The 51,310-nt window shown below is 32.0% G+C and overlaps 1 protein-coding gene and 2 non-coding genes across 5 annotated transcripts; 2 read left to right on the plus strand and 1 right to left on the minus strand.

The window, feature by feature from the left end:
• Positions 1–1,628: 1,628 nt before the first annotated feature.
• Positions 1,629–14,152, plus strand: LOC149487598 (uncharacterized). 3 transcript variants are annotated; one of them, XM_089695867.1, is made up of 7 exons: positions 1,629–1,898; positions 8,124–8,356; positions 8,593–8,649; positions 8,758–9,005; positions 9,460–9,665; positions 12,943–13,146; positions 13,934–14,152. In XM_089695867.1, the coding sequence occupies exons 1-7, from the start codon at positions 1,629–1,631 to the stop codon at positions 14,021–14,023; spliced, it is 1,308 nt and encodes a 435-aa protein (XP_089551993.1). In that variant the 3' UTR covers positions 14,024–14,152. The 3 variants fall into 3 exon arrangements, with proteins under 3 accessions (XP_089551993.1, XP_089551994.1, XP_089551992.1); XM_089695868.1 differs by having other exon boundaries at positions 8,593–8,637; positions 8,770–9,005; XM_089695866.1 differs by having other exon boundaries at positions 8,593–9,005.
• LOC149487599 (U4atac minor spliceosomal RNA) lies at positions 7,604–7,729 on the plus strand. The gene has a single exon (XR_016315814.1). It is a non-coding gene; the product is annotated as a U4atac minor spliceosomal RNA (small nuclear RNA).
• Positions 14,153–19,471: 5,319 nt separating the features above from the next.
• TRNAA-CGC (transfer RNA alanine (anticodon CGC)) lies at positions 19,472–19,543 on the minus strand. Its single transcript has one exon. It is a non-coding gene; the product is annotated as a tRNA-Ala (tRNA).
• Positions 19,544–51,310: the final 31,767 nt, after the last annotated feature.

Raw genomic sequence — 51,310 nt, forward strand, 5'->3', positions numbered from 1 at the left:
TATTCTTTGTATTCAATTAATTTCCTTTTTATTTATGCATTTTTTCGATGAATTGCTGAATGTATTGCCAGCCCCAATATTTAGAGCACTCCTTTTTTTGTTGTAGGGCTGTAATATGTAGGTATATTATAGACAATAATGATTTTATATTTTTCAAAGAACTCATCTGCAAACCTCATAAATGTTAAACGTGAAGTCATTGTTTTTAAGTTTTTACAGGTCAGCCATATAACAAAGTTTTTGGGTCAGGTCTTCTTGCAAAGGGAAAGTATCCCGCTCGCTTAGGAAATAATGATATTTTTAATGACCTAAAATGTTCGCCCTTTCTATAGAACGACCCCTTTTGTCGCATGTTCATAAATTCTTCTCAACTGGAAATTAATAACGGATAACTGTGCAAATATTTCCAGGGACTTTTGTTGGTACAATGGTTAATGCGAAAACCTGCTCTCAAGTCATAGGAAATAAAAAGAAATAATAAAATATCGTAAAAGGTTTTTCATAAGGAGTTTGGTTCACATAACCGAAAATAACGCATAATATATCACAACACTTACTTCATTTTGGAGTATAAAGCACTGTTATGAAACATTTTAATAAAGAAATATCAGCGCGGTTGCCTATCAATGCGGTCGACTTTAATCATTTCGATGTGATGGAACCGATTCTCTCGAGCATAGAATAAGAAGCAATTTTATTTTCCTTTATTCCCGAACTACATTCGAGCACTCTGAGTGAATGAAATCAATTCTGTTTCGCATGTACACGAAATCAACGAGATTGCCATGAACAAACTGTCGATAAAACTAAATTTTATGCGAGGGATTGCCTTGAGTCGTCGACAATTCATCCGTGGTACGAACGACATGTGACAGAGCACTAAAACATTTTATTACACATTTTATTAAGTTCAAAAGGTTCGATAAGAGGAAAGTGGAACGGATGTTGGCATAACAATTGTACCGCTTTTGTTCTTCGTTTAACATAACAGTTTCTCTAAAACCTTTTATAATTTCTCACAAGCGCCCTTTATGCGCGTGAATATGTTTTTACCCCTCTACGAATTACCAAGATCGCGACTATATTGTTCTTACTTCGACTTGGAAAATGAATGTAGCTAAAATGAACCGGGTACATTAAAATACACACATGATAATATAAAGAAGATTGTTTGTTATTCTAATTTATCATAAATTATTTTTAAAATAAAGAACTTATTTATCCCCTCAGTCATTTCATCAGCCTGGTGGTTGATGAAATTAAAAATCATAAAGCGAACGAAGTTAAAGCCGTAATGTATTCAGCCTGAAGCAATGAAGCGATGGATTGGCTTCATCGATTTGATAGTTATTTTCCATTTAAAGCTGACTGGGGTTAACAGCTCGGTTGATGGTTGTTGGACGAATTTTTATGTTAATTGCTAATTTATACTCTGGTTACGTTATTTGTCAGCGACAGTTTTATTGGAAGCCAATTATACCTTAATTCGCGTATTGAGTTCAGCGCTTAATGTTGTAAAACTATTTTCACAAAAGGAAATCTTATAAAAAGGCTATCTATGCATGTCCTGGTTGTTTTGGCAGAGGGTTGAATTCGTTATTTATTCTGCAGCAGGTGCCGGCGGCGGCATGCTGGGCGCGCGGCTCAAGTCATGGATGGAAGCGCAATTGGGGCGGGCAAAGAAACGTAAACAGAAACAAACGAAGCAGCCCTCCCCTCCCACTACCGGCCTGCCAGCCCCGCCGCATCTGTCGTCGCCTGAAAGCGCGTATAGCACGGGATATTCTACAGATGGAACGTCTCCTGGGACTCTTCCCGCTCCACTCGCCGCTCCGCTTGTGGCTCCCCCGCCACCGCCTACGCCTCCGACCACACACCTGTACCACGAACCAGCTAAGGTAAGATCAAAGGTGGGAATTTCGTACAAAGCATGTTCTAACATCCGCAACATTCCACAACTCTCATTCATAAATGTGCGCAACGCTTTAGAATTCTCGCTCCTGCATAATAGGAACAGTAATTTTCAAGAGGCAGGGGAATTCACATACTATTCAATTTATTGGAGAAATTGTTTAAAATTAATGTAAAATAAAATATCCCATGTGCATGAAGAAGTTGATAAGTAGTCATTTTGTTTCTCACGTTGAATGATTACCAATGATTATTGAAAAAATCCTATCTTATATGTATGATATACATCGTAGATATTTTATATTTCTCTAACATTTCTAAAAGCAATACCGTCATCTCTTACATCCTATACCACAAACATATCCACTACGAAGCGGCCAAGACTAGCGTAAACAAAAGCAAGTGAGGTGACATTTGCATGTAGCTGTTCCCTTTTATTTTCATACGAGGACAGGTAGATGACAGGGGTGTGCCGTAAATAGAAATAAGTGATGCGGTCCCGACTCCCGGCTCCCACGTAGGTGCGCCAGCGTAAGGGCTTAAGGGCGTTAGACAGTAATAGTCCCTATTGAAGATTTTTATCTTTTAACACCTTCGTTGAGTGCTATTTTGATGCCACTTTCAAATGCATTCGCGGTTCTCGTGAACTTTTTGAGGCTGCGGTTTTATTGCGAGTGGAAAGTTGGATTGAGTAATATGTGAAGTGGGAATGGAAACCACATTTGGAATCAAGCGCGGATCCAGGGGGGGGGTCACGGGGTCATGACCCCCCCCTGGGCTAGGTCCACGACCTAAGTGGACCACTAATTTAATATTAACATTTTTAAATTAAAAAATTAATACTGTTCAATATGACGTTTTTATTGAATTTTGAGACATAAAAGTAATATAGAACAATGTAATCAATTACAAACGGTAACGGAAGAGAATATAACAAAAATTATAGAAAAAGTTTATTAGGGTCGACCTGTGGTCGTAATTTAAGGAAAAATAACAGGTTTTTCGATTTAAAAAAAAAGCTATAACTGCGGAATAAAGTGTAATGGTAAAGTTGTAGATATGTAATTAATTTTTTTTCTACAACTTTTGCTGTTACACTTTTCACACAAAACCTCAAATATCGAAATATCCCAGTTCGTGGATAAGACACAAAATAGCAAAAATTTTTTTAAATGAACACTATAAAATACAGTCAAATTACATCAAAAAATCGGCCAAGTGCGCGTCGGACTACGCACCGAGGACTCCGAGCAAACATATTTTTTCATTATGTTGTATCTTACAATTTTGTTTAAAGGATTTTTTTCTTTATCTGTGCTTGTAAGTGCTTAAGTCGTTGCTTTTAACCAAATTGCACGCCTCATAAGCGAAGCGTTGAGGTGGGTACTACTGTCACTTCGCGCAAAACATCTGATTTTTCAAACTTAAAATGTCTTTATGTATCATACATTGCACTTGTAAGATAATACATACACACACATATTAAGAAAAAACACTATTTTTAACGTTCATGATATTTTTGATGTCATTTTTGTTATTTAAACTAGTTAAAAACAGTTTAAAAAAGTTCTGTCTTGGACGTCCGTGTGTCTGTATGTGCGGATCCTTTTTCTTGTTAACACGATAGCGACCGAAATACTTTACTAATCGAGTCTTTTTTTTTCTCTTACGCTTGAGTATGCTCAGGAATAGAACCCTTTCATTTTTCAGGGTCTGATTCGATGTGGTTTAATTGTTATTAAATAAACAAAAATAATAATTAATAAATATTTATTAAAAAAAAATTATGAGGCGTGCACTTTTGGATTTTCCAAATTATTTCAAGACTGTGTTCACGGGAAGTACCTTGTAGGTTTTGATTGATGATTCCCTTGCAAGTAGTTACAGAATATATTACAGAGTCAGAATATGCGGCTCTAATTGCTTTTTCTTCAGATTGCGTTGACATAGAATTTGAATTAAATAACAGATTTAAGTTATTATAGACCTGAGTTCTGATGTGAATATCAATTAAATGCATGTAGACGTTCATGAGTAAAGGGATTGTAAGTTTAAAATTATTAAAAAAATATATTTTTATTTAATTTAATTAAATAATTAGGGTTTTCGCAGTTATTACTACATCTGTGCTATAACACGATACTTTTTACTCAATTTCAAGACTGTGTTTACGGGACAGGGTGCTCTCTGCAGGTATTGATTCCCTTGCTAATGTCGAAATCCTACGGTCTACGGTCCCTTGATGCTGTGAAAAATTCAAACGTTTTAGCCAAAGCAATCAAATGATGCAGCTGTAATTGCTGAAATTTTTCGACACTCCCTAAGAAATCAAAAGATTAAATCATACATAGGCACAGAGACAACGACTTTGTTTAGGTACTAATTGCGAAAAGCATGAATTTTTCCTTAGATTATAATATAAAAAAATATTTTTAAAAAATGTTAACTTACAACCCTGTTACTCATGAACGCTGACATGTATTAACTTGATATTCATACCAAAAACTCAAGTCTATAATACCTTTACGCTATAATAAAATCAAACTTCTATGTCAACGAATCAGGAGATACAGCCGTAAATGCCGAAAAATTTTGCAAATTTCGACATTCGCAAGGGAATCAAAACTCAAAACCTACAGGGTACTTTCCGTAAACTCAGAATCTTGAAATTCGGTACAAAGCAACATCTTATAGTACAGATACAGGAATAATTGCAAAAAATATATATTTTTCAAGTTTGTCTGCCTGTCAAGACCCTTTTTCTCAGGAACGCGTGGAGGTATCAATCTGAAATTCATACCGAATACTCAAATCTACGGTTCCTTATAGCTGTGAAAAAATAAAACTTATAAGCCAACGCAATCAAAAGATACAGCCGTTTATGCCGTAAATTATCGCAAATTTCGACATTATCGCAAGGGAATCAAAATCTATAGGTATTGTACTACTTCCTGTGAACACAGAGTTCTGAAATTTGGTTAAAAGCAATGTCAGCACAGATGGAGGAAAAATTGCTAAAACATACATTTCATGCTTATCAACATTCGCAAGTGTTGCCAGGAATCAAAACCTACAGGGTACTTCCCGTGAACACAGAATCTTGATATTTAATCTTTATTTAATAGAAACTTACGTCTTATAGCACAGATAAAGGAAAAATCGCAAAAAGCATAAATTTAATATTAAAACATATAAAAATGTTTGTACGGAACTCTTGGTTCGCCAATCCGACTCGCACTTGACCATTTTTTTTAAATCTACGTATCAATTAAATTACCAAAATATAGCTTTTGAAAATTGACCACGTCTATGTGACCCCCCCCTGGCACTAAAGCTGGATCCGCCCTTGTTTGGAATAGTATTTACGAATAAATAAAAACTGCCTTATTCTAATTCAAAAGCACGTAATAGATTTTCAATAAATGTTTTTCTTTGCTGTATGTATACATTGTTCATGGAATCAATAAAGGTTATTAAAATGTAGAAAATACTTATCACAAACGGATTTTAACGAGCTTTTAATTAACAGATGTAACTTAATATTTATTATTGGATATAAAGAATATATATACCTATTATTAATAAGTACAGTCACAGATTAGATACTACTTACTAGGTACAGTGAAATTAAACATTAAAAAGTACCGAGTTCCTAAGAATAAGAAAATACAACATACTCGTAGATGTGCTACGAACTACGGAACTTGACTGTTATAGTTATAAGTGGTTATCGTTCATTATTAATATAGAAAAAATAATTGCCATTAATTTTTTGCTTTTGTGAATAAATGCCTTAATAATTGCAGAAAGTTACAAAGAACGAATTTACCGCATAATTACACATGAGCCAACGATTTATGAACAACTTTGTAAATTACGTCGTTACGAATTAGGAAAATTGAATTTAGGTAGGAGTTAAAGTTTAATAGCGAGGGTTAACTAATCCTGGATTAATGAGGGCAATTTGTGTCAATTTCAGCTTTTACTACATGCAAATAAGAAGTATTTTCGTATGTTCGTGGAAATGTATCCGAAAATACGTTCATCGCTCACGTCGGAGTAAATTCCATTAGTTGGTTCCTGCATACGCAAAGCGTTCGATAAAGGTGCGGTAACGTGGTTATAGCTGAAAATGTAACCCTTTATGCGAGAGCTAATAATATACCTGCAGGAAGGGATTAGGGAATAATAAAAAATTCATTATATTTATTGCGTTGTAATTGCAGCGGACATTGATAAATGGATGTAATTTTCGCTGAATACAAGGATTCTAAATCGGAAGTATTTAGAATTTCTGAATTCGATAATTCCGTAATCCGTCCATATGGTAATTGTTTCTCATATTTTAAGTGCTGGTTTAGAGCGAAGTGGAGACCTACATCCTCGAAAGCTACCTTTACTGTTACATTACATGTACTTATTTACTGTAAGGTCCATTACGTTTCAAGATAACAGTTTATATAATTATTATCGATTAGGTACCGAGAAAAATGATATTTCATGGAATTGTTAGTATCTAATCAATATTTGAATTTTGAAACATATACGTTCCCATTAAGCTCCCATCGCATCGGTGAGCTCCCATTTTTATTTTAACTACATAGTTTGAGGCTAGATTATTATCTGTTGACTGTTAATTCATCATCATCATCACTACTCACTACAATCTACATAGTATAGTACAGTATAGTAGGTATACTGTATAAAACAAAGTCGCTTTCTCTGTCCCTATGTCCCTTTGTATGCTTAAATCTTTAAAACTACGCAACGGATTTTGATGCGGTTTTTTTTAATAAATAGAGTGATTCAAGATGAAGGTTTTAGTATTTAATTTATTAGGTTTTAGACAAAGCGGGCGAAGCCGCGGGCGGTTAGCTAGTATTCCTATATTACTAAAACGTAAGTATATTTTAACAACTAGCTCACGTAGTCGGATGATTGATAATAATTCATTGTTATGTTAGTTAAATTCGGATTATACTATCCATTGTGTTATCAGTGACGTGAATATATTTCTATTGTTAGAAAACGTATTGAAGCGTTCATGAGTTTACGTTATTAATTAACTGGACCGGATCAAATTGTCAAGGGACGCTCAAGCAAAACCAATATAAAGTTAATAGTCTATTAACTTCGAGACACAAAGTAACTCGATTTGTTTTTGTATCAGTCTGTCCTGAACCGTGCTCGGGAATAAATAAATTAGCTTTTTTCGTGATGGAGAGAATCTTGACGTTTCGGATTAAGAGCCGGCTTCCGTTATACATATTGTAATGTAGCTATCATTCTTTGTTATACCTACATTTTTGGTTGTTTCAAGGACCCAGCCCATCCGTCTTGTAAGGGATAAGGGATTTTCCTTGACAATCTTCCTTGATTTTATCCATCTTGTATTATGAAAAACGCTGATATTGTGAAAAGATTGTACTTACATAATAGGTATGTATATTTTTAAGCCTATATCTCGAAATACAGTTTAATGAACGTTTATAGTATTTAGTGTTTTAAATATTGAATGATGTGTAATATCATGTTAAATTATAAATTAAAAAGAAAAAGAATGCATTTAAAATATAGTTAAAGTTATCAGTAATTATTACCGTATTCCGCTAGATGACGCTAGTAGTACTCTGAATCGCGCTTATGAAATGTTTCCAAGAGTTGACAAGTATACCCCAATTTCTTGAGGAAGTCCTTCCTTGTCTTGGGGAGCATAGTGCGCAGTGATCGTAAAGTGAGAGCACTGATGCTGACACCCATTGGTTAAACCACCCGCGCCCGGCTGCCGGCTGGGAGTCCGAGCGCAATTTTTGTAAGGCCCTCTTACTTTATAGAGGGCCGCTTGACTATTTATTATGTAGTTATTTAATTTAACAAACTTATACATGTTTTAGTCAAATACAATATAATATTAGTAAAATAAGGAGAGGCGTTTACTTAGCAAAAAAATATATTTAAAATTACTATTAATCAATTACCTTTTTAGTTATTCATAACAATGTTTATTCCATGCAGTTATTTGAATTCGTAATTTGATAAAGTTTCAGAGGAAATGCTGATTTGACAATTTTAGCTTTATTAAACAATCATACTCATTGTGCTTATCAATTTTTTTTGCCGATAATAGGCTTAATAAAATAACTAATAAATTGTAATATGTATAATGTAATATAATATGAGTTTATCAACACAATAATTTCATAAAATTCCAGCGGCGCTCCAGTGTACAAAGCCGCAAGTACATCCCAGAACCTCCAGTATGCGCGACTCCGTCCCCTCGCCCTCGAAGCAGGATACGCACCAACCCCTGGCTAGGGACCAACTCACCAGCCTTGAGGAAGAAGCCGCTACACTTGCTGTATCAGCACTCGCTGCAGATACCACAGCAGCCGGTGCTGCATCATGCTCCTTATTCACTGGATTCGCATACTAAGTATGGACCAAGGTAAATAATGCCGTACCAGTAACTATTTAGTAATCTGTGGTTATATGCCATCTTTATTAATTTTATTATAATTAATTTTATACATAAATTATAAAATATGTAACAAATATATTATGTAATAATGTTTTATGTGTTAAACATAATATTATTATGTGCTTTTACATTGTTTTGGTAAAGGGTACAATATATTACTTTTAAAAAAGATGAATTGTATAATTTCAATTGTTTAATTTCAGATCACCTCACCTATCCCCTCACTTTTCTCCACACTTATCCCCGCATCTATCCCCACACCAATCCCCACGCATGTCACCGCACATATCCCCACGCATGTCCCCACGCATGTCCCCACACATATCCCCACATGTATCCCCGCACGTATCCCCACACTATTCCCCCTGTCTATCCCCTCGCTTATCCCCTGAGTTGTACCGCTCGCCGTACTATAGAGGGGCCTCTAGTGATGAAGAGTATCGGGGTATAAGGCCTCGAGGGCAGGAAACGGCTATTTTATCGGATGCGGAGGTTGATTCGGATGGAGATACAGGGTTGGATGGTGGGGATGAGGATGAAGCTGATAGCAGTGCGTCGCCGGGCAGGAGGCGCGCGAGGCGGCGTAGGCCACCGAGACGGCCTCCACGATCTGCTGGTGAGTGCTTGTTCAATAATTTTATGATTATTGATTAATAATTATCATTTATTTAACATTTGGAAATTAGCAGTGAAACAGTAGGTAGGATAGTTTGATGCTTAGGTTTGATGCATACATTATAATTTATAATTTACGTATTTTATTATGTTTGTACATTTTTATATAGGAATGTTTGCTTTTTCTTTTGTAGCAGGAGTTCTTAATTATATCCAAAAATACATAAGAAAATATATAATCAATAATTAAAAAACTACGTCTTAATATCTTAAATTTTATTAAATTTCTGATAAATTATTTTACTGTAATTACAGTACATGGAAAATACTGCAAGTATTATAATATTATAAGTACTTAAATAAAATAATACAAATATTTACAACATTCATTGTATTCACAAAAGTATGATGCAACTAAAACTAGTACATATTAAAGTTTAGTTTCAACATTCCAGGAGCCACTCCACCACGCATGCGGCGTCGCCAAGCGCCCTCCGCGCCTCCAGTCCGCGAGCGAGACCCTCTACTTGAAGCCGATAGAGAAGCAGAACGGAAATACCGGGAATTAATACGTGAAGCAGAAAAACTACTCGTCACTGTATCAAGAGCCCCGATAGAGCCTCCACACAACCCTAGAGTCGTGGAGCTTAGAGCCACTGAGGTTAGTGTAGACCTGGAATTGGCGTGTGAGACGTATATTTGAGGATAGAGTAGTGCAAACTTCTAGTTAGCTCTATGATTGTGGTTTGTGTAGAGAAACATTTTAACAAAGAGAGAGCTGTTGAAATTTATACAGAGCTGGAAATGACGTGTGCATCTTTTGAATCTCACTCGATCTGATAGACAGAAATAAATTTGAGGCTTTAGCTTCAGTTTATAAAGAACCATAAAACATACCAAAAGTTCTACTTCTGCAGGTTTGAAATCTAATATTAGAATTTTAATATCAATTCTGGAATCTTGAGACATGTTCTAATAATTTAACAAGAATTTAACGATTAAAACAAAATTAATTGAAATTTGAAACGCTGTCACATATTTGGAGCTAAATGGAAGTTTGGTAAACAATTTATTGCAAAGTTGTGTGAACTGCTAGTAGCTACATAGAGCAATATAAAACCAGAGCTTATATCTACTGAGGTTTTGTAGTTTGTGAAATATATTTTAATTGATTTTCTTCGATAATGTTGAATTTTTAAAGAAGAGGAAAGCAATTTTATGAAATTAAACTCAGGTCAACTTTCTATGTTTATAGAATTACTGTAGACTAATAAGTTTTAATTCAATTTTAATCTTAAATGTAGGTATATCAGTACCTACTATTACTTGTTATTACATTCATAATAGTACTACGTGAATAATTTTACATAAGTAACTAATTAACGTAGAAACGATGGCAACATGTGTTCAGTTTAATCAATTTATGGATTATCAATAACTTATTTAACTATTTATCACTCCATTCATCATCATCGAATGTGGTCTGAGGGGATGAGAGGCAAAACGCTACACTTGTAATGTTATTTGTAAAAGATAGTGTTTATGCTCTCAACCTTTCGTTCTACACAGCTTCGAGTGTTGTGTTGTGGTAACTGGTAAGTCTCATGCATGCTTTGTTTACATATCTTGTTTTTGTGTAAATCTTGTTTATGGCCCATAAGTTAGCTTAGGTTATATTCATAAAGAAATTAAGTACCTATTTATGGACTCGAATTTTTATTCTTCAACTCCAGGAGCGGTTGAACTACTGTTAGTAAAATCAGCCACCTAAAAAAATAAAAATAAAAAACTTATTTCTTGTTTCTTATAACTTTTTAAAAATAAAATAATTTTAAATACAATAGTGAGGTAAACGTGAAGATCGGTCCACATCGAGACATTATAGACTTCAAATTCAATACAAGCCCAGTACTGACTCCATTCTGAATTGTTTTCGTGTATTCCACTCATTTCCTACGGAATGGATCCTCACGTTAAAGTGTTATGTAACTACTTGTGTCAAATATTTATTAAATTCTACAAAATATTATGTTAAGCATGATACTCCAACGAACGGCGTAAAAAAGCTGAGTGAGGGTTTCTAATTTATTTAATTTCTGTTGAATTTAACAATTTCAATGTTTTGTAGCCTTTAGGATGTCGATGACATTTTTCTTGCATTTTTCCGATTTTCCCTATCCGTCATACCGGGAGCCGGTATGGTCGACAGACAGCGAAATTTTGAGATAGACTTTTACATTAACTCGATTTTCTCCGTATCTAGTACGAATCAAGTTAATTCAAGTTATAAATCTTATTGTAAATTGAATAATCTTTATTCACTTTCAACCATTTCTATATAAATACTCAATTAAAGCTAACACAGAACTTTCAACAGAGGGTAGTGTGATATTTAGATAAGTTTCGGTTATAATTTGAATTAAAACAACATTTGGAAGTAATTAAAACATTTTATTTACAACTTATCACATTAGGTTTAAAATACAACACAAAATTCAAGTGCCACCATACAAATTTTTTACACAACACACGATCTTAATATCGTCACAAAAAACCGCCACTTGAACGAGTCATCAAAAGTGGGTATCGTATTTCAACCTAATTTTAAATGACGCATGCCGATTTGGACACGATGTTTTGTTTATTAGAAACTTAAGCTTATAAACTATGTATTACGAAAGTATCGCAGCACTATATTATAAATATCTTGAGTAGGAGCTAAACAAAAATAACTCAAAAATTTGGGTCAAAAATTATGTACATTTAAAAACATAGTTTTTGGAAAAAATATTGCAACTAACGGAACTTTTAGACATTTTCTAAGATTTAGATAGATTAAAGCATCAAAACAAATCAACAGAACAGTACAGTTCTAAGAAATATTTCAAGATATAAGTTGTTAAAAGTAGCAAAAAATTGTTCATTTTGGTACCTGGAGGCTATAAAAGTATGGATACGACTTTTCGTAAAACATAATATTTTCAAGGCATGGCTCTTAATAGATGTGTTTGTTTTTTACTATCATACATTCAAAACATCTATTCTGGTCATATTTCGGTAATGTAGCAGTCAGCAATCAATTAAAATTTTAATGCATACAAAAATATTCCTGAGGCATATCCATACTTAGGTAGCATCCTAAAAATACGCAATCTGTCGACGTACCGGCTCCCGGTATGATACTACGTAGTATCATATTTCACTACGTATTTTCATGTTTTTGAAACAAATATAATGCTACCCTATGAAATATATCAAAACTAAGTAGTTTTACGTTTTAGATCTAATATCAACTTACCTTTTTATCCATTTCTGGCTGAAATATAACGACAATAAAATCGTCATCACGCGTTCGACCTTGCACATGCTGATAGTTACAGACCGAATTTTAGTGAAAATTAACAGAACTATTATATAATTAGTATATATAATCAATATTTAATAACCCATCCATCGTTGCTTTTAATATTCAGCGAATCACTTTAAGATTAGAACAAGTTTTCACCAAAACAAAAATACGTAGTCACCACGTGCGATGACGGAGTTTTGAATGACGCGTGTTTAAATTTTTTTCACTAGCGCTGCTCGTGTTTTGGCGTCACTAGCCGGCCTGTTTCTTCTATAAGCATTTGTAATGTGTCAGAAAGGATAGGGTGATATACAATGAGGTTGTTTATACTAAAAAACAAAACACTCGAACCCACACCGGCCCCCGGTATATCGACATACACGGCGAAAATTTGTTTACACCGGGAGCCGGTATTTCGACATGCGAGAGGGTAGTTTCTAGATTGATAAGTTACGGATAGCACTGTCATTTTCGTGATACTCAATCATTTAAAGAATGTAGGTACACAATGGTTTTTCGCCGTTCCCAGCATTATGATCACAAAGATCAGTCTCATCCCTGTGGTCATAACGCGCCCTTACCATTCAAGGTGGACTGTCCGCGCCGCAGCCCGGAGCGCACGCACATCACGAACTTCATGCGCGCCAACTCCCCCGAGGCTCCCCGCCGGCACTCCCCTGCCCCGCGGCGCTCCCCCCTAGCGGCCCCCCCGCCCCGCGCGCACTACCCACCCTCCCCTACCGATCGACCGCACTCGGAGCCGCCGAAACGCAAAATGTACGCCCGGGAAGAGGTAAGAGCATCCAAATCTGCAAAAATCATCTGAAAAATATATTTTACAAGAAATGCTTTGCATTTCAATTACGGTTTTTTTCTGACTCTTCAAGATTCACATCAAGTTTAAATACATTTTATGACTTGATTATAAATAAATTTGAAAATAACGACTGTGACGTCACAATATGGCGCTCTATCGATCCTATTGCTAGTTGGATCGCGTAGTAGGTATGTCAATTGAATAATATGAATTTTACCTGTGTTATGTGTTAAATTAAAATTTTAATTTATTTTAAAAGAATGCTTCCCTTCCTATCTGAAAATACCTGAATATTAGCAGTTTATTTTATTATATTTATATTTATATATTTTTCTTTGAATACAGGAACCATATTTTCAGTCGAATAAATCAAAATCTTGTAATTAATAAAACACTTAAATTTTTAATTATGAATTAATACATTTGTAAATTTAAATATTTAAAGAAGTTACCTAGTTAATTAAGGAAAACAGTCATAGTTTTTTATTAGCGCCAAATACGTTAATGCAAAACATTAATTCAAGGTAACAATTTATATATTTTTTTATTTTTATATGTTTGTTATGCCTTGTACCTCCATAACAGGCTCGTGTCCCAGCAGTGGGAACGTTATAATATTATATGGGTTGCTGATTTCAGAAATACTTGAGGAAAGCAGTCTTAATCATCTCATATTTTTTTTAACACGTATAGAGTCAATATTAATTCAAGGTAACAATAATTATATTTATATGTTTGTTATGTGTACCCCTAAACATTGCAGGTGTTACAAACCCTGGAAGGGCTGCGCAAGAGTCTGCAGCAGCAGTCCGCTTTATTGGCGGTGCAGCGGACTCGCCTCGATTCCCTCTAGTCGATGTTTTCCATTCCTTGCCAAATATTAGCGAATTAGATGTTTTTGTTTACATATCCATGTAGATACTTACTTGCATCTGGTTTATTGTGCTCAAATCATCTTTGTGTGTGTGTCCTCATGTTAACTATTCAGTATATGCTCGAAGGACCTTTTTCTTTAGGTACGTACGTCGTACGTGTATCCTGCATCTTCGGTAAAATATTTTATAAAATACATATTATATACTTAATATTATTTAAAAATATTACTTACCTAATTCATATGTTTATTTTTTCAATAGTTAATTTTATAATCTCATTTTTAAATAAACCTGTTCTTGTCATAGTTCTTTGTTCTAATTATGCTAAAAATATATCTTAATTAACCAAGTTTCGTGTTGCACTGAATACATTAATTAGCCTTATTATCATGATAACGGGACACATGACATGTTTGAATAAGTCAGTAAACACATACTTATTGATTGCATAACTCTCTTTATTTCTGATACTTTTAATATTATGTCAATGTTATGGTATTCACAAAGTCAAATATTTTTTATTATTCGAAATATGCACGGAATTGTAGCATAAGCAAGCATTATAAAACATAATATTTATGCAATTTTTGAAAAATATTACTATAAATATTTGTGTATTAGAAAATAACGTCTAGATGCAAGTAAGTTTGGTAGTTCTTCCATACTTTCCTTGACAAATCCCTCCAAGTTTCTAGTCTAGTCGACATTTAACCACGATCATGTTTTATTGACAGAGATCATTGTGCTGGGTTGTAACAAAATAAATTAAGTCATAGTTTACTTTGAAACAATTAATATCTTTGGGTTGTTATAATTACATTTTTGTAATTTTCATTTTTATACAAAAGGATTATATCAAATAGAAACGTATATCACAGCATCCTTGTGACGAGCGACCTTTGCTCTAAAAGTGGCATCTTTTGGTAAAAAAAATTGTATGCAAAATTAAAATTTCTTAAGGTTAAAAGTTGAATGACACCAAGCATGAAAAACTATGTTATGAAATTAATTATCAGTTCTAATGGATTTAAGACACGATTCATACATTATGTTTTTTCTGCTTAGATTACAAAATAAAAGACAGATGGAGCGTTGCCGAACTAAACCGAATGATTTATCGTCATTTCCCTAAAGCTATGTGTGCTGTCATTTTGCCGTTGCACTGTACGAACACGGTGCTTCTGTGTGCGTGTTATGTTGCCAGATATTGAAAAATTTCCCAAATTTTTGCCCGACTACGGAAGAAAGAGGGTTATGTTTTTCGAGTTTATGAATGTATAATATTTCTTTGACACGCCCTGCAGTATAAACTGTTGGATCGATTTTGAGTTGTGAGGTGTCATTGCAATCATCTGAATTATGAAGGTAGTGGTGGTAGTGACGTAGGCTACATAAATTTAGCAGTCATGTTTTAATTTTTATTTTAATATAAATTCATTTTAGGTTTATGATATTATTTTATAATATTGTAAAAATTATTTTGTTACATAAAGCACCTATCTACTAAAGTTATATATGGACATATGGACAAAATAATTTTATTCAATTTTTAAATAAAATAAATTACATTACTTAAAAAAAGTTTTTATTTTTCAAAACATATGAATGCGAATAGCGGTAGTTTTTAGTCGAGAATGCGGGACATTTTATTGTCATCATATCCATCATGGAGTTCACATGAATTAAATCGCGAGCGAAAACGACTATGACGTTTTTTATAAAAGTAACAAAACAATGTATAATGCTTATTAAAATAATCTAATAATGATCATGAACCTTTATTGAACTATACAAATAATCACATTCACGATCGAAAAATCCAACAGCACTACCCCGAACGATCTTATAACCATTTTACCATTTTACCCCTAAAAATGGCAAATTCATTTTCAAAATACTGGCAGCATACGTTGAAGTTTTGAATTCCTTCGTATATGTAAAATTATTATTTGTATACAAAATTAAATAAGCCAAATAATCTACAGAAAACCTGTAAAACGATGTTTTATCTTTTTGTTTGTTTTCGGGAACAAATTTTACAGCGTTTTAATATCACAAGACAGCATTTTTTTACTAAAATATCAAACCACTTTTGACGTATTGCATGACACTAGAATCGCTATAGCACTGGCGGAGGTTCGTATTCGTTTTTGATTTCGTATTTTCTTTGACAAGGGCGATGGACGATTGACATGCTCCATCTGCCTTTTATTTTGTAATCTAAGTTTTTCTGTTTAAAAAGTTTAAGATACTGAAACTGATAGAGGTTGCTCAAAACATATTTTCTTCCTTAAATGCTATCTACTATATTCTTAGACTATAATATTATGATTGTAATTGTTTGTGTAGTACACAAAATACTGAATTATATCGTAAAACACTTGTACTAAAACTCTATATTTTTTTTTAATATTTTCTGACCAATTTACTATAGATCAAAAAAATAAATAAATAAGTAGTACATACACCTATGATCTCTGTCAATAGCACTATGCATTAGTCTAGTGTTGTTATCGTTTCGTATATAGGCGAGGCCATCTTTATTATACTATTAGCGTCATTTTATTGGTAGCATGTAGAAATACTGTTGGTGAGTAGAGACCAAGAAACAGTCCCTAAATTTTTATTCTTAATTGTACCAATTCTGTGAGTGGTCAACTTTTGTAAAAAAAAATAATAACAATATACCTAAAATTAAAACAATAAGTGCTAGTTACCTCCACATGTTGTCTAAAATATAGTCTCATAATCTTGCCGTGAAAACCTACAGGTCTCTTTTCCTATGCCAATAGAGAACCCTAAATACATATTATTATAAAATACTTATAACGTACAATAAACTCATTAGTAATTACCCGTGAAAATGATTATCAGTTGTAAAATTAATCGGCGATATAACTCTACAGGGGACTTTGTTGTTTTTATTCTATCTGCATAATAGATTTTATCTTGTGTTTGTAATTGAACATTATCAAATAAATTGTATTTTTATAGATATCGGTTACGCACGTCAATTGTATTGACGTGGTTTGCAAATAAAAGTACTTTTTTATTTATTTCTCATTGTGCTGCTTACCTAAGATATATAGAAAGAAAGAAAGAAAGAAACCATTTATTCCAACATATGTTTATTTAGATTGATATTACATATCTGAATCTCACTTTTAAGTATATTACATTGTACAAGATTTACTTCAATGTCATAGAATCTCGTTTTGTGTTTTAAAGATTAAGGAAACTAATCAATTAAGTAATTAGTTTTTTATTACAAAGTTTACTTTGTTTATGTTAAGTAACATAAATTAACAGCAAATTCATTAATATAGCTATATTACTATTTACTTTGGTATTTGTAGATCGCAATTACTTATCTGTCTTTCATTTTTAATATGGATAATGGAGTCGGGATTTCATAATTTTTAAGGGGTTACCTGTTACCATGTTGTCTAATTATTCCCAGTGCAGGAAAGTGATGGTTGTAGACGACCTATATAATAATATAGTACACGTAGACGCTGTCATATATCCATACAGGAACAAATACTGCTTTAAGACATCATGGTACGGGGGATGATCGGACAGGTTTGATATCAAATAGAATTATTTGCAATATCTCCATAAAAAGGTTGTTTATTGGTCTCTTTACATTTAACAGTATACTTATAGAAGTTGGTAGCTCACTGTATTGTAGACGTAGTTTCACTAGCGGTGTAACCCGCGTTCACGGTGTAAGACTGCGTTGTAATTGATAATAATATACACTATAATCGTAATACTACGACTATATGAACGATGTTTGGATTTCATACACAAATATTTTCAAATACGATGTAAATCTGGTTTAAGGTCACACAGTTCAGGACATGCGCGCTACTTCTTCTGATTATGTATGATATTATTATTTTTTATTGGGATCTAGAGGTGTGTGACCCTAATTTACAATTAATGTGCGATAGTCCAGCGGAAACAACGCACGCTTTGACGTCATTACACATGACTTTCCAATCCTTCAATTGTGGAAAGTTATGTATAATTTTATCAACAAACAGCAATTTGAATAACTCGTTTGCATCATTGAATCTAATTAAGTATTTGGAATGTTTGCCGAAAATAAGGAAAATTACAGCGACATACAACAAATGGGAAATTTTTTAAACGTTGTTAGATATTTTGTACGCACTAGTTAATTCGAAGTGTTTTCTTGACTTTATTTTTAAAGATAACTCCTATTTTTAATAAGTGAAAAGTTTAATTTTCTAATTCTAAACATCGTTCGTATCACAAGGATGCCCTTATTCAGGTATCCCATATTTTGTTAGTGCAATTTTGGGGACACGCAATGTACTGAGTGTCACCTTATTTAAATGTAAATATTTACCCACTTACTGTTTATTGTAAGTATAAATAAGATTTATACGTTTAGTTGAATTTTCATTAAAATATTACATTATTATTTGTGTTTTTATTTTACCCTTATCTATCTAGGACCTAGGTACTATCCCATTCTCCATACCCATTGCAATCAACATTTCGGGGACCGAAAAAGGTAAAGATGATTATTAATCAATTATTGTAATAACACAGATAATATAACTACTTAATACCACATAATACTATTCTGTAAAAAATACCGTTTATATCATGAAAAACATATGCACATATAAAATTCTTTAGCAATAGTACCTAGTAAATCCGCAAAGCCTAGTAAATAACGGCAAAAACAGTAATTATATAGCTTATGTGTTATTCTGGTACAGACGCTACATTACTGCCAAGTACCTTCTATCCTCACAATTTATATTATTTATATTATTACTAGGATAGGATGGATTCTTAGATAGTGCTTATTACCGTAGCTTAGTACGGTCATGTACACAAGTCAAGCAGGTTTTTTAGTACTAATTACAAGAATCTGGATACTATTAATTTGTAGCAGAATTCGTTACGGATGGTGTTAGCATTGTCAATGTGCTTATGAAACTCTGCCATTGTGATTTTTTTATAAGTTACCTTTTTAATACTTTTTTTTACTCAAATAGATACTAGATGTCGCTATGTTTGCACTGCAGTACTTTTAGTATGCGTCAACAGATGGCGCTGTAAGCTTCATTAATCGCTTCAACGGAAATTCTGCAACTACTAGGTACCTATATGTTCAACTCGAACATTCTGGAAATTCTTAACTAATTAAAATTCTACGTCAGTGTTTGACTGCACCGTACTATATATTATTATTATTTATACATAATTAGTAATGCTTGCAAGGAATTCATATTGTAGAATTGTTTTGTTTGTAATTATGATTCTTTTTATTATTACTAATATTAGAAAAAAATATAAATTACAAGAGAGTTGTTTCAGTAACTTTTCTTTTTAATGTAACAAATATCATAAAAATTAATTAAAAAAAAAAAAAAGTTATTGGCTGGAGGTGCTGGGATTTGAACCCAGGACTTTCAGCATGCGAAGCAGACACTCTACCACTGAGTTACACCCCCAGATGAGGCTACTCGCGAAATTAAGCTTTGGTTTATACATCTTTTAGTTATATGATTTGAATTTATAAAATTCACCAATTATCGCAAAATTTTCATTATTGTAGGTATATATAGACCGGGAGATACTGACACAAAATTTCGAGTCATTTGTAACAGGATGGCGGTTCTACAGGGGTCTTAGTACGCAATGACAAAAAGAAAAACGATGGCGTGAACGCTGGTACCGGAGGCTTAGTCGCGTGGGCGTTAGTCGAACTCGTCGGAAAATAGCGAAAGTCAAACGATTTGTAACAGTATGGCACTTATTTTTCCTGTAAGTTTGAGGATCAACAAATATAAATACAAAATTTCAAAGATCTATGTGTTGGAAATCTTCACTTATATAAATTAATAATAAATTAAGTTTTCAAGTATGACAGCACTTTTTCCCCCTACTACAAGTATGGCAAATATAATAATGGTCACATTTTATCAAATACTCTCCAAAAATCCAAATGCAATACTGGTACAAAAAGTTTGGCGAAATAAAAATTTTTTGCAGATTTTCGGCGGTATGGCGACCATTTGGAATCGTCCGAAAAGTATGGCATGGCGATTTTCGTAAATGGCTGCACGACGATAGTTACCTGTGCAAAAGTTAGCCTGGTACAAATGGTTGAATGATTGTTTTATTTAAATCAACACATTCGCGTCGGTATGGCGGGCTGTAAGTCACACCGGAAAAGTATGGCATGACACTACCGCCTACTACTTTTTTATGGGCTATCGGCAAATTCTAAAATTTTTGTGTTACAAATCGTTTGACTTTCGCTATTTTTCCGACGAGTTCGACAAACGCCCACGCGACTAAGCCACCGGTACCAGCGTTCACACCATCATTTTTCTTTTTGTCATTGCGTACTAAGACCCCTGTAGAACCGCCATCCTTGTTACAAATGACTCGAAATTTTGTGTCAGTATCTCCCGGTCTAATAGGAAAACGTGTAGATAGTTTTGTATATAATACACATTTTGCGAATATGATATGATTTTCATGAAATGGTTTAAGACGAGCTTTTGAAGCTTAATTATTTTCTCTCCATAGCATTTTTAGAAGTTTTTTTTTTTGTTGAATCGTCTATAACTCTATAGTTAGTACTATTTTCTATCAATGGTTTGGCACTTGATAAAGCATAGATAAAACTTTTGCCTTAATCAAAAATTATTATGGATTATGGCATCGATAAACCTGTAAATTATACGTATGCGTATCATGTACGGGTTTAACCAAGTTGGAAAACGCAAATATTATTATTTATTATGTATAATAAAAAAAATACCTATACCCGAACTTGTATATAATATTCACATAATATACCTAATTCACAGTATTACAATAATATTGTAGTTGTGCCTTATTCATGATTATTTTTAGCCCGGTGATCAGATATTGTTTTGATCCTAAATTTGTTATTCTTTTATTTTAGTGGAAAGATTAATAGTGTAATAATTGACTGTGTTCAAATTTAATAATTTACATTTCTTTATTAAGTACAAATTATGCTAGGATTGTATTTAAATATTTTTCTTACAGAAAAATCGTAATTTCTCATTTAAACTCGTAATTTATCATTTATGTAGGTAATCTTTTAAGTTGGCAATGGTTTACATCGTTATTGCTTTTGCTTTGGAGTTAATTTTTAAAATATAATAGCTTCCTAATAGTGATAAAATTGACTTTTTATATTCATTCAGCTTTAAAGTTTCTGTTTCAAAAAAACATAATTAATGTTCAATTTTTAAAAACGAATCGGTGCTAATGTTACTTATTATATTGAATTCTTTAGAAATGAGTCATTATACTTTGCATATCAATATGTAATACCACAGGTAATACATTATCAATCTAGTTATAATATATGTACTAGGTTCTGTAAAAGTACCTATATTACTGAAGTAGTTCGTTTTTGTCTATTATAAGCTAATCGGCACCTTTTAACCTTATTTAAAAGTATAATATTTTGTTTTCCACTTTCAAATTGTTAGGTACCTACCTATTTTACCTAAGATTTTACCGATGCATAAGGTTTTGTGGTAAAAGTTAGTAAAAATGTTAAATAAATTTAAGCTGACGCTAAGTCGTCGTTGAGACGGGACTGAGTTTCAAAGAAAATATTGCAATAAGATATTAGAGGTATAGTATACCTATTCATCAATACATATTTCTCACCGGTAACTTTAAATGTTTACTACAATATGTATTAACTTTTTCAACATTACTTTTTAAAGTAGGTAATGATTTGAAGACAAGAACCAATCTATACTAATATTATAAAGCTGAAAAGTTTGTTTGTTTGTTTGAGTGAACGCGCTAATCTTAGGAAATACTGGCCCGATTTTAAAAATTATTTCGGTGTTAGCTAGCCCATTTATCGAGGAAAGCTTAGAGATAGAGGCATAGGTATATCGTCACGCTAAGACCAACAGGAGTGGAGCACTGCGGGTAAAACCGCAGCTAGTAAATTATAAATAGTATAGGCACACAGTAGGTAATTTATACAATAATATTGTTTTGACGGAAAATAATTAAATATAAACAAATTAAAATACCAAATTTATCAAACGAGAATCCACAGGATTTAAATTATGTGGAGTGGAGTAAGTTATTCTATTGACGTCAATCGTAATTTCTCAATAAAATTAATACCGTTTTTAGATCTTTTATGTTTGGTTCAATATAATTTATTATCATTACATTAATTAGAAGAATTTGACACATTTATGACATATTTAGACAGCAATAAATAATACTTTTTTTAATATTTTGATTTGAAAGTGTATCTCTCCTCGTATTTCGCTATACTTATTATGAATTTTCGCTTCAGTAAGTAAGTAAGTAAATATGTTCACGAAACACGAATGGGTGTATTGAAAATACTTACCTATCACTTTTTCCCTTGAAAGCTTTCTAAACGTAAAAAAGGCTGAATAATTGATAATAGGGCTTTAATTGATCTATGAAACACGTTGAAAAAAAAAACGTTATTAAAAAAGTTATTTTTCTTTTGAGAATCATGTCGAGTGGGTTTTTTCAATAGGTATATTTTTGATGCAATGTGTCCTTCCCCAAAAGATGACAAATGAGGGAAATTCATGTATGGTCACGTACGCATACAATAATGTACGTAAATAATGAAAACATACTGTAATATGTAATCAATACTTTGTTATATTATTTTCCCTGCGAAGTAAAACGTTTTCTTTTTCCTCTGGCTTATTTTTTTGGATAACAAATTACCAATATGAATTTACGACAATGAGATTAATTAAGCTTAATACTAAAGATACTGTATAAGTTTTTTGATGTTTCTTTGATGTATGTCTATAATTTTAGAAAAATCTTAGGTAAAACAACTTTATTGCTATTTTCGTTGTAGATATTGTAAAATAAATCTCAATTGCAACAAAAGAAATTTTCTAGCTACGAGTATTTGTGGTTGTGGTATTATCTGTGCTACGAGTTCGTTTCTGTAGAGAGGCAGAACTTCACAACATTTTAAAACTTTTAATACTTGAAAATTGTTTATGTCGCATCTAAATAGCTTTAATGGCTTTAACAGATGTTTAATTAAGGTTTTAGACCTAGGTCCTTATAAAAATTAAGCCGAGGTGATATGGTTTTTGCAAAGTAATCATGATAGGTATTTATTATATTTCGTAGGTTCTAAGTACATAAAGGAAGAAGATAAGCTCAAAAATATTTTTTTTATTCTGTATTTTCAAGATGTCTGCTGATTATCGTGATCATTACCCTCGTGATGAATAAATTAATTTATATTTTTATAACCAAAAACAACATTACCATAATTGATTTGTAAATTAAATTAAATGAATTATTCAATTACGAAATACGTCAATCACTTAATATTAGCTACCTACTGCACAGTTCAAATATTTTAGAATTATTTTGAAACGATCAAGTGAATGTAAACAATTTTTTTCATGAACATTAAATCTTATGCTTAAGTACTTAGTTCGTGAAATATATGTCTAAGGTAGATAATAATAGATATTTAATATGAAATTGATGTGATTCAAAATATGTTGGGGTTTTTACGTTACCATTCATAGATAAATATTAAATATGTAGATATTTTTTTCAATATGTAGATAATTTTTTAGGTGCATAAATTTGAATTTTTCATATTTTCTTTAATTTTACCTATGAACCAACGAAAACTATGCGAATGATCCAATACTACGAAATTAGTCATATTGCCTATTTTTTCTCTGTGTATAATAATTGTAAGTAATTGTAGAAGGAAGTTATAGGTCATAACTCATACAAACATGTCCCAATATCCTTAAATAGAATCTCAAGAATGAATCAAACGTATAGTAAATGCTCAATGGAGTTACCAATTAATATTGTATTGGGTTCATCAATGAATTGAACACTGGGATGTTTAGTTTAACCGCAAAATAAACAATGATATGCGTTTTATAAGTCACGCGTGATGGAGTACGTAAGTCTGATCTGTGACGTACGTTGGGAATGAAAATGAATAGAACTTGAGGAAAACTCGAAATTACTGAAATGTAGGAAATATTCATGAATCTTAAAGTTGGTTACTTGGTTTTTTAATAGACATCTAAAAATAAATAGGTTCTATAATAGTCTTGGTATATATGCATTTTTTATGTTCATCGCTAGCACTGGGGCCGTATTATGACCTCTTATTCCCAGTCAGTTTACGTCGCGAATTGAACTGACTGGAAAATTCAGATATTACCATAATTAACCATGTATCTGTCTGGAAATAAGAGGTCATAATACGGCCCGATATTCCAATTATGTAATTAGTAAGGAAAAGATCAGTAGAGTAAGTAATTTTAACATTATTAAAACTAATTATTAATTGTTCAAAATGAGACCCCTCATTATGGATACATTAATTTATTTTCTTCTGAAATTACAGATAATAATTAAAAGTAAAACAAATGAAAAAGACGAAATAATAATCGAATTTCAATACTGCGCTCATGCACCGCAAACATGTTAAAAAAGTCCTACTAACTTTAAAACTTCAATAACAAAGAAACGTCTAAGAAAGAAAATATGTCCATATAACTATTACATATTTATTTAGTACCAATGAAACTATTTTCTTACCTAAAATTCAGGTCTTTAATAAAACATCTTCGTGTGTTACTTTCAGTCATAAGAAAATTATAACTGGTTGTTAACTTGACAGACGGACAATTTTTCGAAGACGTTGATCAAGATTCAAGACCCATGTGTACTCCATAATAAAGATTCAATATTTTACGGATAATATGGTATCGAAAATACAAGTTTAAGGCCTATTTGTATCGAATCGAAGAATAAAGTAACAAATTTTAAATTTTTAAATTTTTTGTTGGTTCGATTCCCGGTCGATGCAGGTGAATTTTCGAAAATCTTTGAATGCAGTTCTTTTTCTATTAATAAAGGAATGTTTCCATTCAGCAAAATTTGCTATCTTCATTATTTCAAGTACTTTCCCTCCAGGGCCCATCGAAAATTTCCACACTGTATACCTATATGTAGTATAATCTAATAAACGACTTTTCACTTTTCGTTTGAACAATTTTGTGATGGATGGCCCCATAGTTCGTAGGCAGTTTCTTTGTTGGCCTTTTAAAAGAATCTTTGGAATTTGCATGATAAACCAATTATGGCAATATACATAAATAAATAATTTGGAAAATCCAAAAGTGCACGCCTCATAATTTTTTTTTAATAAATATTTATTAATTATTATTTTTGTTTATTTAATAACAATTAAACCACATCGAATCAGACTCTGAAAAATGAAAGGGTTCTATTCCTGAGCATACTCAAGCGTAAGAGAAAAAAAAAGACTCGATTAGTAAAGTATTTCGGTCGCTATCGTGTTAACAAGAAAAAGGATCCGCACATACAGACACACGGACGTCCAAGACAGAACTTTTTTAAACTGTTTTTTAACTAGTTTAAATAACAAAAATGACATCAAAAATATCATGAACGTTAAAAATAGTGTTTTTTCTTAATATGTGTGTGTATGTATTATCTTACAAGTGCAATGTATGATACATAAAGACATTTTAAGTTTGAAAAATCAGATGTTTTGCGCGAAGTGACAGTAGTACCCACCTCAACGCTTCGCTTATGAGGCGTGCAATAATTAAAATAGGTATTTATCTAGCTACTTTTTCTATATATTATGATTTAAATATATTATGTATTATATAAAATGTTATTTATTATGCTAATTTATCCGGCTGTAATAGGTAAAACAGGATTATAATATACATTTAGCTACAGGCAACAACTTACACTTGTCTTTTTTGCATCATTAACAATCCATTTGAGGGTTAATTGTTAATTAAACATATAATAAAGAACAGTAATGGGTGCTAATTTCATTCTCATGTCTTATATTATAATAACACTGTGATAACACCATAGAAAAAAGCAAAGGAATTTTCTTTAACACTTTGTTTGCTGATGAATGCAAGATTTATTAGTGTTTATTTATTTATTTATTTAATTCTACATATAAAATTTGTGCCCTTTTTTAATATTACATAACTTTCGTTTCAGTAATCTTTTATAGATATAGATTTCAATTTACAGTTTATTATTGAATACCTTTGTAAAATTGTTATCTTTCTGGACGATAATTTTGGGATATTTACATATTCAAGTACTCATAAAGATAAAAAAAATAAAGCTTAGTGACACTGACCCATGATAAAACACAAATCAAACGCTTTCGAGAAGTTTCGACGCGACACAAATCCCAGAAACGAATCACAATGGATTCCAGCATCCGTATTAACGGCTGTCTCAAGTGCAATAGGCCTAGTTTACACATGCTTAGTACTAAACATTAGTTATCCTATAAGACCATTGATACATTATTTTTACACTAAAAAGGTTCAATTACCAAATATAATTCATTATTTAAGGAGATGTTTAATTGTGGATAGCAGATAACATTAATAATTGCAAAATGCTCTTTTGTTGTTAATTTTGCTTTACTTTGAAACACCCAAAACTGGATATTTTATTTAGAAATTAAAGACTTTTTAACGGATTTTGAACGCGATTTATTCATTATATTATTTTCCCGACGTTTCATTTTTGGATATTTTATTATGACCCAACTCAATAGAATGATCTTCATAATCGCAGTTTCAAAAGAGGAGGCTCATTGTACTAGTTGAAATTAACGGCATTTTTTCTTTACACAAATTAGGTATATCTAATTAAAGCTTAGCTGTGGCACAGTTATAAATTATGGCTAAATGTAAAGGATATTACAAAAGCATTGTTCCAAACTGTTTAACGGAGCCAAAATGTATACATTAAGTGTAGTCATGGAGATGAAATATCCTTTATTTATATTAAAAGTTCATTCACATAATTTCCTAACTGGTTATTGACTTTTTACGTTTAATGGACTTTTGAGAGCAAACGAGCTTTGTGTTTGGTTTTATACATCCATCGCTTCAGGTATGCTCTTAATGAGTTTGGCATTTGACCATTCGCTTAAATATACATGTAAAAAGTAACGTTAACTGTACAACTAAATAAATGTACTTCATTCATCAAATCTAATGTGCACCGTAATAAATCAAATATCGACTAAAGATTAGTAACTAAGCCAACACGAACTAAGCTATATCCGTGGAAGCTTCTAGACTGCGGGATCATATCACTTGACGATCGTATGATGTCTGCTGTTACATCACGAATACCGTTCGCTCGATATAAGCTCGAATCGAGGCAACACAATGGTCTATTATTTTCGGTTAACAGAAACAATTAAATAATTGTTGTGAGATTTTAGAAATGATGCTGGTTGAACGGAATTTAGAATCGTTTGGATAAAAGGATGATGAGAATTTTCAGCTTTAACAAATTAAAAATATCAAATATGTATTACTTATATTGAAGGTATAGTTATAAGCTAAAGAGTTAACTTTAATTCCTCGGTTGGATGCAAAACTTCATTGATATTAAACGTGACCTAATTTATAGAAGCTTAACAAAAACAAAATTGAATACTAACCTATTTAGCCGGTTATGAAAAGAATTTTATGAATACATTAATTTAAAAACTTATTTTAGCTCGAGAAAAAAGCTTTTATTTTCACATAAGAAAGCAAAATATTAAATCATAGATGATACACATTTTGCTAATTGTCTTATTTTTGCATTTACTTTGTACGTCAACGTAATCTTGTATGAAATATTTATAATGTAGCCAATTAACCTTTTTTAAAGTGTGTATTTAAATTTAAAATGAATGTTTACAAAAAATCTAACACCATCATTAATTAAGACATTTTTTATCTCAAAAAAAGAAAAAAACATTTTTTTTCTGTTATTCCATCGATTTTAATAATTTACTACTGTGCATTTTACATAGCCTCAATTATATTGACCTTCCTTCTTATCAGATGAGAGTTGAGAGATTTGGTGATTATAAATTATCACTAAGTCAATAGAAACTGTCTCTTTAGTCTCAGTGATAAGTCCTTACTCGTTATTATTGATATTTATAGTCACGAAGGTTCTCTTTCTCTCTTTATAGGCACCTACCTTCTAAGATTCAAATCAGCTCTGCAAAACTGTTATATTGTATTTATTTTAAGATCCCACTACTTGTGATTTTTAAGATATCTGTTATAAATATTTCTAACGTCCTACTTCCTAGTAGTGTAACTTAGTATCCTGCGTGCTGTTGTGTAAATCTGCGGATTAGGTATATCATATTTTTTTTAAGTTAATTCTTAACAATATGAAGTATAATATGCATAAGATAAAATACAGAATGTGATTTTATCAGGAGGAGACGATATTTGCCTAATATTTTGGTAACATTAAGTAATAAATTTTAGACCAGCCAGGCTTTGATTTTTTCATATTATGAAAATTTTATAAGAATGAAAAATATTTTGTAACTAGGTAAGTAGGTATATCATTAGTATTTTGGCTTTTTATAAGGCATAACAATCAAAACTAATCAAAGGGCATAACACATGCTTTATCGCCTTTAGACAGCTGATACTCGTAAAAAGAAAAATAATTTTCTTTTGTGTACTGCATAAAATGCATTTTGTTATAGCAATCCAGGCACCCACAAGGTTCTGACTTCAATACAAAATTTAATTTTCTTTACGATTTTATAAACAGAACTAAACAATGTGTATGTATGTTAACTTAGTTTAAACAACTCAACACCTAAAATTAGCTAGGTACAGTTAAGTTTTATGGAACACATAATGGCAATAACAATATGTATCATAAATCGGATAATAAGTAGAAGCGGAATTTATTGCGCAGATTTTAAAATGATTTGGGAAAACCACTTGAATATAAATAGAAACATTAAAATTTAAGACACCTGACAAACATTGTTTTTTGCTCAGTTCCAGTTAGGGTAATTTAGCAAATACGTAATTTTATTATTATTGTCGTATGTGAGTAACCTGTAAATGTAACTTTATTTTGTATTTATTAAATAATATTGAAGTTATCTTCATTAACGTTAAAAACTTGGCAATACACCAAGTATTGCCAAGTTGGCATGGGCAGATCATGCAGATGCACTTTTCGTCAGGTTTATAAACATTTTTCGACGGTTTTTAACAAAAAAAGAGTACCCTAGAATACTGAATTGAGGTACATATATATTCATTATTCATATGAAAGGTAGGAGATTAATATTCATTATTCATAAGAAGTAAGAACCAATGATCTCTCGGTTATAGAACTTATTCGGTTATAGACTACTGCGCATCGCAATTCTTTAATAAATCAACGGAAATAAATAAAGGTCAAGGATGAGCATTCTTTTGGTAATAACTTTTGTTCCAATTTGTCAATAAGAGATATGGATGACTAACCTAAACAAGTTTGACGGAGGTCACTTACCTATTTTTAATACGACATTGAAAGATTACGTAAATCCTTTGTAGCGGCATTTCCGTACACTGTTATGGTTAACAGTTATTATAATTAAGTGCTTTTTCTAGACATTTGTTATTATATTTCACAGACCAATAAAGTTTATTAGCTATATTCATATGGTGTTTAATTAATTTTATTGATGACAAGGTTGACTAGCTCCTAATACCTAATTTAGACAGTGGTGAGATAATAATATATTTGTTTACTACATTTTTTATTTTTATCCGCAGCTTACGACATGCCATTTTCATTTTCTGTTTTATCCAAAAATACAAATTTGTATTTGCTATAGTCCCTACACTTGCTTAATAATATTAACTAGCTATGTTATCTACTTACTTTAATTTTCTTCAAAGAACAACCTCATTAAAAGTACATTGTATTGTGTGCCTGCTATTTTAAAATCAATAGTCATGTCATAATTATTAAAGGGAAAGTAAGGGGGGAAATAGGTTATACGTAATTTAATTGAGTTGTGATCCTACACAACTGTCTAATTGAAGTTGAGAAGTTGATGACAAATCGCAGTTGCTATAACAAAGTGTGGGTAGTTCGGTTGGATATCGATTATCGATCAAATATCCAAGCAATGACGTCATAGAGTAAAACTAAATGACGCTCAATCTTGATTCCCTGATGCTCTGTTTCTGAAAAATTGTGACAAGAGATACAATAAACTCTTATTTTATAAGAACGTACCTATTTATTTAAGTAGCCAATGTATTATTTACCTCTTTATTTACGTAGTAAATGTTCCCAACAGTTAATTTATTCAAAGCTTAAAGAGATCAGATGTTAATCATATTTTACAGCAATTATTTTTAAACAAAGAATAAAATGTACTTTTTCTCTTTATTAGCTCGACGTACACCATACTACCATAATAGTTATAGACTTTAGTACAAAGAAATAAAAACAAAGAAGTCTTGTAATGCAAGTATAATTGCAATGAATCATTCGTTTAGTGTTGTGATGTAAGGCTTCTTAGACAATCAAGTGATGATATTGCGTGTTATACAAGATACATAAATGAGTGTTTTATATTCTCTTGCTTGCGCATTTTTTTATATTATAATATAAAACACGTGACAAAGTAATAACTTTGATATTGTAATAAATGAATACGTTTAAATTTGTTATGCATATTTTAATATTCAAAATGATGTGATGATCTGTGCTGTTGATGAGTATTATAATTACTTTATTTTTTCTTACAGTAAAATGCTAAGTACCAAATGTGTAATTTACCCTTTCATTATAAAAATGTATAAAAATGAATGAAATTGGTGAACAAAACAATCCAATCGGCAATCAAACATTCGAGATGCCGTAATTGGTTAAAATAGGTAGGTGTGTGTAATTACGCCACGATTACTCTATTACTGGTATTTATGCAAGTAGTGACGTAGTGGACTAGATGTTACCAGCTTTTCGTGTCGACCGAATCGACGTGCGTTTTCCCCGAGTTTCCTACCCAATAGACGGATGGTAGGGCTGACCCGCTAATACCTAAAATTGTTTTCTTCGCATCGGATCGTACGATGTTCCGTGCCGCCATTGAGTTTGAATCGTACTATACTGATTACTGATACTGACCTTACAGTCCGGTGCAGCAGTTAACGCGTGACTCTTGAGCGTACAACCAAGAGGTCCTTCGATTCTATGTGGACACGATGAAAATAAATGTCTCTGTCTGACACAGAAGGCTTACTTAACTTGTAACTAAAGAAAATCTATCAGTGAAACAGATGAAGGTATGCACAATGCATCTGCCCATGAGGGGGCATGGGACTTCACAGCCGCGTAATAAACACGTAATACGAAAAATTTCGTACATTAACATGATATAACCTATTTTGTCGCCCCTGCTTCCCGATCATTAGGGTCGGATGTCATTGCTCCAATCAATGAAAAAGTGTTTCAAGGCACAAAGCAGCGTTTGGTTGACTCTATGGTATTTAATTATCAGGAAATTATATAGGTACTTTGTTTGGCTTTGAGTTTTATATGTTGTTTTAAGTAATCTATAATAAACTCGAATACTTGTTTAAACTTCTTTATTTCAGCTTCGAGGAAAAATAAACCTTTAATTTGTTGTTCTATATTTAGTTCTTAACAAGTTTCACAACGTTTCTCGTTTTTAAAGCCCTTGCCATATGTAACACCTTTTTGAAATACGGCTAGTTCGGTAAAACGAAGCTTAAGAGCAATAATTGCTCTAAACATATAAAATTTAACAAGTAACAACACCAAAAGTCGTGGCAATTTCAATTGATTATAAACGTCACGTAAATATGTTTAAAATAAGAAATATATGCGTATTACAAAAGTTAAAGAGCCGTACAAGTGGGCTATTTTATATCCTTACTCCTTTTTTTCAGTAATTATAATTAGGTGGCAACCCTAGCAGCGGCCTTGAGGTAAGGACGAGTCGTAGCACGTTCTAGCGAATATTGCGCCACGCGGCCCTCGCCGCTGCGTTCCACGCATTTGTACTGCGATTTCATTTGAAATGGCGATTTTTTATTACTTCTTCTTCTGTCTTAATACGCATTTACTAATATAATAGATCTAATTAAATAAGTAGGTATATGAAAACCTAAGAAGAGGGAACTGTTCGATACTTCGAATATAAATTGCAGGCTTATATTATAACGGTTTAGTTTGCGTTTACAAAAAAGGGTTCAACAATAATTGCCAAATTGATCTAAGTTTAAATCGTACATTAAAAATATAAATTCTGCGCAACGTGTAAATATCTAACAGGTACCTACTAACTTAATTAAAGGATAATTAATTGCAGGAGTCAATATACTAAAAAATTCTAGAAAATAAATACTCAGTAAAATAATCCATAAAAACTCGAACATACATTTTATACTTTATAAATTATTGTAATAATATGTAGTTTTGTCTGACCATTTATTTCCTTACTTGCTGACGCTTGTAAAAACCACTTTTCTTGTTTGTTGTTTGCATAAACATAACTAAGGTTAAATCATAAATGCTTAGCACCTACGCACTACTTCTTAAAGGAAGGAAACATCCTAAACCAGGACAATATGTATATAGACTACATTTACGTGTGAAGAAGCAGGATGAAGCTACCTATATACGTAAATTATTTCCCATCGGAAGTGTATGCAAATGTGTCATAATGTGACACGTAGGATAATTTGGAATTGGTTCATAAGGAGTAAGGTCTAGTTAGATGCACTAAGTTAGTCCAAAAGAGATAAGATTAAGTGCAGGTTTCACTTGCTGGTGGTGTCTCTGATAGCATTTTTGTGAGGTTCATACATAATATTTGTCATTTTAACTGGCAGATAGCAGAACGATTGATTTTTTTCAAAGACAATTTATTCAGAAATAATGTTTTTCTGTAGACTGTACCTACATACACTTCATTCTTCAGCCTGAATTGAATGCTGCTGGAATAAAGCAGCAAAATAAGTTTGAAAAACCTTGCATTCATACACATTCAGGCACTAATTAGTTAATCTTTTTGAGTTCATAAATACTTTTTTAATTTAATATCTACGCAGTTCGTTGACTTGAAAGCTGTAGGTATTGAATCCAATGACGTCACACATAGATTTTAAATTATAGATGTTATTTGAAACTTGTAAGATTCGGAATATTCCTAACGTTATTTTAATTTTCTAATTGGTTAGATGAAAAAATATGCTCAAGTAATAAATAATACTTAATATGTTTCTGCGTCTTGCGGTTTTACCATCCACAATTCATTATTTTTAATGACCGATTAAATGTTTGAATGTAAACACTTTCAATATAAATATAACGATGATGGTTAAGTTGTTTTTTTATTAAAACCCACTTAGATAATGATCACTTGATACGGACATTTATCAGTTCAATTTAAAAGAAGAAAATAAGATATAATTTGCTTGATCGCTTGTCCCCTTAGATCATTAACTTGTCCCAGTTTCACACGGGTTGATAAATAAAATTAGAGTAGCTTTTGAGTTCAATCGTAACATATAAACAAAAAAAAGCAGAGTATGCTTCTTTATAATGTGTATTAGTATCTATTACATATTTATTTTACCTTTGTACGACCTGTTGGTACCTGTTGGTCTAAGCGTGATAATATATAGCTTATAGCCTTCCTCAATAAATGGGGTATCTAACACCGAAAGAATTTTTCAAATCGGACCAGTAGTTCCTGAGATTAGCGAGTTCAAACAAACTCTTCATCTTTATAATATTAGTATAGATTTATTCACAAACAAATAAATGGTTGTTTATTATAATTATTAGCAAATAACATAATTTAATTTATTTTTGCATGCAATCTGTAATTTTACTAGTACCTACTACTGTTATAGATTACTTCGAAATTCACCACTACGATACATTTCGAACTGTTGTTAGTGCAATATTCTTATTTGTTTATTTGTGTAAAGGTGAAGCTTGTGGCATTTTTATTTTTACATTTTAATACTAAAATAGTGGTGACTGCCTCAAGGCTGCGTTTTACTCGTGTTTGCATTTATTTTTTGGAGTTTACTGCATTTTATAAACGGTTTATTTATTTTTGTCATTATGTGGGAAAGAAATGAGGAAGAAAATAAATAAACATGAATTTTTATTTTTTACCGTAAGTACAACAAATTCTGATGAAATTTGACTTTTAAAATTTTTTATTTATCAATAAGTACCAACAATTACTAGACAGTGATATAGATTATTAGATTAGAAGCTAATTTTTACCTCAGTGAAAGATCACACTGCTATAGGCTTTTCCTTAGAAAACTCGGGCGAAGCCGCGCGCGGAAAGCTAGTATATTAATATTTTAACTATGTATGTGTGTCATAGATTTTTTTCTTATTGTTATATGAAACATCCTTGAGGGCAGTGCGCTTGAACTTCAAATAAACGATTAAAATATATAGAACTACGTTTCGATCAAAGTTCAACGATATAGCCTTGGTGATTTTCTTTGTGTATTATTTTTTAAGATGTATGCATTTTGTCTTTTTATTAACATTAAATATGCATTATAGGTACATGAATATTGAAGAAATATCAATAATATTTTAGATTTTTCGTAGATTTTTCTTAGAATATAGAAATTGCGTTGAGTTTGAGTTTAGTAAGAATTTCCAGATTAGTAACCAACCGAAACCATAATTCATAAGGGAGAAACAGAATAACACATCAGCTATAGAAATACTAGCTTTTGCGGGTCCATCCGCAGGTGAAACAGCGTGGCATAACTAGTTTACATGCAGCAGGGATGGAATCTACGATACCCATCGTGACCGCTAAACTAAACTAGGCAGTTGGTATGACAACATTGTCGCACATATGCAAATTACATACAGATGTGAGACTGTTATTTATGCAGATAACCTCTCAAGGACGTGTTTATACACAGTCGTTACCGAATACCGTTTTTATGTTTGAACTTTAAAAAAGTCAGGTTACTTAATTTATGTACTACGTCGGAGATCATTTTCGTCATGTTATAATGTTATTCAAGTGTAAAAACACAGCAGAGACACCGGCCTCGTAGGCTCCTCATAGGCTTATTGGCGTTTGGCAACGGGTAACAGCTTGACGGGGTTCACTTTTGCATCGCATCGCAAAAGAACATAACAGGATTTTAGTCGTAAGAATCTCCTAGTAAATTAGGTATGTCATGCCTTAAAAAACCTGCTAACATTTAAATCCATCGGGTAAGGCGGTTACGATGACGCCGGTGTTATATTTTAATCGTTCCTAGTATAAATTTATCAAAACACGAATGTTTGTTATTTTTAAGGTTGCGTCTAATAATAAACATGACCGACCATGACATAAACAAGTTTTTTTAACCCTTTGTATAATTAACTATGCTATTATGTCTATTTTATGTATTCAGCACATATATTATATACTTTATATGTTATGATAAGATAAAATATTAGGATAAAATATAGCCGATGATTTCATTATTTGTCTCATAATAGTAGAATACGTAAACTGAATTTGTTTATTTTGACAAGCTTATGTTTTTTGCTTCACCTGTGTTTGTATGTAACACTTTTGCACTCGATTATGAATATAATTCAAACTTTGTACAATAATTAATAATTATATATAAGTAAGTAAAGATACGCGCAAATCTCAATAAAACTAATATTTACTACTTCTGACTCATGCTTTCGTAATCAAGAAGATAACGTACTTGTGATAAAACGTATTGTAAAGTGATAATTGAAACTAAATATTCACGTATGCTTGACGTGAAATCTACACATCGACGATGAAGTATCAATACCTCCTAACTAACATTTTAGCGATTTTCGTTTTATTGCATTTTCGTACTTAAAATAGAGTAATACATAGGCCTATAAAGGTCATTTCTCTGTAAACAGTCAATTTGAGCAAATATTAAAGTGTAGCAATACCTTATAACAAAAGTTGCGTCATTTTTGCTGGCAATATATTCTAAGTACACCCTGACGCGTCCGCTCTATGCTTTTAAGCACGCTTTCCTTGGGCTCATTTACAGTTTATTCCTGGGTTAAAAGTGGTGAGTTTGGCATGCTTTCAAACCAAGAAGAAAGTATTTTGCTTGCACACGTGCTTCTCCATCAAACTCAACAAACCATCGAAAAATTGCCATTCTTGATGAGTTTTTTGATGCTTTTCCAAAACTACCATCGCATTATGCGCGTAAAGATACCAACAAATTGTTCGTAGAGTCAATTAAATTACTAAGCATTGTACATGGTACTGGTTTGACGAAACAGCTGCTGACCTGACGTCTAGCACTTTTGTTTCGTTTGTAATTAATTACCTGGTAAAGCATTGTGTTAGCCAACAGCTGCCTATTATTATATTTTCTGACGGATGCACTTACCAAAATCGCAACGCAGTTATGTCGAACGCACTATTATATTTTAGTTAAAAGTATAATATTACCATAACTCAAAAGATTTTAGAACCCGGTCACACACAAATGGAATGCGATTCAGCTCATAGCACCATTGAACGCCAACTTATAATAATATACGGGCATTTCTCCGCAACTCGAGGTCAAGCGCCTATTTTGCGTGAGAGAGGGAGGTGGGGGAAACCAGCTAAAACTGAAACCACCCGAGCACATGAAGCCAAGCAGCTTGGAAGGGCTGCCGAAGGCTTCAGGGAGGGACCCGGGAGACCCCAGGTGTCTTGCCCTGTACTCCGCAACCCCCGTACATTCCATGATGACGTGGGCTGCCTTTTCCTCGGACGCCATGCATGCTCTGCACAGCGGACTGTCTGTGATCCCTAAATTAAAGAGATGTTTGTCGAAGGGGCCGTGCCCTGTGAGGGTCCCTGTTATTACACGTAGTTGCACTCTGCGTAGGTTGAGAATCTGACGTGCAAGTCTAGAGTCAATGTTTGTTAGGGCTTCTCTGGCATGCTTGCAATCAGATCTGCTTGAACATTCTGCTTTTTGTGCAGTACTAGTGAGCTGGGTAATCATCCGCCGGATCCAGCTTGCAGGTAGCGGTATAATGGGAAAAGGTCCCATGACCGGTGTTTCAGATGCCCTTCTGGCTAATATGTCAGCAGCATCGTTTCCTCGTGAGTTACTGTGTCCTTTTATTCATTGTAGTACTAGGGAATTTCCCAGATCACATACCCTAGTTAGGGCTAGGTGACACTCTAGAATTAACCCTGCAGTGATTTCATGGGTTTTGATTGCCATGAGTGCTGCTTTGCTATCCGATAGGATCCGAATCGAAAAATTGTTACATTCCTTTTGATTATGGCTGAAGCTGCAAGTAGAAGTCCTAGGCATTCAGCCTGAAAGACTGTATTATGGGGTCAGACACCGTATTACTCAGAGAAGACCCCAGCACCCGTGCCATTTTCAGTCTTGGACCCGTCCGTGAAGATGAGTAAATTTTCGACGCTGTTGTGCTCTGACGTGTGTTCATCTAGCTGTATCTTATATTTCTTGACTTGAACGCCAACTTAAGAACAAAGAAATTTACGTTCCAAGTGATTATGCTACTATAACCAAAGCAGCAAGAACATCTCGTCCATAATATGAAGTTGAACAAATTGAAATAATGTTTTATATTCAAATCACTATCTTCGAGCATAATCACGTGTAGTGACAGGATTTTAAATCAACATTTTACTATAGTATTGATACAAAAACCTAATATTAAAATAAAAAAATGTTGTAATCTTTAGAACAATTTCTTCTAAGTATATTGGCAATAAATTGTATCTAAAAAATACGGCTTCCTGTTTAAATACAATTACAAGCAATATCTAATATCTCCATGTTTTTTTTTAAAGCTTTGAAGTTACATTTAATAAATGATTCCATGATATCTAATATCCTTTTATAATGAACGTTAGCTAAAATAAGAATTAAAAACAGTAACGAAAAAGAAATAAAACGTTTTTTTCGTCTACTGAAAAATGTAGTTTTTGTAGTTAGCATATATTGACACTTCATCGTCGACATGTACCTACACGATGCAGTTAGTCTATGAAGGAATTAATGACTACTAAAGATTTACAGATTGATTATAAATTAATAAATAAAAATAGAGGTTTCGCATTTGGGCCTATTTTGCAAGTAGTGCGGAAAACCCGAGGTATCGAATGGGAAATTGTTTAGGAAATTGATGCGATAAAAAATAAGGACATAGACCAGACTTTAGAACAAATTAAAGATAACTCTAAAGTATATATTTTATTAAACAAATAATTTGTTTGTGCAGTAAAAAAAAGTTGAACTGTACATTTGAGCGAAAAAAAGTACAACACACGGTAAAATGAATGAAAAATTGTTTCAAGAAAATTTCGTAATTGAAAAAATGCAAACACACTCGTCAAAACGGATGCCAGTTCAATTTTTTACTATATCGATCGATATCTCGATAACGATGCACGATACAGTAAAAATGGTCAGGACTTAATTGTAGAGCATAAAAAGGGAGAGGGAAAAGTTTATTACTATTTCTGTAACTAATCTGTGGAGATTTATGGGAAAAACATGCTAACACATAGTGCGTGAGGAAAATCCTGTGAAAATATGAAAAAAATAGATAGTTTAAGTCAACCTATTGCATTATTACGTATAGCGTTATTCATTAATTTTCATATCAAGGAAATTTAATATTTTAGATATTACCTACAGAATAAAAAGGAAATATTGTGAATATTGAAAATATTGAAAATATTGTGTTTATATAATATTTTAAAACTGATTGTAAATTAATTTTATTAATATACTTTATTGTTTTACCGTCGTTAACCTTAAAGTGTTATAATGAAAAACAATTAAAATGTATGGAGAGACAATATTCATTGTAGTAAATAACACGTTTACCTCATTTTGTTGTTTTAGTGCGTGTAGGTTCCGTATACGGTATACATCCTAGGTGAAGAAGATTGAGCGTCTCAAATATTGCCCACTATTCCAATATTTATTAATTATTATGAAGAAAGAAAGTTACTTCATTCTAATAAGTAATGATAAGAAACTCCATCCCGCTTTGCTGTAGTTAATACCAATACATATAATAGTAATTCATCTCAATGTTAGTTCTAATCTTTGTAATTTGGAAAAACTAGATATTACTGAACATTATTTGTTTTTTTATCAGAAAAAGTAGAGAAAATGGTAGATATACGATAGGTATGTACAAATAAAATAAACTTCCACATAAATACTTCACTATTGAAGTTGCTATACAACTTCAAAGATCAAAGATTTATGACTATTGTAGTTTATAATTATTGACATTAGAACTAACAATGAACCGGCCATGTCTAGGTTGCGTCTCAATGCTGAATACGGCCTTTATTTATCTCATTATTCGTAATAACTTCACTTCCTAGTAAAATGGCTGCCATCATTAGTCAGCTGTTACTATTGGTTTAGCGTGTTTGCATTCAAGCTTCAAAGGTCGATGTACAGGTCACGAGGTTTGTGGTTTCCAATAATGGTCATTGGTCATCTATTATATGAATTAGTTTATAAATAAATCGTACTTAGTACTAAAAATATTTATACGATACGGAAGCAATAAGTTTTTATTTTTAATCATCTCATCATTGCTTAGGAAAGTTGAAGAATTGTCATAATACCTACTCCTCAGTCCTTACTTAGTCCCGTCACAGTGTTAATTCTGTCTTCGTCCTTCTATTTCGTAAATTTATGTACTTACTTAAAAACATATATTATGTATACTGAGGTAGGTACCTAATAGGAAAATTTTTTCGTTGTTTGTTCTGAAAAAAAAAAAACAAGAAATGATTGGACTGAAAGTTACTATGTTGTTGTTACAGATGTTATTTGCCAAATATAATAGACATCCATTTATTTGTTTGTGAATATTAATGTATGTCTATGTCTTTGAATATGGTCTAAGTATTAGGGAAAATATAGGGTGTTTTTGTTAAACACAGAATTATACTTTTAGTTTTCGATAATATACCTATGAAGTAAAGTTGGTTATGGTCGAAGCAAGTATATGATATACGAGAACATGATACCTAAATGTGTTAATACATAATATATGTAATATGAACTTTGGACCTATATTATCTTCAGTAAAATATGATGAATGTACCTACATAAAGATTACTTGTGGTAAATGACCTCATAGAAAATTTCCACGTTTTAAGCCTATGTGTTAATAAATTACAAATTGGTTAAAAAAAAGTATGACTATATTATATTTTAACAGTGGAGGAACAGCTCGCAGTCACGTATATATGTATGTTTGTTCAAGTTATTACGCAAAACTACAGAATGGCATAAGTAATACAAGATTTTTGTGATTTTTTAAATTAATTTTCGAGTTTCATAGACAAGCATTACATAGTACAAAGTAATGTAGACTTGTAAGTAAAATATAACAGTTATTTTTTATGTCTACGTGCTCAACCGCATATGTTTTAATATATTTTTTATTTTATTACCAATTTACTCGTAATTTTACACACATAAACCACGAGATTTTTATTTTATTTAATCCGAAACACTTAATTTCTTGTTTTATACAAGGAAGAACGATAAGGTTTCTGCGACATATTTAAAATATTTATATTTTTATATATTTTTTATAGGAAGCACTTTAAAGACATTTGTGAATATTTTTGCAAATTTAATCGAAATATAATAAAATTGTCGTAATTAGTTTAGCAAAAATATAGTAAAGTACCTAATTCTTCTAATCATGTTCTAGATTTAAATATGTTTTATGAAAAATACTCCCTTTTTATTATTTTTTTACGAGCACAAAGTCAATGGTATTTGGTAATTGGTAATTTGATCATGAACCATAAACTTGATCACAATAAATAAAAAAGGGCAACTATCGAGTTTCTTGCCGGTTCTTCTCAAAAGATACTGCTTTCCGAATCGGTGGTAAATGTCAAAACTGTTATGACGAGTAGAAGAAGTCTAATTGAATAAATAAATTTTTGAGTTTGAGTTTTAGTTTAAATACAACAGATAAAATACTAGAAAACATTATGCATGCGTATTAATTAAAAATAGATAAACATATTTCTTATTGCACGCCTCATAAGCGAAGCGTTGAGGTGGGTACTACTGTCACTTCGCGCAAAACATCTGATTTTTCAAACTTAAAATGTCTATAAGTATCATACATTGCACTTGTAAGATAATACATACACACACATATTAAGAAAAAACACTATTTTTAACGTTCATGATATTTTTGATGTCATTTTTGTTATTTAAACTAGTTAAAAAATAGTTTAAAAAAGTTCTGTCTTGGACGTCCGTGTGTCTGTATGTGCGGATCCTTTTTCTTGTTAACACGATAGCGACCGAAATACTTTACTAATCGAGTCTTTTTTTTTCTCTTACGCTTGAGTATGCTCAGGAATAGAACCCTTTCATTTTTCAGGGTCTGATTCGATGTGGTTTAATTGTTATTAAATAAACAAAAATAATAATTAATAAATATTTATAAAAAAAAAATTATGAGGCGTGCACTTTTGGATTTTCCAAATTATAATAGTATTTAAAATGAGTTTAAAAAACAAATAAGATAATCCTATGGAACATTTCGATTAATCTAGAACGGTGTTGCGTGAAACAACAATTATATGAGCAATTAATTAATTACGCTAATTATAAAAAATAAAGACGTCTATCTTGACAGATGGCACCATTGTTTGTTGGTTTTTAGATAATTATTGCGCAAATTCACAACACGGTTTATGGAATAAACCAATAATTAGTCATTGATTAAAATATTATAGGTATCTAGAAATAAAACACTTTTCACTAGATATGACACATTTGACACAATTTACAGTAATTAATAAAATATTGACTCCTCTTACATAGACAACAAACAAAATACTAGAATGTTTTTCGTGAAAAAGCACTCTTTTAAGACACACGAAAGATAAACTAATTTTGAACAATTATTGGTGTTGCTGGAAAATTGAAAGAAGTAATATCAAGTTCCTTCTACGACGTAAAGCCTCCCAAATAGTATTAGAATTTAGAACCTAACAAACCATAATGATGATTCTGAAACGTATGAAATTATATATATATGTACTTATGTATGGTTTTGTAGCTAATCTCAAACCCTAAAAAGCCGTTAAACCTGTTTTCTCCGAAGTGTTATGTCATCAGTCATGTAGATATTTTATTCATGTGAATCTATTTATACCATAGTTAATAGCGATTAAAAAAATAACTATTACCTAGCTAAGTAATCGTGAGTTGCCAGCAAGCCCTTTTTTCCGAGAGGTGATCTGGCTCTTAGGCTCTATAGAAAATCCTGTTTGGACTCTAGAGTGAGACATTTTCATAAACCTATAGCATTGCCCCCGATTCGTAGTTTTCTTTCTCTTTAATGATAAATTAATTAGGCTTATCTATACTTATATTATAAAGCGTTATAGTTTGTTTGTTTGTTTGAACGCGCTAATCTCGGGAACTACTGGTCCGATTTGAAAAATTCTTTCGGTGTTAGTTAGATAGCCCATTTATCGAGGAAGGCTATATATATCATCACGCTACGACCAACAGGAGTGGAGCCACGGGGGTGAAATCGCGCGGAGCAGCTAGTCTTTAAATATACATAGAGTACAGGCTATAAAGAGAAGTTAATAATCATCGAGATATTTAATAATATATTTTTATGCTATTGCATTTATTATTTTTTGAACAATGATATGCAGACAAACAATGCAGGGTAGTAGATCCCGATAAACATGTAGTGTTAAGGTCATTGCGAAGGAGTTATTAGATTCAACTTTATTATATTGAACGTAAAACACAGTTATTTAATTAATAAATGCTTAGGCTCGTGCAAATACTTGTGAATTGGCAGCGAGGCCGATTGCTCAAGATTGATTTCACAACGTGAGCTATCACGGCCTATGGCTATTATGTATCACTGTTTATATAATCATGTTTAAATTTACTTAAACTGGTCATATTTCCTACTCTAATTCTATGATTATTATTGTGAATACAACTGTATGTACCTAAATGATTTCAAAATAACAGTGTATGATGTACATTGAGATACTAAATAGCTCAATGATGTGGTAGAGTGTGCTTTGCAAACAAACATTAGAATAGCAAAGAGTGTTTAAGTGAAATTACAAATCAATCTAGACAACAGCTTAATATATCTTTAAGTTAACTTTGACATATTATGAAAGAGCAGATAATTAGGTTTTTATTTTTATACAGTAAATATAACTGGTCAGCAAAATCTGGTGTTCACTGGATTTATAAATAAGGTGGACCTCAATTCTTCATATCACCGAAACGGGCCCAAATAACCGAAAATAACCGGTTAATTATTAATTGTTATAATGTTATAGTAATGACCTGGTCAATGGATCTATCATTAATTTGGTGTGTGATAAGTACGTGACTTGAGAGAGATGACATTTGGCCTTTACCTTGTATAAGTGGGTTATGAAATAATTATATTGTACTGTTACATCAATATTTTCCCTTGATGTAGGTACTGTTTGTCATATTTCTTAGTATCAAGAAGTTATTAAAAGAAAATTAATAATTAAGAGGAAAGTATATTTATTTATTCGACAAACATATCCAACATTGTACTTTGTAAAGAAAGTAAACGAGGGTTTTTTTATTAACATACCTATTTATATTAAAATTTTAAATAATAAGACTTCCGTTTAAACACAGAATATATTGACATCAATGTTATTAAACAAAAGGACCGATGTAGGACGTTATTGTGCATTTACAAACAACAAATTATAAACAGATTTATTTATGACGTATTAGAGTAAACAAAGCATAATATTTGCATAATTATTTTGGTACACAGATAATAGCTGATTAACAAGATCTATTACAAAACTCGTACATATAATTCCGATATCGATGACGCAAATCTATATGTTTATTGATTTTAATGTGAATAATTAACGTTTATTTAGCACTCTTGATATGATAATTATATATAAATAGCACAGATGAAGATAAGATTTCGCTATGCCAACAAGCATTGTTTGGTTTGCTTAAAAATATTCCTCTACTTGTAATCAGTGATCGGTCATTTTTAAGCAGTTCGCATTAATTCCTTGGACTTTGTCCATTGCAAAATTGCTTATTGATTATTTATTTATACGTCTATCATACATAGCAACATCAATATTTTATTTGACCGATAAACACATAAATTAGCACGTTTAATCTAAAGCCTTTTATATATTAGGTACTTACGTCAATAATATAACGAATAATCGGATAGGTATATCACTTCTGTACAATCATTGTTGTTACTTTCTTTCTCGAAAGGCACGCTCTAATATAGTAAGTGGAAGTGCAGAAAACAGTGTCACGCGACATTGCAACAGAACTCGAATATTGCTTCAAGTGAAATTGAACATTATGAATTGCACTTTAAAGGTCAAAGTCCCTGCCAAGTTACGTGATTAAAGGTTATTCGTGTTTGGTGCACGATGACGGGTGTCAATATGCTGTTCAAAGAACTTTCATTGTACCGTCGTCCGCGTCGCTACACACTGTGTAGAGTTTATGATTAGGTTATGGGAAATATCATAATAGGTAATTAACCTTGACCACGTCAATTATTATCTATTTAAAAAAAATCTACAACAGACATTGCTATCTGATAGTGTACAGTGTGTTTACTTGAATAAAATAAAATTTTCCACGCTTGATTATGCTATAATGTCAAAGAACAAGTAGGTAACGTTTTTCTTGTGCCCATAGAGAATCGTAACGTAATTTAAGTTCTAGAGTAGCCAGAATATATCTCAAACAAAACGCTAAATACAAATCTGTTAACAGTAACAAAACAGTGGTTACCAACTGTATGTGTGCTCGTTATCTCCCAACGGATGTTCCAGGCGACCCTTGAGTGTCCAATAGGTATCTGATAATATTCCAATACAAAGTACGTGATTCGGAATTCATAGGAACGTGATCACGGCGTGTCTCACGAGGTCTTGGGTTATTTTTTGACTGGACTAATTAATATTTAGCGCATTATAGTATTGCGATGTTATTAAATTGTTTAGTAATTTTTTGCGTTGTTACGTCAGTCGGGTGTTGTTTAGAGGTTCTTAGAAGGAAAAAATTGCTCATTTTTTATGCTATATCCATGTAATAAATATAGGTAGGTACACATTTTGAAGAAAACGTACAAGTCACAGGTAGTTAAGTTAGTTGAAACATAAGAATAGGTATTAAATATGGTAAAATTAAGGCAGTTATCTATGCACTTCGTAATTAATTTTTAGTTTTTACCCTGTTTCCGTACTTATCACATAAATGAGAATTTTAAATTACATTGGTAATTCTAATAAACAACCATATGGTTTTTCATCTATATAAAGGAATTCATCATTTTCTAGGGTTTGAGTCTAGAGAGGAAACGTGGTAAACAACCCGGTCACTTTTTCTGCATCCGTTCACAAGGTAAAAAGAAAGTCCGGGAAATAACTTTTAAAGTCCAATAGGTCATCGCACACTCCGGGTGACAAGTTTTAACCCAGTTGTTACTATCGTTCTTTTAAAAGGACGCACCATAAATAAAATTATTATTAGCAATGAGGGCATTTATGAAAAAAATGTTAATATTCATTTGGCACCTCACGGTTGTAGGAATTGGAAAATTAAAGTGTTGTGTCGATTTATAACAGTGGTATATTTTTAAATTATTTTAGAATTTCTGCTATTTTCCATTGATAAATCAAGTTAAATGTATTATCAATAAATTACAACAAATTACTTGATTTATTTTAAATACACGTAATTTAAAACGTGTTTTATCAGAAATATATATTACCTACTATTAGATTATATTTTATTTGTGATATTTATGCAGTTTTAATTGCCGTTCTTTTAAAAGGCCAGTAGTAATATGTACTACTACAGAGTACTTTTTTGAGCATGCACTCTTTGAAGAGCATCACAGCATCGACGAAGCCATGGTGCCCTACTATGGCAGTCATCCATGCAAGCAATTCATAAGATGGAAACCGATAAGATGGAAGGTATGAATTTTGGGTCGGAGCGACACGGTTAGGTTGCATAGTTTGGTGTGATCCATACCAAGGACAATCGAATGATGTTGGTAATCAAAACAAATACCAAAAGCCTCTGGGATTGGGTGCAAGCGTTGTATTACAGTATGCCGATGTACTGCGACAAATATAGGGCAAAGCTGCATTCCATTTATTTTTTGACAACTTTTTTACGTCCATTCATCTCATTGATGAACTTCGAGTACGAGGAATAAAGGCTTCTGGCACATTACGTGAAAATCGCGTCGCGAAATGCCCTTTGCCTGCTACCTTTGAGAATTGAAAAAGACACCACAAGGTACATTCAAGCATCAATCGACCAGAGCAGAACAAATTTATTTTGCAAATGGAATGATAACAGTGTTGTGACTGTTGCATCAAACTCTGATACGATTCAGCCTGTGTCTACGGTAAAGAGATTTTTACAACAACAGAAGAAAAATATAGTTGTCGTAAAAAAAGTACGAGAAAATAGGAGGGGTGAACAGATCCGACCAGAGCATCGGTTTGTACAAGACATCTATCAGAGGCAAGAAGTGGTATTTTTCTTTGACTTGTCATGGACTAGATATGGCAATACATAATTCTTGGCAAATATATGAGTAAAAGGAGGCCATTATGATTATCTCCACATTCGTAGAAGTGTTGGAACTGCTCTGCTCGAAACATATAAGAATGAGGAACGTAAAGGTGCTAGAGTTTCCGTGAAACCTCTGGATTTGATGGAAAAGATCACATCATTAGGTACAGAGACCAGCAGCTTCGGTGTATAGAATGTCACAAGAAAGCCAATTTCTATTGTCCTAAATGTAATGTAACCTTGCATCCTAAATTATGTTTTGAAAACTTTCATATTGCTACATAAATATATGTGAAATGTATGTTGTCATTTTAATATCATAGTCTACCTACTTAGTAGTACATATTACTACCGTCCTTTTAAAAGTACACCATTTTCCGAGATTTCCACAATAGATAAAATTTTTATACTATTTTTCCAGTTAAACTTTTTGCAATATGGACACAATATGTGAATTTCACCTTAATATGATGACAAAAATTGTTTCAGTAACATCTGGGTTAATTACATTACAATTGTGGAAAAATAAAACGTATAATATATTACTATTTATTATTTGTCTCTTACAACTCTTGCTTCTTGGCCTATCCACCTTTTATACACTTTTGTTCATTTGTCTTCTTATATCTAACAATAAATACAGCGGAATAATTATGATAGATTAGCTGTGCCGCGCGGTTTCACCCGCGTGGCTCCGCTCCTGTTGGTCAAATGGTCATAGCGTGATGATATATAGCCTATAGCCTTCCTCGATATGAATGGAATCGAATGGGCTATCTAACACCGAAAGAATTTTTCAAATCGGACCAGTAGTTCCCGAGATTAGCGCGTTCAAACAAACAAACAAACAAACTCCTCAGCTTTATAATGTAGTATAGATATAGGCCAATTTATTGCAAAGCTTCCGAGTTCTGATTATTGTAGGAAGTTGCGCTGGCGCATAAAGTGTAAGGTGGCATTTAATGAAAGGAAGGAAGAAAGTGGAGATGAATAAAAGTTTAAATATGCATTTTAAATATCCTTACACTCCGTTTCTTATATATTATGATTTTTGAATAATTTAAATTTTATTGAATACTAGGTGGTCCGCCCCGGCTTCGCCCGTGGTACATATTTTGCAATAAAAGGTAGCCTATGTCCTTTCTCGGGTATCAAAATATCTCCATACCAAATTTCATGCAAATTGGTTCAGTAGTTTAGGCGTGATTGAGTAACAGACAGACAGACAGAGTTACTTTCGCATTTATAATATTAGTATGGATTGATAACGATGTCATGATCATCATTAGCTCATATTCGTTCCCACTGCTGGGAGACAGTAAGTACAGGCCAGTACAGGCCATAATCAACCACGCTAGCTAAGTCCAGGTTGACTCCGATATAACATTTAGCAACTGTTAATAAAAGAAAGATACATACCTACCTGCTTGTAGTTGTTTAATTCCAATTACCAATATAATCTAATCAGTACACAAGAACATAATATTTTGTCTTGGCATAATAAGTAATTCTCGTTAAATTTATGCGATAATCGTGATAATCGAGATTACTTCTTAAAAATAGCTTAATTATAGCTAAATACTTATTGTAAAAGTAATCCTTTAAGAATAAAAACGTCAATATATTTGTCTATAAAGAATATTTGTTTTCTAAACATGACCATTGATAATAATTATTTGGAATGGCTTCTGAGGGAAATTGCTAAGTATAATGTAGAAAGTTAACCGCCTTCTTGTGTATAACAGAACCTATGTCAAAAGTTAATCCAAGAACTCATAGTCCCTCTTCAATCTATATTAAATAAAAACATACACAGGGTGTCCCAAAAAGTAGTGATGAACGGAAGCTGGGAGGTAGAGGACCTAGAGGGCTATCCGAAACACCCCCATGTATGTTATACGATTTTTCGTATTTTCGGAGTTATGACGTTTTTTTCAATTTTTCACCTATTGCCGAGTACGATGATATTTTCACTCATGGTGACGTCAATTATTGCGGAAGATGCTTGATTTTTTTTGTGTGCTAAGCTGAAAGATTCGGTACACCCTGTATATACCTACGAATGATTAAGTTCCAATATAATATGATGACGAGTAGTTTCAAAGCTTAATTTTATGATTCATCAATTCTACTTCCGGGTAATATATACTTTTATACCCATAATATCTATAAGAGTTAATTTTTGATCTTACGTACATCTAATTTTTTCACGTCACAATCACCTTGGAGACAAGATGTCACTAAAGACAATACATGCGTAGGAGGAGGAAGTATTTTAGCTTTATTCGTACTAACTTTATGATAAAATGTAATTAATTATTGTAATGCATAGTGTATAGGCACAAAATAGTTAATGTATAAGATACTAAAATGTCAATTTGTAATATTAAGTAATTAATGTTCTACAGACTACATGTACCTACTGTTATTTTTTTTTAATTTTAAATATTCTTCATCAAAACGTTAATAATACAATGTCTTTACAATGTAATCAAAATTGTATTTAGTTTTAACTGTTAGAGATAAATAAATACGTATTCTCTTTTATTGTGAAATACATACATATAAAGGATTCCTTTTCACTTTTCAGATATAATTTATATTGCTTCTTATCCATAAACAGTTAAATTTTGTATTACTTATATCAAATTATCTTATTTTATAGAATACACAAATAAAAGTTCTTTGTTCTCTTTCGACGTATTTTCCGAGCGATTCAATGTAAAACAGGTTTCATGCTGTGATAAAAAATAAATTATACTTACCCACCTAATTTTTTTTTATTGCAAAAAGATACGAATCAAAGTTTTCGTAATTGCTATGTAATTTGCGCTGCTGCTTTTAATATTTATTATAAGTACTGTAAAATATAATTAGTAACAATGATACTTACAAATTATATAATTATTACTAGTAGTACCTATTATGGTTTATTTAAGATTACACAAATATAAATATTTAGCCCCGTATGCCCGTTTTAGGTTGTATGTATTTAAGTGTATGTATCTTCGATTAAATATATTTTAATTTATAATGTTGTTTTATTTACCTACTCCTTGTTACTAGAACTTTCAGTAAGTATTCTGCGTCATTTGATGTTTTTTTTTATCGTTGCAGTAGCCTTTAGCAGTGAAACAGTGGAAATCCTACAATGTGGGTGTACTCTACGTTTATGGTATTTAAGATATTTTGATAGCTTTTTGAGCTTTTACGTAATCAGTTCCTTGTTAGTTTATCATACAGTGTTTCATTAGTTCAATTCTATCAATAGATTATTATTTTATTTTATTTAAAGCACAATTTCCGATAGCTGATAAGATTTATTTGAAAGCGAAACCAAATTAGTTAACCTTTATCTGATCATCATAAATGCTGTAAAGCTCTTGAACCACTGCAGCGCTAAAAGCGAATGTGGATTGACATTTTCAGTTCATTGCGGAATAATAACTGTTAATGGAAAGTGATTGATAGACAAAACTTTAATACATGTCTATATTTCCCTGTTTAATACTTACTGAATATCTAAACATGGAGTTATAGCTTTAAGTGAACTTTTGATATATTCTAATACGAAAATACTTTGCTAAACCAAAATCAAATCACATCTATATATGATAAACGAGTCGATAGATTTCGAGCCAGCGTCATTTATAAAAATACTTTATCCAAACGACGAATAATTTAATTATGGATGTTATTCCACACATTTATCAAACTTAACATTGTACTTGCCTGATGCCTCTTTTTATTGATGACGTCATACCACACATCACCAACTCAATCCACTCCATTCAGTGGAAGAAGAGCTTAATAGCCGGGTTCGCAAAAAGCCGTTACCGAATTTGATCGTGCCAAATCTCGGTCAGTGGTCGTGCCATCGCGCTATATTACGGTACACGAATTATTTGCGCATGCAAACTGGTACTATCTGTGCTATAATCAATACCTTACCACGTGGTATGACAGGCCTTGGATGCGGTTATAGCAAGCTAGTGGGTCACTTGCTAGCTTTTTTATAAGAGCTAATAAGAACTGTAGATATAGCTATGTCTATTCTTAATTAAATAACGTTCTGCGTTTTTGTAACGGTTATAAGTTATAACTACATACGTACACTACAATTAATGTAAGTCCATTTTATGTTTTACAATTAATGTACAGCAGTGGGTCCCAAACTAAGTGAAATACTTGACTACATAATCTATCCAAACAATAATTTATAGGTCAATAGTAATATAATACTAAGAATAACTATTATCCGCTTAATTACTTCTTTAATACGTACTTACACTAAAAAAATAAGCTACAAAGGTGATAATCTATCTAAACTTTTGTAAAATTAATAGGTACCTATTACGTTTAGGCACATAATAAATTAATGTATAGGTATAATAAAACAACAGAAAAAAAATTAAACAAAAATTACAACAGTTATTCGATGACAACGGTTTTTCAAGAAGGATAAATCTGTTTCAAGTTATTAGTTTCAATTATATCATTGGAAAATATAAAGAAATCGTCGACATAGACTGTCACAATGGTCTTACAATTATTAATATTCTTTGTATACATACATGGTTCTATTTTTGACCTTTTGTAACCATTACTGATCAAACAATTATCAACCTTTTTATTCCA

Source organism: Colias philodice, chromosome 6 (genome assembly GCF_061535455.1).
Source record: "Colias philodice isolate Cphi_HAF_F1 chromosome 6, ilColPhil1 Martin Lab GWU primary, whole genome shotgun sequence".
Lineage (NCBI taxonomy): Eukaryota > Metazoa > Arthropoda > Insecta > Lepidoptera > Pieridae > Colias > Colias philodice.

What these genes read in the sequence shown, in the direction of transcription:
- LOC149487598 (XM_089695866.1), top strand. Translation starts at nt 1,629, where the DNA reads ATGCTGGGCGCGCGGCTCAAGTCATGGATGGAAGCGCAATTGGGGCGG. An exon ending in CATACTAAGTATGGACCAAG is followed by an intron (nt 8,357 to 8,592) that starts GTAAATAATGCC and finishes GTTTAATTTCAG; the next exon opens with ATCACCTCACCTATCCCCTC. An exon ending in ACGGCCTCCACGATCTGCTG is followed by an intron (nt 9,006 to 9,459) that starts GTGAGTGCTTGT and finishes TCAACATTCCAG; the next exon opens with GAGCCACTCCACCACGCATG.